Source organism: Coffea eugenioides, chromosome 9 (genome assembly GCF_003713205.1).
Source record: "Coffea eugenioides isolate CCC68of chromosome 9, Ceug_1.0, whole genome shotgun sequence".
Lineage (NCBI taxonomy): Eukaryota > Viridiplantae > Streptophyta > Magnoliopsida > Gentianales > Rubiaceae > Coffea > Coffea eugenioides.
In genome coordinates, this window is record NC_040043.1 from 1624225 (window position 1) to 1696313 (window position 72089).

At 36.4% G+C, this 72089-nt stretch overlaps 4 protein-coding genes across 4 annotated transcripts; all 4 read left to right on the forward strand.

Annotated features, from left to right (window-relative positions):
• Positions 1-1230: 1230 nt before the first annotated feature.
• Positions 1231-1853, forward strand: LOC113781919 (protein TAP1-like). The gene is made up of 2 exons (XM_027327786.1): positions 1231-1550; positions 1765-1853. The coding sequence occupies exons 1-2, from the start codon at positions 1259-1261 to the stop codon at positions 1824-1826; spliced, it is 354 nt and encodes a 117-aa protein (XP_027183587.1). The 5' UTR covers positions 1231-1258; the 3' UTR covers positions 1827-1853.
• A 9020-nt stretch (positions 1854-10873) lies between these two features.
• Positions 10874-18644, forward strand: LOC113783128 (copper-transporting ATPase RAN1). Its single transcript, XM_027329179.1, has 9 exons — positions 10874-11268; positions 12280-12894; positions 13539-13968; positions 14130-14455; positions 15598-15656; positions 15770-16112; positions 16567-16770; positions 16905-17162; positions 17648-18644. Exons 1-9 carry the CDS (start codon positions 10969-10971, stop codon positions 18122-18124), a joined length of 3012 nt encoding a protein of 1003 aa, XP_027184980.1. The 5' UTR covers positions 10874-10968; the 3' UTR covers positions 18125-18644.
• Positions 18645-43768: 25124 nt separating this feature from the next.
• Positions 43769-48910, forward strand: LOC113781942 (eukaryotic translation initiation factor 3 subunit C). Its single transcript, XM_027327821.1, has 4 exons — positions 43769-43879; positions 44100-44166; positions 44785-46587; positions 47636-48910. Exons 2-4 carry the CDS (start codon positions 44143-44145, stop codon positions 48587-48589), a joined length of 2781 nt encoding a protein of 926 aa, XP_027183622.1. The 5' UTR covers positions 43769-43879; positions 44100-44142; the 3' UTR covers positions 48590-48910.
• A 4036-nt stretch (positions 48911-52946) lies between these two features.
• Positions 52947-53619, forward strand: LOC113781930. The gene has a single exon (XM_027327805.1). It carries the CDS (start codon positions 52985-52987, stop codon positions 53576-53578), a length of 594 nt encoding a protein of 197 aa, XP_027183606.1. The 5' UTR covers positions 52947-52984; the 3' UTR covers positions 53579-53619.
• The last annotated feature ends 18470 nt before the right edge of the window (positions 53620-72089 follow it).

A 72089-nucleotide genomic window follows, 5' to 3' on the forward strand; every position in this document is an offset into this window, starting at 1 on the left:
AATATTAGTAAATGCAGCTCTTCTTTTGATTTTCTTGCCATAACCACAAGTGCCAAATTTATCATTAATGTGAGAAATGCTCTAGTGCTTGATTTTCTTATAAGCCAGTTAAGCACAGATGTTTTATGACCACAGGTTTGTAGATATCCTTTGTACTCTTAAAGAAAATGCAATTGTTTCAAATTTTTAATCTTTCCGTTTTCACTTTTGATGCTTCAGATTTTAGCACTCATAATAAGTTGGACCTTAAATATTTTAGTTTAAAGATTGAGTAAATTTTATATACACTATCACGATGTGATGGATGACACATAAGCAAATTATGGATTTCAAATTTAAATTTTGCACATAGGACATATATCTAATGGTGATAAACTGATAATGTATACAATAACAATGTATATAAAATTAATTGTTAAATATTTTATCTAGTGATAATTTGACCAGGCATATTTGGAAATAGCGGAGTGGCCGATTTTTATTGGTCGTTTAGGTCATTTTATCCTAGTCGCGCCATGCGAAATTGTACACTAAATTGTAGATATAACAAGTACTAATGAGTAATTTTTTTCTTTTTTTATAACGACAATAATCTACGCTACTCCTATACTGCAGGGAAAGAGGAGTCTAACGGAACTTGTATGGAAGTTGAAAATGAACTTCCAACCATAAAAGTGTTCTACTGCACTCTTTGATCTTTCACTCCGTAGATATAACAAGTATTTTACAGCACTTTCTGGATTTTTTTAAATACTCGAGTCTTGGGACCTAACTGAGTAATTACTTGAGTCTGCCTTGAGTAGTCAAATAGGACTATCACAGTCATGCAGTTCTTCTTTGACTCTGTAATCGGTGGACAATTGAGCTTACCCTGTGAAAGTGCATTGAATTCAAGGAAAAAGACAATTACCGATTGCTTCACATTTAGTACCGTCTAAAAGATGCAGAAAACGGTAAATTTTCTCAACAATAGTCAATACTTATTAGCCACCTTCTTTTCCTTTTCTCCTCACTTTTTTGCAAGTATTATCAGCCTTCCTAGCTACCTTCATATTTATACTTGGCGAAGACAGTTGCCTCTTCATTTATCTTTGGAGTAAGCAGCCGATTGCCTCTTCACTTAAAATTGATCCGATAGCTGAATGTTACAGCTATTAAATGACCTCCATTTTTCTCTTGATATAAACCACAGCTCCCTCGCTCAAGATTTACACACAGTTTTAGCCTATAGCAAAAGTAGAAAAGTGTTTAAGAGTTTATGAAAATGGGAGCAAAGGGTATTATCACCGTTGCTACTCTAGTCCTAATGGCTATGCTGATAACAGTGAACTCAGACGAACAAATGGCACCCATTCCTGATCCTTTTCATCAGAAGAGCCACATTTATCTATGCTACAAGAAATGCTCCGACGATTGCTTTCTAAAGAAGGACATTAATCACAAATGTTTCCTGAACTGCCATCACCAATGTCTTGGTTTCCTGACTGCTCATCCCATGCAGTATTGTAGCATGGGGTGTTCAATGGCCCGTTGCAGCCAATTCAGAAACGGTTTGTTATATATCCTTCATGTATTTGTTATCTTTGTTTTAGTTGCAGTCAATTTCTATGTGAAAACTATATATTACGAGAAGTTGACATGCACCATTTTAAAGATGACAGATCTAAACATGGTCATGGTAGCTATTTGCTTTTTCCATATACTGTTCTTTTGCTTTTTCTTGCCTATTGATTGGTCAACTGATTGAGCATATTTTCTTGACAGATGCAGCCAAGAAGGAAGAATGTGAAAAGAGCTGCTCAAAGTACTGCAACGGCAAGGTCTAATGCTTTGTAAATCCAGAGTTGATGTAACAATAATCTTATATGTATTTGTCATCAACAGCACTGAAAAAATAATTGGTAGACAACAGTCGAAATAAAATCATTTGGCTGGATGTATTTGGCTTTTGCTCTCTATAAACAAATTTCTTGTGGGGTATTCAGAAGTTTAATGAAAAAAATCACTTGGTTAATTGGATGGTGTTTGGCCTTTCAATCCTTCTTCAACTTTCATCTGTGGTATTCAAGCCATATGAGGGAAAAAAAACAGATTCCAAGACAGAAAATTGTAAAGAGCAAGAAATTCTATCCTTGTTCATGTGCTGCCCCCAAAGTATATCAGACCTGAACTTGTATATGCTCCAAAACAGATACATACATATACACACAACCAAGCAACATAACCTGCTTTTGGATGCAAATAAATTTCTTAAAATCCTTTTTGTTTGCACATATAAAATCAAAATAGAAAGCCATAACTAGGCGAAAATACTTTTCTTTTTTCCTTGATTGAAAAAGGGTATGCTAGGCAAGAGGGATTTATGCTGCCTCCGGGAACAATAATACTTCAAAATAGTAACTTCTTTTGCTTATAATTAAGGTAGAATTATTAGGCTTATTTTTGGTAATTAAAAGAGTAAAAGAGATACTTAGGTAAGAGATTAATACAAGACCGGACTACTAGAGGCTACATAATATGAATTTTGCCTAATAATTTATATACTATTATTTGGACGTCCAAATTTTTCAATGAACAATGGGAATAATATACTCCAAGAGAAATAAAAAAAAATGCATGTTTGCTCGAGTACAAAATTTTGAAATCTTTTGGTAAAAGAAATCAAAAAAATTGGAAACAGAAAAAAAAAACGTAGTTGATGCATTCTCAGCATGCAAGATCCCTGCTCAAGAACTTCATCATGCAATTAGGCCACTGGAATTATCCGACTTGGTAATACTAACTCGTGTCAAAAAAAATTATTTTTTTTTTTGGCTAAAGATAGGAGTTAACATTAAAAATAAATAAATATTAAAGGGGTGAAACACCACTATGTGGTATATATATATATATTTGTCTCAATATTTTTTCAAGAATAGGATTAGTGATAGGACACCTACACTATATATATTCCCTAATTTTCTTATAACTAAACCTTGACTCCTAATCATGTTTATGATTATATAATCAATCCAAGGTCCAGACTTGAGAATTTAGGTTTCATATGTTTTTTTCCTTTGATAATTAGACGTAAATATGACCAAGAAGATAAATCATAAATCCATCCTCCAGAATAAGAAGTAAAATCATTGACACCCATTAATTGTTTGGGTGGAGAAAAAACCAGCTGCATCTACAAGTTGGAGGAGAACATGTAGAAGCCCAAGTTTGTACCTTTCACAGGCTTAGGTAGACGGTTGGATAAGGTACCTATTGTACATTTTTTTTCCGAACACGATAAATTCTATTTTACACCTACTTCTACTTTACACTAAAAGGAAGGGATGAATCCAAAGAGGTCAATGGAGAATTCGGAGAGAACTAAATAATCATTGGACCAGACAGGTGCCTTTGCATCCGTTGATTAAATTTTCAGAAAATCCTGAACAAAAATGCAGGCCAAGGTACCTGTAGTACATGAGCTGGTGGAAAAGTTGCAGAATATTGATATCAATAAGGATGATCCCTCTAAAAAAGGATCAGGAACCGAAGAAATAAACAGCTTTTCTTGAAACCTAATGGCAAAGAAGCTGTTTCTATAAAAGAAGGAAGCAAATTTCAGCCCTTCACAGGAACGAAACACATATTAGGAAATACGTGGCTGAATTCTAATTTCCGTTTTTGGCTAGGTTTTTGGCATGTTATGATGCTGTATTGTAAAAATTAAAACAATAAAAAAAGGGAAAGAAATATGAATTGTAGATTACCATTAAGTGTGTATATACTTCTGTAACACATGATAATTGCAATGTTTTCTGTGGCCACGCATGAATTTGTGAAATTAATTCCAAGATTGTTGATGAATATGAGAAACGTTTAATAATGGGTTTACGGTTTAATTTGGTGATTAATACTTCCGTTGTAAATTTACACCATATTCACAATCAGGACCATAATGTCAAAATTTTCATGGCATCCAGCAAATGTTTATTGTTCTGAACTTTGGAAGCCAATCCAACCCATCAATGACAAAGTCAATTAGCCAAGGGAGGGCTCTTAAAGAGCAATTGACAACAGCCCATCCTGAGATACACTAGTCCGCCTTCATTTCTCTCTATGAGATTCTTATTTTTGCAACATTCACATCCGGCTTTTGGCCCAAATATCTAAATTTTACGTGCTTTAAGGCGACAAACGTTCATTCTTCTCATATTTTCTTAATAAACAAATAAGGATTAATCGTCTATATACTAACAGTATATACACTTTTACCATTAGATACATAACACATAATCCAAATTTTACATATGTGTCGTGCATCTAATCGTGATAGTATATATGCTATCAGTGTATATAAAATTTACTCAACAAATAATAGCAAATCTTAAGAGCTTGCTAAGCCAAGACTAGGAAGGTAATACATGTGCCGACATCCTTACAAAAACCAATCTTAATCTTCAATTGGGAATTTCACTCTTCCCTAACCCCTCCAATGTAATCACTAATTAAGCCCCTTTCAAGAGCAGATATTAGAGGTAGCAATGTAAAAAGGATTTAGGATTTGCCTTCCTTTTGACCCCAAAATGATAATGATAATAATCATAAAACTTGCAGAAAATTCAGCTAAAAGAAGTTGATAACCCTAAATCTATAACATTGAATGGATGCCTAGTTACGTATCAGGAGCCACACCTACTAGCGGTTCACTTACAACTAATAAATTAAGGATTTCGATTATAAACCTCAACTTTTTCGATTCTATGCTGCTCAGATTAGTGCGTTTATCTACTTTTTTTTATAAATGTACTAACCAACATGCAAATAACTATTTTAAAATGAACAAAAACAGCAAGTTGATTCCCATTTTTTGGGTGCAAGATCGGCAACCAAGACTCAATTTTTGACGCCCCAAGAATTAGAAATTCTGGGTTCTAATTTTCTATTCTCTTCTCGCTTCTTAAATCCTACATCTTTCTTGCTAAAAAAAAAAAAATTGAAGGAAGAAAAAAAAAAAAGACCGACCAAGAAGCTACTTACCTGCTCCTTGAAACAGCAGCAGAATGGCAGTAACATCTCAACTAAAGCATTTCCAACCAACAAATGTTGCATTAGTTGATATCATATTCTGATGAGTTTAGTTTAATAACTAAACTTTGTAATTGACGTTGTACCAAGGATCTGGTCGTTGGTCACTTCCCTGCCTATCTCTACAACAAGAAGTATGATTTGTGATCCAAGTATCCAGCTCGATTTGGTCAGACGGACATTACAAGTTCAACAACTTCTGACTTAACCTTTCTGACTTTGAATGCATGACGCAGAAGTAAATTCTTGTTTATTTTGGATTGCCTAGTCTTCATGCACCTCAAAGTACAATTCATTTTCACTATGCATGTCTTGAACCAAAATAGTAGTACTGCAAATAATCTGCTAGTACAGTTGGATATTGGTTCAATTTTTGCATGTCCTGATGACCATAGCTGCTTGATTTTGATTTTTGGTTAGTATCTATTATGGCTGAGATAGAATAATAAACCGTTGAAGGAGAATTTTAAGCTCTTGGGAAGTTATTTTTATGCACTCTCTATGTAATTAAGAAAAAGGGAAAATATTACCAAAATCCGTGCTCGAGATTGTGTTTTTTTTTTCGCATTTTCTACGAATTTTTGCAATTTGATATGAAAAGTTTATTAGTTTGATTTAGAATTGAGAATCTTGCTAGCCTAAAATCATGATAAACAAAAATAATTTTATTTAACCTTTTATTGAAAATTTTTTTTAAAAAAAAGAGAAGCAACTCTTTTATTAATGGTATAAAGAAAAGTGTCTCTACAATATGAGTTTTATATATATAAAAAAAGTGTTATTCTCTTAATAATTTCTCCACAAACCAAATATATATATATATAAGAAAGTACATTTGTGGAAACACCACATACGTGCAACAACTTCTATTTCACTTTCAATCATAGCCATCTTTTTGCGTGTGTATCATTAGTAAGAATTCCAATAAGAAAACACAAATGCCGTTGCCCCATTCCAAACTCATAGTTGGATTGGAGGAAAAGATGGAACCAATGAAGCTACATGCACCATGATTCATGAAACTCTTGTGTTTCTTCTCCATGCACGAATCTTCTTGTCCATTTTAGTGGGCGCAGTACATAAAAATTATCTGACTGTAGCACTTTTTATAATATAATATATGTGAAATAAAAAGATGATTAGAAATTATGTTTATGATATAAACATAAACAGTACAAAATTTTAACATATTTTTAGGACCCAGTTGGGTCATATTCTACTTTTGTCCCTTCAATCAGTGGAAACAAAGTCATCTTTCCAATTAGGAATCCCTGCAAAATGGCTTTGCATTATGAAATTGGCCACGCAATTACGTTGTCATATCGTTGCCGCAATAATGTCCATTTTCTTGGCCCTTTGGCTTTTCAAGCCAACAAAAAGCATCGCTGCCGGCTTTTTAATGGATAAGTGGAGATTTCGTGAACGTAAGAAGGTTAAAATTACCGATTGCTTCATCCACAAGGACCTCAACATCCTCAAATTATTTTCCCTAATTCATTTTGCTATTTTTGTTTGTGTCTTTTATTTTTGCAGTTCTGCCTCTTTTTTACTATCACTAGTGTCTAGCGGGAAAGACGCACACAATGTGTGTGCACGTTAAGAAATCTTAAAGGAAAAAGATACTAATTTGTTGGTGATTATTTAAAAATTTATCAAGTTTTATAAATAGGTGTGTATTTTTTATTTTTTGTTTTTGAAAAGAGAGGAAATTATTGGTGCTTTTTGGAAGTTTTTATTCTAATTGTAGTTGTAAAAGTGGCTACTTGAAGATGCGGTATGGAAGATAAGATGCAATGTAGTTGTAGAGTGTTCCGTCATGCAAGGATAAAATTAGACTACAAAATGATGACAGAATCTTTTAACACCAAACCCTAGTACTCGTGCACTATATATAGGAAGATTTTGAAAGGTAATTAATTGTATAAAAATGACTATGTAGGGCTAAAACATGAATCAATTTACTTGATAATCGAATCGAACTCGGTTTGGTAAGAACTTGGTTCGAACTTGATTCGCCTACTAGTCAAGCAAATTTGAACAACATTTTATGTTTGATAATATTCAATCTTGATATAAAAAAATAATAATCGTTCGAGTTTAATTCGACAAATAAACAAGTCAAACTTAAATAAAATTTCAAACTCGTTAAAATGATCAAACAAACTTAAACATAAGAGTGTTCGGTTTGATTAGACTCATTTACACCATTATGACTGTGTGACTAAAGTGTAAATTGATAAGTTAATTAATTTTATTTTTTGATTGGAATGTTTAATTGTGGCTTATCATTGTGAATACTTTGAAAGGCTACTTAGCGACTCCATTAGTTAAGCGACTTCCATTAGTTACCATTTGTTTTAGATTTCCCAGGAAAGGGAGTGATGCGACTTAATCTATAAGTTGCTTTCCGTTCTTTTTGGTAGATTGCAATATGAAATTATGTGAAGCCTCGAGGCAAAACTTCCAATAATTGACATATAATACTTCTCTACAGCGTCAGATAATTAATATTTATTAAATTTATTTCTAAAAGGCCATTACGTTAAGAAAATTTCTCCAAATTTTAAAGCATTATGTCTCTTTAGAGTGATAAATCAGACAACTTCAGTAAGATAATTCACAATTTTAAAATAAATAATTTTGTCCTATTACGTGCACAACAATATGAAAACATCTCAAATGATTTCTTTTACGTTACAAGGACTTGTTTAGATTGCTATTTTTTACAAATTATTTTTTTACTTCACATATTTCAAATCGTTACAAAATATATTTCTATAAAAATTTCTGAAAAATAGTAATTCAAACATGCTCCAAATTTGGGAGTTTTATAATAGCGAACTGATAATATATTTTACTGAATAAGAAAAAGCCAAATATACAGTGGTTTGAGAGGAAGGGGAAAGATGAGTTAGGTGACACGGAACGAAGAAGTGTAAGTGAGAAATGTCGGATTCGAGACTCTCCCCTTATACATATATGTGTGTGTTACATAGTGGTTTGAAACAAGTCCACCTAACCTTAAGAAATTGAGACAGCCCAACTAATGGAGATAAATTGTCTAAATTTTAGGTCCACCCACCCCGAAAGAAAAATGAGAAAGTTGCACCATATCCTACATAATCTACGGTGCATTTTTTTTGTTTTCTTGGGGGTATTCATGGTACAAGTCAGTAAGCATCAGGTCCAACCCTCTTCAAACCTAAATACTGGAGAAGAAAGTTCCTTCGTTGGATAGGGGTTAATTCCACTTTGTCCCCCCAAACTTTGGACGATTATCAACTTAAGTCCCTAAACTTCAAAATGGGACACTTAAGTCCCTAAACTTATAAATACCTCCCACTTAAGTCCCTAAACTTATAAAATGGGACACTTTAATCCCTAAACCCTTATAAAATGGGACACTTCGACAACCAACGGCATTCAGGATTTGTTAACAATTTTCCTTAAGTGGAAGGTATTTATAAGTTTAGGGACTTAAGTGTCCCATTTTGAAGTTTAGGGACTTAAGTGAGTAATCGTTCAAAGTTTGGGGGGACAAAGTGGAATTAACCCGTTGGATAGCGAACGACAAATGTTAGCGTGCTGTGTGGGTCAAATGAACGTTTGTCGGACGTCTGCCGTGTCTGCTACAGCCTACACGTCAAAGTCTAGAAGGAAATAAGCTGTTACACAAAATGCCATTGTTCCCAAAATACCCTCCCCCGGATGTCTTTTGGGATGACCAGGAATAAGTGAAAAGGTGAAAGGTGGATACTTTAAGGTCAAATGATTATTTTTAATGTTTTCTTTAATTTTTAAAGACACGTATATGTAGAGTAATTTACCATTTAAAAATTCAATAAAAAGGAAAGATGTTTTGTCTTGAAAAGCTCACAACCTATTGTTTTTCTACCGCGTTAAATCGATGTAAGGATTATATTGGTAAAGTATCAATAAGAATCTCTATAAAAGATATATGTTTTCGAGGATATATTATGCTCCGTGATAGTAAATAGTAATTGAAGTCAAATTCATTCAAAATTTTATTTATCAAAAAAAAAAAACACACAATGTACAACTAGAATTAATTCCACGTTTTATTCATTTTTCAACTAAACTTTAAAGAAGTACACTAAAAACACATGGCAACAACATTGGAAACAAAAATTATGTTAGAAAACTACGGTAACTTTTGTTTAGGGAAGTGGAAATAGGTGCTGGAAAAATATTTTACAGTCCTCAAGATCTTGACAAAGATATTAGCTAGTTGGTTTTCTTGTTGGATTTTCGAACACTTCCCTTGCCCTTTTTCTCTTTTAAGTTGTAAGGTACAAAGCACATCTCGAAACCCCCAAAAAAAAATGGTTTGTCTAATGTTTGCCCATAAGACACTCATTAAAATATATTTCAAATGTTATATTTTTAAAGACATAAGATTAATTAGTAAAAATAAATAAATACAAGAAATGATAAATAAAATTAAATAAAAATATACAAATATAAAAAAGAATAATAATTATTAGTATGTGTGAATATACGGTAGAATAGGTGAGTACTGCCAAAAAAAAGGACATCTTATACTAAAATTTGTTTATTGGACAAAATCATGGAAGATGATGTATGGAAAGGGTGGCCTGTTATCTTAGATAATATACGAGACAAAATACTGAGAGAGAGCACATGAGCCACGTGAAATGCAAAGATCGCCAAAGTTTTAGTGCGGAATCTTCAAGGAACGAAGGGCGCTATATGATTGCAGGAGTATTATATCATTCCTGTATGGCATTTTCCACAACCGGCCACTGTTAGTTTCAACAATTGTACGCCAAATGGTTCTTATTAACTCTTCCTAAATAGCCAACTAGTCTTAGCCAAATTGGACACAAAAAGGATTTAAAATCTTTCTTTGAATTGTAAGTTGAGAGTTCCGATCTCGTGTCATATAGTTAAAAAAAAATTTAAAGAGTGTGTCAGAGCACCTCTTTAATTTAGATGGATTTGTCTTCTCTCTAACCTCTAATGTTGCTGATTGACCTAAAGTATTGTCTGGATTGCAGATTTTTAAGGAAAATTTTTATGTTTTTTTATAAATATATTTTTAAATCATATTTTTATTTCAAATATATATATATTTTTTAAAAAAATCCTGCAAATAATAACAATTCAAACAGGACTTGAGATCTTTTGGCTCGCAATCTTGTATCTCCAGTTTATGATTGGAAAAATAACTTGAATTCCCAAACTTTTTGAACCAATTGATAACAACTTTACAAGGACAATTAAAGGCACAAATCTTACTCAAAACCTGAAAATCAGCAGACATAATGACATTAATAAAGTAATCAACTAACTAATCACCCAACCATAAATGCACCAAAGCTCAAAACACATCCACCAATCCACCCAACAAACCTAAATTTGGTAACCCAATCCATTCTTCAAAACTCAAGTAATAAAACCCTCAACTCCAAACTCTCAAAAACATCAAAATCACTCACTAAATGCAACAATAATCTTCATATCATTTGTTGTTTTTCTCTTAAAATTGCTCCATCTCAAATCTTAAATCTCCCCCCCCCCCCCTCCCCCACACCCCCCACCAAAACAAAAAAAATAGGTCTTGTGTAGTACAGCCCTACCAAAACCATGCAGTACAAATCCCTAAACCGTGAATTCGTTCATCTCCAAGCCCTTTTTCGTCCATCCATAAAATTTCTCTCTCCTTTTACTTGAACTTACAAATTCGTTGTCTCTCCCAATTCGCCTCTCCCGTTCTCCCTCCACCCACAGTTTTTACATTCTCTCTCTCTACTGAAAAATTGTATCTGTATATATATATATATATACAGATATACAACTATTTAACATATATATATAATATAATATTCTCTTTTTTCCTTGCTTTTATTTTCTGGAATATATATGGCGCCGGGTACGAGGGACCTACAGCTAACGGCGGCGAGAGCAGCGTCGACGGAGGATGACGCCGGGGCCGGGGAGGAGGTGAGGCTGCTGGAAGAATATTTGGAGGAGGAAGTTATTAATTCCTCGAAAATACCGGCGAATTTGAGGAGAATTCAGGTGAGAGTTACGGGGATGACTTGTGCTGCTTGCTCCAATTCCGTTGAAGCTGCTCTTTCTGGACTGGACGGCGTTGCTAAAGCCTCTGTTGCCTTACTTCAGAATAAAGCTGACGTCGTCTTTGATCCTAGCTTGGTCAAGGTGAAGTCTTCATTCTTTCGTGACTTTTCTTTTGAGTGCTTTGAAAATTTTTTTCTGTTAATTTCAGTGAAATCGTGGTTGATTTGTTGAATTTTAGCTGGAATTAATAGGATACTTCATACTAGCTTGTTTGGATCTTTGAAGTAAAATTTTGAGACTTGGAACATGATAGAAGTTGCTCCTCCATTTTTTACTTCCTATAGAAATTTTAAACTTTCTGCTGATCTTCCCTTGCATCTTTTTTTTTCCCATTTTTGGAGTGTTAACTATGGTAGTTATTTTGAAGAAGTGTGCAAACAGAAATTTATTTTTCCTTTTAGTTTTTATTGATTGTAAATGACTGATTCGAAGTGTAGTAGGAAAAGTTAAGTCTGCAAATGAAAATGGAAAGGATAGAACGGATGAAGCTTTCACTATGTCTTAAAGGTTTTGGCTTTGCATTTCGGAAGAGGTTATCATGTAGTTCAAAAAGTGTCAATATGTTCATCATTAAACATAATGCCAAGTGATTAATCTACTTAAATGTGGAATTTTATCATGGAATCACCATTGGCAATATTAAACCCTTAGAATTGCAGTGAGATTTTTTTTTCTTGTACGATTCTCTAGCTTGGCTGCACTACCTGGAAGAATTGTTTGATTGGTGCTTATATAGCTTGGCTGCAATACGTGGAGCGATTGCATGATTGCTGGTTGAAACAACACCTTATTGCTGGTAATGATATTAATAGTTTGAACTGTCATTCTGCTTTTAGGATGTAAAAAGCATCAAAAGTGTAGTTAATTTAGCTATAGATGTTGTTTATCAATTTTGTATTGGTATGGAACTCTGTCTTTGTATCTAGGTGGAAGTATATTTACCATTGGCCAGATTTGTTGGTCTCAGTTCTTTGGATCCTTTACCATCCCCATATATTTTGCTTAGCTCGTTACTTGCCCTAATATTGGTTAATGTAAAACTGCTCAAGTAGCATTAAAATCATTGGAACCTGGGTTCTCATTTTCTTCCAGGATGAAGACATTAAAAATGCTGTAGAAGATGCTGGTTTTGAGGCTGAAATTATTCCTGAACCAAGTACTTCCCATGCAAAGCCAAATGGGACATTAACAGGGCAATTTACAATTGGAGGTATGACATGTGCAGCCTGTGTAAATTCTGTTGAGGGTATATTAAGAACACTTCCAGGGGTTAAAAGGGCAGTAGTTGCTTTGGCAACTTCTCTTGGAGAGGTGGAATATGATCCGACCATAGTCAGTAAGGATGATATAGTCAATGCTATTGAAGATGCTGGCTTTGAGGCTTCATTTGTACAGAGCTATGAGCAAGATAAAATCATACTTGGCGTTCTAGGTGTATCAAGTGAGCTGGATGTACAACAATTAGAAGAAATACTTTGTAATTTGAAGGGAGTGAGACAGTTCCATTTTGACCGGATATTGAAAGAAGTAGAGATCGTATTTGATCCTGAGGTCCTCGGTTCAAGATCATTGGTTGATGCAATTGAAGGAGAAAGCAGTGCGAAACTAAAGTTAGTTGTCAAGAACCCTTACACAAGAATGGCATCAAAAGATCTACAAGAATCATCAGATATGCTTAAGCTTTTTGCTGCTAGCTTCTTTCTCAGTGTGAGTTGGCTCCTTAACCTGTTTTTCACCTTTTAACATTGCTGGGAGTATGAAAATTAATGCTTGGGCTTTACAACAGTATATATTATAGTATGCTGAATCAGTTACTTATTGGTTCTTTAATCTTTAATTTTGTAATGTATTTTGAGTTTGAGGGATACTGGAATGGTGGTAATGTAAACTTGTGGGTTATGCTAAGGATCTGTTAAGCTAGAATAGTTTTGAAGAGAGTGTACTTCAATTATGTTTCATACAAGCATACACCTTTGACAGAAAATTATTTTTGTTGCTGAGATTCAGTTGCTATTTTGTTTGTAGGTAGAGTGGCTAATAGATTTTGTTATGTTACAGAACACTTAAATCACGCTACACCAATGATCTATTGTGCTCAAGAACTGGCTTTTTGAGTATAGACTATTGAAGTTAGAGACATTTTCCTCTTTTAGCAACTTCAGATTATTTTCTATGTAAGCTATCTATGTACTTTTAACATATCTTGAAACATGATGGAGGGTTTTCATCATTACAGAGAAAAGTGCAACTTTGTGGCTACTTCCATTGTGTGCTAAATAGTTTTTGTATGTTTTGCATGCACACCTTCGCTTCCAGCAGTCATTTGGTTAACTCTTTGTCAATTGTACCAGGTTCCTGTTATTTTCATGCGATTAGTTTGTCCTCATATTCCAATCTTGTATTCTCTACTACTTCGACGATGTGGCCCCTTCCAAATGGGTGATTGGCTGAAGTGGGCTTTGGTAACTATTGTTCAGTTTGTTATTGGTAAGCGCTTCTATGTTGCTGCTGGCAGAGCACTCCGAAATGGATCAACAAACATGGATGTCTTGGTTGCATTAGGAACTTCAGCTTCATACTTTTACTCTGTATATGCACTATTATACGGTGCAGTGACTGGGTTTTGGTCTCCCACTTACTTTGAAACAAGTGCCATGCTGATAACCTTCGTCCTTCTGGGCAAGTACTTAGAGACTGTCGCAAAGGGAAAGACCTCAGATGCTATCAAAAAGCTGGTGGAACTCGCACCAGCAACGGCTACATTGCTTCTTAAAGATAAAGGTACATTGTTGTAAATGCAATACGCAAACTTTGTAGGGGCGAATTTTTTGCTATATGCTTGAAATTGCATTTTTTTTTTAATAGACAAAAGATTGATGTAATAATTTCCACTAAGTGGGGAAGATGAACAGCTGATAAGTATATAATACTTTCTTTCTCAGAGGGAAAGATTGTAGGAGAAAGACAGATTGATGCTTTGCTTATACAGCCTGGTGATGTATTAAAAGTACTTCCTGGTGCAAAGGTTCCCGTTGATGGTGTGGTTGCATGGGGTTCAAGCCATGTCAACGAGAGTATGGTTACGGGTGAATCTGCTTCTGTTTTCAAAGAAGTGAATTCATCAGTCATTGGAGGTACAATAAACTTGCATGGTTTGCTTCACATACGGGCCATGAAAGTAGGATCTAACACTGTCTTGAGCCAGATTATATCTCTGGTTGAGACTGCACAGATGTCAAAAGCTCCCATTCAAAAATTTGCTGACTACGTAAGTATCATCCTTTCCATTCAATCTCGTTTTGCTTTATGTTTCCTGGCTTCTGGTTTCTGTGGGTTTAATTCTTTGAATGTGTTTGCCTTTGCACATCTGCCCTTATTTTTTGTATATTAATATTGATTTGAAATGCCCAACCAATATGTTCAGCTACTTAGGTTATCAAACTTTATTTGTTTCTTGTTCTGTTGTCACTTTTCGTGCAGTGAACCTGATTTATCCAGCTTTTTTAGCAGTTTTTCTTTCTACTTAATTTGGGTTGTAGAACCAGTCATGTTAAAAGAAAAGGAGAGAAAGAGATTCACTTACATCTCAGGAAGGATTATCTCTGGAGTGTAATTACTTATAAAAAAGAAAACAAGAAAAAAGGACAGTGCTGAAGTAATAGTGGGACACTAGAAAGCAGTAAAGGTGCAATTAGCTAACAATAAGCTGAATGTCAGAATGATTTCAGGGTTGAAGAAAATAAAGTTCTTTGACTTTGTACTAAATGCAAATCCCTTCTAATTTGGCAGTGCAATAGTCAGAAGAGATTATGTTGTCCATAGCAAGTGGTTTGTTCTACGGTTGGTAGAGTTTCTTTTAGACTTTTTGCAATGCTTGATAAACAGATATATCGGGCTAAGTAGTCAATCTTTAATCCATTTGATAGCCCAGTAGCCAGGGGAGGACTCTTAGGGTTCTCCCTGCTGCCAAGTTCAGGGTTCGAATCCTGGGTTTGGCAGTTGTGTCTGGGGAGGTGTGGGAGGTCAAAAAAAATCCATTTGATAAGCCACAGCAACAGATTTTCTTACGGTTTTCTAGATTTTCTTGCATGAATTAAAATACTTCTCTACAGTTATGGACTTGTTCAAGGTACTTTCTGCCACATTGAGGTTATCATTTATGGAAACTTACTCTGAAACCATTCACAAAGTAGAGGAAATTGGAACACATGGATTGCTTTCTGATAGATGCTAACGGTGGATACATGATTCACCTTGTATTTACAAGTAACACGACGGAAATTAGAGTGGCCCAGTTAATTGAATGTCCCAAAATCATGAAGCTTTCTGTACCATTTTCTATGCCTTTCTTTATTATGTTTTATACCTAATCCTGATCTTTCTTACTTTGGGTAATTTTGTGCCTTACAGATTGCTAGTGTTTTCGTCCCTACAGTTGTTTCTATGGCATTTGTGACATTATTATGTTGGTGAGTAATAATGTTACTATTTGGGGTGTTACTATGTCAGTTGTTGAAAATGCAGCTAATACCCTAGGAGATGTTGTATGTTTGAAGCACTAATTTCTTTTGTTTGATTGTAGGTACTTTGCTGGGGTTCTTGGCGCCTACCCTGAAGCATGGTTACCAGAAAATGGAAGTCACTTTGTTTTTGCGCTCATGTTTGCCATATCAGTTGTTGTAATAGCATGTCCATGCGCACTTGGCTTGGCGACTCCAACTGCTGTTATGGTTTCAACGGGTGTTGGAGCTTCTAACGGAGTGCTAATAAAAGGAGGTGATGCACTGGAGAGGGCACAGAAGATTAAGTATGTGATTTTTGATAAGACAGGCACCTTAACCCAAGGAAAAGCCACAGTTACTGATGCAAAAGTTTTCACGGGAATGGATCGTGGCCAATTTCTCACTTTGGTAGCTTCTGCAGAGGTAGCTATGTCTCTAGTGGCTATTTATCTGCTTATTTTTTGTGTTATGTCTTAATACTCTGAATGCTGGATAGCTTAAAAAAGTGAATTAGGTAAGTATTAGGGTAAGCAAAAAAAATTGCTCAGCTTGGATAACTTAATTTTATCACCAGAAGAATTTCCAGCTGTCTACTACCTCCTCTACCTTGCCTTCAGAGCATTGGATATTTTCCTGTGTGTTATTTCTGTGTGTGGGGTCTTGTGTCTGTATGTGTATGTGTGAAAGAGACAGAGATGGATGGATAGATAGATAGATATCAGAAAGGGGCTGTAGAATGGCTGTTTGTCATATTTTTGCTTCTGGACACAAATACATATTTTTTCTGTATGGTCATTGAGAATAGAGTGCAAAATTGCTAGCTGTTGCTGAACAGTGTCTCTGAAAGGGACTTCTTTGTGTTTTACTTTTGGCCTAGGCTAACAGCGAACACCCATTGGGCAAAGCAATTTTGGAGTATGCACGCCATTTCCATTTCTTTGATCAATCTTCTGGTGCTACAAAGGATGGCAAAAACTACAGCATCGAGACAAAGTACCCTGGCTGGCTTCTTGATGTTTCAGATTTTTCTGCAGTGCCTGGAAAAGGTGTAAAGTGCTTTACAGATGGAAAACAGGTTCTGGTGAGTTTCTTATTTCATTGATGAGGATTTTGTGTATCTAAAGAAAGAGATGTTAGGAAGTTGGTCAAGAGGAAATGAAATTTAATTTTTGTGACTTTTATCTGCTCACTGAAGATTTTGCTTAATCTGAATAGGTTGGTAACCGGAAGCTGTTGACTGAGAGTGGGGTTGTTATACCTAATCATGCAGAAAATTTTGTTGTGGAGTTGGAAGAAAGTGCAAAAACTGGCATCCTTGTTGCATATAATAATGTTCTTATTGGTGTCATTGGTATAGCGGATCCGTTAAAGAGGGAAGCTACTGTAGTCATTGAGGGCCTAAAGAAAATGGGCGTCTGTCCTGTTATGGTTACTGGTGATAATTGGAGAACTGCTCGAGCTGTTGCCAAGGAGGTTTGTCTTTTATTTAATCTCTCTAATGTACTTACACAGGTTGATGGGGGGACATTTGTAGCGATTACAAGGCAATAATAGTCCCCATTAGCAGTTATGCGGTTCTTGATTTTCTGCTTTTTCTTTTTTCTTAAAGGCCTGTAATCCTCGTCTTCTGAAGTTTAAAAACTCTGCTTTTTTCCTCCAAATGGGGACTATTATTGTCTTATCAGTTCATGGCATAAAAAATCTTGACTAAAGTTGCATTACTATGCTGGCATCAACTTGAGAGTGTATTACATGTAGACCATTTATTGAAGCTTTTTTTTTCCTTGGGGAAATTGGCATTTTTTTGCAGCAAATATTGGAGAAAATATATATAAAAACATCCCATGAATGAATTATTGGTCGATGGGATCCAATCTTGTCAACCCTCTTGCTCACTACTCAAATCACTCTTTTATGTATCAACAGTAAGGTGGAATGCTTCTTGTGTTGCATTGCAGGTTGGTATCCAGGATGTAAGGGCAGAGGTGATGCCCGCAGGTAAAGCTGATGTTATCCATTCATTCCAGAAAGGTGGAAGTGTAGTAGCAATGGTTGGTGATGGAATAAATGATTCGCCTGCATTAGCAGCCGCTGATGTTGGCATGGCCATTGGAGCAGGAACTGATATTGCAATAGAGGCTGCTGACTTCGTGTTGATGAGGAATAATTTAGAAGATGTCATCACAGCTATTGATCTCTCTAGAAAGACATTCTCACGCATTCGTTTGAATTATGTCTTCGCCATGGCTTACAATGTGGTTGCTATACCTGTTGCTGCTGGGGTTTTCTTTCCTTGGTTAAGAATCACGTTGCCACCCTGGTTAGCCGGTGCATGCATGGCTCTTTCATCAGTAAGTGTTGTATGTTCTTCTTTACTACTCAGGAGGTACAGAACGCCAAGACTTACTACCATACTGGAGATAACCATTGAGTAGAGATCAGACCATTGTTATCAAAGTGGAGATTGTTTCTACATTGGTTAAAAATGAAATTGCCGGCCCTGATTAGCTGGTGCATGAAAGGATCTTTGGTCGGTTAAAAAGTGTTGTATGTCCTTTGCTGCTGAGTTACAGAAGCCTGAGACTCGCAACCATACCGGAAATAGCCATTCCATGGATTGTTCCAATGGAGGCAAAATGAAGATAGAATTAGGTGCTAACTGCATAAGTTTCTAAAGTGAGTTCCCGATTGACTCGCGGAGGGTACGCTGCTCAGTTTTGTACATTCCTTCACCTTTTTTTTTTTTTTTTGTTTCTCCTCCTTTCACACAGTGTATTTTTGCTACACTGTAAATGTCGAGTGCTGTATCATGGCCTAAGGCTCTTTTCTTTTTTGTAAAACTGTGCATTAGTGCAAGAAATTTGAATCGAGTGTCTGTGTCTGTATCTGTATTCTGTTTATATGAGCATGTTAACGTATCTGTATCGGAGGAAGTGGCCCTGGATTTTGGCATCATGTACTTTACTTAGTTATTTGTGGTATGAATTTTACGTCCAAAATTGCTTGATCAACTTTAAATCAACTGAGAAAGACATATACAGATTAATCACATATTGGCTTTGTTTGAATTAGCTGTTTTTGCGGGTATTTTTTAAAAATATTGCTATAATTGTGTATATGAAAAATTTTTATTGTATATATTTTTTGGATTGTTTTTAGAGGTATTTTTAAAATATATTTTGAGACTTTTTATAATTTATAAATTTTTTTTGGATTTTTTTTAAAATTTTACATCACCCATCACCCATCGGCCATCACAACCCCCTCCCTCCTCCTTCCCCCTCTCTCCTTTCTCTTTCCTCCCCCTCCTACTCCTCCTCCCTCTTTCCTCTCCCTTCACCCCACTCCCTTTCTTTCCCTGAACCCCAAATCCTTTGCCCACTCGTGGGTGGTGGCTGCGACTCTAGTCGCAACCTTCTTGGTCGCTACCAAAAAGGTCACGACCAAAAGCCATGAGTCGCAGCTTTTGGCAGCAATCTTTTGGTCACGATCAAATTTGGTCATGACCAGGAAAGGTTGCGGTCAGTGAAGGGGAGGGGGAATTGGGGAGTGGGAAAAGGGAATGGAGGAAGAGGAAGGTGAGAGAGGAGGAAGAAAGGAGGAGGAGGAGAGAGGGAGGAAAGATGGGGGGAGAGAGAGAAGTGAGGAGGGAGGGTCGTAGGTGTGGCGGTGGTGGTGGTGGTTTTTTTTTTTTATTTTTTATATTGAGAGTTGTTTTTAATATATGAGTTAATGTTTCCAACATCTACTTTATACCGACGACTCATCATATTGCACCAACTCGTTAATAAAAATTGACAACCTGTTATAACTTGTAACCATTATCTGTTACCAAAGATTTTATTTCATGTTAATTACTATCACAAGGCAAAAGATTTGCCCCTTCCAAAGAGACCAAAAGTTTAAAGGACTTGAACACAAAAGAAATGGAGACTGTATGAGGTGATCAAATTGTTAGATCATCATGTGTATTTATCATCGTCTCTGCTTGTCTGCACAGTGAGGACTTCAATCTTCACAAGCCGATCGAAGGGCAATTTATTGACTGCTCTTTATTGGTATCCTTAAATTAGTAATAGCAGTAGAAAAGGCCAAAATGTTTAGGAAGAAGAGGACACTGAAGAATCAAGAAACGTGCTTTTGCAGGGTTGAAAAGGATCTTGTACATGATGGCGATTTTGTTGAACAACGACCGTAGCTTTGTCAGTATAGGGTCGTCGGTTGATTCTGCGTCAAAATTGGCAACTCTAAACACAAAAAAATGGGGAAAAACATGGAAATTGCAATGGGTTCTTAGCTTTCCCCGTAATCACTGATCAGCCCCTTCTACATCTCATCGTTTATGAAAAATTTCATCTTGGAGTGTTTATGGACAATTTGTTTTATTTGGCAAGTTCTTTCACGATAACTCACGGTGTCAAAACGTGAACACCAAACTATAAAGGTTGGAATTGCAATTTTCTGTAGTAAAATTTTTACGTTTATCGTCAGTATATTCTTTTAATTATTTTTTATTTCATATATATTAAATTATTATAATATAATTTTTTTTATAAAAATTTCTAAAAATAGCAACCAAAACGGTATATTTTTCTATATCAAATTAATGTACGGTACGTTTTTACCATCGTGAGATACGACTACTGGCAAAAATTTTTGGCCACCCCAAATATTTGATATTGAAGACCAGATACGATGGCCTGACATCTGCAAAGAAAATGCCGCATTGTGAAACGTGAACTAAAGCGATAATTGCTGTAGTTGGGAGGAGGATGACTAACATAAATCCGTGGCCATCACTTCATAGCTACAAATGAATTCGGTTTTCCCACCTACCATCTTTTACTCAGAATTTGACCGATAAAGGAAAGAAAATTTTGGGCCTTGGCATTATTCTGCTGTTGAAGAAGGCTATTACAAAAGTCTATGCGCTTTTACAGTTAGACTGCTAAACTTTTATTAAGGGTCACAGCACTAATGTTCACTAAAATTTCGTTCAGCTTCTGAATAGCCAACCACCAGCTCTTGGGCTGGTGGCCACCACCAAGCCCTTAAAGCTTTGGTGGGGTGGGAGGCAAGGGTTCAAACCTTGCCTTCCACTAAAAATTGCCACTCTTGTGGCTTTGCTTCAAATCCAGACGGGTGTGTACTGTGTAGTGCACTCGTCTGGTCCGGTGGTGATTCTGTTCCCATCGATTCCCATAGACTCAGTTGAGCCTCCCCGTAAATAGAGTAGGAGTAGAGATGACAATCGAAAAAAAAAAAAAAAACTTCTGAATAGCCATTTATGCCCTTAACAAATAGTAATTGGAAAAGGGTCACATACTTTCCACAAGTACGATAGATGGACCAATTCAAGGAGGAAGCTATCCAGGAAACCATCATTTATCTCAGGTTCCAGAGCCACCTTTCCATAAGATAGAAAGTAACTATGACCAACTTAGAAGTCCTACTTTTGCAATCTTACTTATTAGCATAAACCATAAACTACTCCTATGGGTAAAGCTTACTAGTACATATCTGTCTGCATTAAGCAGGTTTAGTTTTGAACGTAGGACCCGTTTTGGCAAATAAGTTTTTTGGGTGTTTGTCTAAAATTTTACTGTAATTTATTGTAGAAGTTGTAGAAAAAATTTTTGAAATATGTAAATTTTTTGATATTTTGAAGTGTATAGTTTAAAAATTTTGAAAACTTTTTTGAAATTACAAGTTGTTAAAAAAATTTGTAACAGACAAATTTGATCAAAAGCTTGTTTGTCAAACAGGCTCGTAGACTTTACTCACAATCAACAGTTAAAATTAATTACTCCATAATACAACAGATTTTTGTCCTTTGTGCACGAGCCCTCTTTTCTTCTAGCTTTAAGCAAATCATTTGTTAATGTGGCACCGGAACCAATAGGGTTACTGTGGAGACTAAAATACTGAACTAGATTCCTTCATTTACAAGGTTCAAAGTATTTTGTACGAGCCAAGAGTTTCCACACTCAGGTACCATAGACTAGTAGTCTGCTGGACTCAGTTAAATTGCTTGACGTGATTTGTGGTGGAAACATGTATATGTATTGACTGTAGCCTAGAGAAGCCAGGGAAGACTGCCATCGATTTTGATGGCTAGCAAGAATGAGAATCAGATTGAAGCTTGATTTTGATGGCTAACAAACAAGATATATATTCTTTCCTGCCCTGTTAAAATTAAAAAGCGACCCATAGAAACCCTTTGGGACGGTGACGATATTTTTACGGTTTCTTATGTCAAAAGAAAACAAAACGCTTGACATAATCAGATAGGAAGATATTGCAGAAAACTCTCCGGTCAATAAAATAGATTGAGTAGCAAGACAGGCTTGGCGAAATTGGTCATTTTCCTTGTTAATGAGACAAGGTTCCAACATACATGTGTGTGAAAAAGGATGTTGCATTTGCTGGGATTTGATGACTTGACATTTTACAAAGTGATGTCTAGCTGCTGCACGGCAGTTGACTTGGGGTCCTCTGCGCCTATCACCCACACAAACAAAGCGTGTGCATTAGCAGACTAATTCAACCTTTTTTTACAGTAAGTTAAACGATTAAGTATTTCATGTAAAGAGTTTTTTTTTATGCTAATAGATTTAGATCATGCCACGCCGCCATGTGTATATTTGAAAGTTAAACCTCAACGGGTTTAGTATAGTTAAATGACATAGTTATAAGTTGATGATGAGTGGTAAAACTCGGGAGGCTCGCAGTCAAAGTATTGGGGCTATGTGGAAATAAATAGTAGAGCGAAAGAATGCCAAACTTGACCTGGTCATGCACTATAAACAATGGTGATCTATTAGTGTTTGTAAAGATTGGTGGTCTCGAAAAAGGAAAAACTCTTAATGAAATGGAATAAGATAGATCAAGCGTGCATGGGAGAACCAAAAAGGACATAATTTGGCACCATATAGCCCGCCGAATCAATTTTCATTTTGTAAGAAAGCAGAATTGGCAAAAGAAAGAATTTATACAAAAGAAAGATCATTGGCAAGTTTGTCAGTCACAGTTACCTCTAGCATTTACCAAAACCACACTACTGAGTCTTCTTACTTGTTAATGGGGATTGGGATTAAGTAAAGCAGTATATACTAATTACATATGCGCAAAAAGCCATCAGAGAGAGGAAGTGAAGCTGGTTGAGGGTCTGTGCAGCCAAATAATTCATCAGTTTGGTGTGGCTTCATGGTTGAGCAAGTGGAGAATGTCTATGCAGAATAAATGCACAGAAAAGGGCAAAAAGCCACCAGAGAGATAAGATGTTGATTATTATTGTCCTCTCCTTGTGGATTCTTACTTGGAAACTTCTCCATGTGGTTGCTATGTGCACTAAAATAAAGGCATCATACTCTTTAGTGTTGAAACTCCCGTTTTGATGCACAAATTAAATACATTGAAAATCTGGTTCTCCTGGTAAAATTTTCTACTAGGGTATACCCTCTATTTCCTAGAGTATTTGTGTGTGATAAATTATTTTTTATCTTAACTGAGGGTAGAATAGCTGGTGCCGGTGAACACAAGTTATAATGGAATAACTGGTTCCTAATGATACAAGAACAAGTCTCCATAGAAAATTCTGCCATGTGAACTTGTTTTTCTTTTCCTATTGACCTATCCTTCACCCAAGAAACCACATTAGTGGCAAATTACACCCCTATTTACGTCCTACTAGATATTGTTAAAAGAACACAAAATAGATATACTTGTGTAGATGGAATAAAAGTTAGCAGCATAAACATGACTCCAAAACAAGAAAAAACTAAAATAATTCTTAGTGTCATGTAAATAGACAACATTATTGTTTAGTAAAAGATCTCTTGACGGTGTTACTTGTGTACTTCATTGATGAATAGGCTAAGGGCGTGAAAGACGCAAAGATCACAAAACGTCACTATTGATCCGCTTTTATCTTAAGATGCAAATGTGGTTCCGCTAAGCACGCTTTGTCCTCGTCAATAGTCGTCATGGAAGATGCCATTTCCTGGAAGCAGCAGCACGACCTTAGCCATTGGCGGGTCTATCAGTCTCAATCAAGCAGATGGTCAATAGTGGACGTGTCCATTCTTTTCGTTTGAAAGTTATCATCAACCAAATCAAACTTCTGACTCTTGACCCAAAGTTCCTTTGTATTTAAAGGATTGAAGCTCATGAGGTAGGTTTCCAGCTCAATCAATCTATTGATCAAGCTCATTTACACTGACAGAAACATATAGAATAGAGCCCACAAGAAAATTTGTATAAGAACAAGAAACATGAGCCAAGCACTAGTTCCAAACTCTATTGAGTGGCTAGAAAGCTACTACCAACAAGAAGCAGTTGATGACTGCGAAGTTCCCTTTGGAGGGATTTCTGATTCCATTTCGGATCACAGCACGAGTTTTGGTGAGGATTTCTTCCCTGGCTCTGATACCATGTTGACTACATCTTCAGTTACTGAAGATAGCATTTTTGGCCGTGATAACTCACGGACAACAAATGCTACTATCCCTGTATTCACACCTGAAAACTCAAGTCTAGTGTGTAACGATTTGAGCCCAAAAGCTACTATAGCGAAGCAGGTGAAGAGGCGGTCAAGAGCTTCCAGGCGGACCCCAACAACTCTCCTGAACGCTAGCATCAAGAATTTCCGGACTCTTGTGCAGCAGTACACCGGTTGCCACAGCGGAGCTTCTGCAGTAAAGAGTGGAAAAGGGCCAATTACCTTGAGCTTTGGAGGCTCCTCATCATGCCAGCAGAACGATTTTCCTGCAACATCACTTGTGACTTCTTTCGGCCATGGTGGATACTATCATACTGATGAGCAGGCTCAGTTTCAAGAGAATCAACTGCACTACCATCAGCAGCATCTAGGTAATCTTGGGTGGCGATGATAGGCATGTAGCTAGGCCCATGGAGTTCATGACCTTGCCTGTTTATTACAGTATTATCTCTTCCAATTTGTAATATTAGCTGCTATTCCTAGCTAGTTCATGACTGATGTATTTTGTTATTCTTGCTTCACCTTTCTAGCTTCTTGTAGTAGTAGTAGTGTAGTACAAATTTCTCCTGTTGATGATAATATAGTTGAATGTGGGCTCAACATACACAGCCTGAAGGATTAGGTTGGTGTTTGGTGAATATTCAGAATAAGAGATTCGTATTGTTGTATTTGTAAGGATATAACTAAGGCTTTTGGCTTTAATTGAATTGTCACATTTTTTGGGCATATCTGTGAAATTTTGTTCATCATAAACAACATAAAAGTCCCAAGTACAGGATAAGCCTCAGTGTTACAACGATTCAATAGTCATGTACTTAATTTTGCTTTTAGCAGAACTTCTGCATGTGTAATTCGGTTTTCAGTCTGGAATCTGAAAGAAACCAAATCGACCAGATTGTTCTTGTTGTGGTCTTATGGGTAAACAACGGAAATTAAGCCAAGAGAATCCAAATCCTGAGCAAAATAGTGTAAATAATTATCAACCAAGGGGACAATGAAACAAGGCTGAGGATACTTTGTAATTGCTAAGCATAGATCACGATTTCAAATCATCATAAAGTTAGATGAAAAACTATTATTGATCTCCTTTACGAAAAAAAAAAAAAAGACAACCTGATTGGAGAAGCTGAAGGTAAACGAAGAACTGGATTAAAAGAACTAAAATAGAATGTATTTAAGAAATTTCCATCATGAAGTAATATTCCGTATTCATACTGGTCGCTTTGGTAAGTAGATGGGGGACGATTATTTCTTTGCCGCTACATCATATATAGTCTTTGATTCATCAAAACTGCTGGAACATACATCTAGTCAACGTCAAAATTTGCAACTCAAGACAATAATATGTTCTTTTGATCAGATTAGATTGAACAAGAAAAGTTTTTTTGTGTATCTATTGAAGCAAGATAATAGTTTCCATCAGATACAAGCTATGAGGCCTCAGGCCAAATTTGTCCAAGGCAAAGAACTTGAAATGTACGTTGCAGCCTTACCTCAATATTATATTCACTTATTGTTCCTATGACTGCAAATGTTAATTGTGAATTAAGTGATGTTGTCAATCTTTTAGGACAGTGTGACTTAGTCTTGTTTTATGAGGCACAGCTTGAAATCAATATAATGGAATTACTTTTATTTCAATGTGAATTTTGGGTTTTTCATCTGGCCATGTTCTTGCCTTTTTTGTCAAAATAAAAGAAAGAAAAAAGAATAAGAAGAACTAATTATTGCAGTTTAGAAGGTGAGTTTTTTGGGTGTTTGTCTAAAACTTTACTGTAACTTACTGTAGAAGTTTTTAGTCAAATTTTGGAAGTGTGTTTTTTTTTTTTTTTGAATATTTTGAAGTGTATGGTTTAAAAACTTTGAAAAGTTTGTTTTTAAGACAAATTTAGCAAAAAACTTGGCTTCCAAACAAGGCCTAAGTTTCAGCCTCATTATTGCAGTTTCAAATTAATGCATTTTCATTGTCCTTGTAATAAGAACTAAGGTTCTATTTAGATTGCATTTTTTAGGAGTTTTCATAGAAGGAAATAAGGAGTAATGTGATGTATATGAGATAAAAAAGATAATTAGAATACGTGTATCGAGCATATTTACAAAAAATTTCCTAAAAACTCTGAATCCCTGCTAAAACCACTCAATTATGTATGGAATATAGCGGTGAAATTGGGGTGAAAGGAATCCAATGCAATTTTAAAAAAAAAACAGCAAATACTATTCCTATAACACCACTTCAAAATTTATACTTCTAATGGATGTCTTTGCAGATTGAATATTTGAAAGATACTTCTTTTCAAGAAGATTAACCAATAAGGAAAATTCCAAATTTTGTCCCTAGAGTTTAGGTCGTGGACCAAAATGCTCCCTTTCTTTTTTTTCCTAAAACAAATTTAGTCTGTCATATTGCAGAATTAAGCCAAATTGGTCCTTTATGATTTGAAGAAAAACTAATCTAGTCCTTAATAGTCACAATTTTGCTCAAATAGATACTATTCAGTTAACTAAGAAAGCTAAAAGAGTACCTAATAAATTTAGGTCACAATGGATGAAACAACTCTTATTTGTTAGTTAAAAAGTACTACCAAACGGATTATTTATTAGTTTCAACTAATAGCAACAAAAAAAAAAAAGTAATCCATGTTTTTGATATTTCTTTATTATCTTCTTTTTGCTTTTTTTTTTTAGTATTAGCTATTCTAAGCCGTATTAGTTCTATAACCTCATAGATTTTCCTTTCTTGCCTAAACTAGTTAACTTGAAATATGCAATTCGAATAGTATTATCGTCCTTTTTTAATTGGTGAAGAAGTCCATGGTTGAGTACTTAATCAAAATCACAGGAATTTTCTTTCTTTCTTTTTTTTCTGGAAGCAATAGGAAGCTGTATTACTAAATTTGTAACTTTACAATTGTTGAACAAAGGTTCATATTGAGCTATACAAAAGTGTCAAAAACACTGAGGATTCCACCATTTCTCATCTTGGATGATGTTTAGAGCATGATTGCTAATCATACTACTACTATTTCTATTTTCATTAGTTGACAGACCAAATGAGCATTTCAAAAACAACTTAGACTATGGATGTCATCCATCTGTGGAACATGTTGGATCCTTAATCCAACATTGGACTTATATGTGAATAATTATGTATTGCAAACTGTCAATTAAGGTTAAACCCAATTAAAGTGATCAAATATAGTTTGGGTTTAATGTATCTAATAGGATGTGGGCCCTTTAATGTGTAGAAACTTATGGGCTCCTATTTCAATGATGGGCTGAAATAGGGCTCCAAAAGGTAACAGGAATGTTACCTATAAATAGAGTTATGGTCCCCAGGTCACAGGTATCGTTTTAGTTGTCGTATTTTCTAATACCACAAAACACCTTTTCCCTGATATCCCATCGTCAGGAAAGATACCAGAGAGAAACTAAAGGCCTCTCTCTAAGGATCGGTGAATACCTGTTGACCTGGAAGGCCACCCCAAATATCTAGAGATTCAAGTATCAAGTTTATTAATATGGATTCAGGTACGCTTCCGCTATTTTACAGTTAATTATTTCTTAATAGTCGCCATATCGATTTTGGGTTTAATAGGTGATGGCTTTCACCAAAGGTTAATATAAATTACCACCCTAACAAGTGGTATCAGAGCCCATATGATTGATTATTGGGAAATAATTTAGATTTAGTAATTTGTGTATACAGATATATTTTATGTCGTGCGAATTTGGATTTTTGGTTATACGGTTATCTCTTAAATGTAGTGGCCGATTGTTCATATTTAGAAGTTGCGTGAATTCGGTAGAAACGAATTGTATGGAAACTCGTTCATGTTGTGTGAATTGGCTTGTCTTGAATATTGTTAGTTTTGTCTCTAGTGCTTTGGTCATAGTTATTCCATGCTTCTGGTTTTTTTTTATTCACAGAAACCTTGGTCAAACACTATTCTGCTCATGATTGTTGGAATATGGATTCAGGAGCTAATTCACGGACAGTATTACATATTATTTTGGTTACATGAATTCTGTGATCCCACTTTGGTTTTTGTTTTGGTTTCTCACATGGCAGACATGGGGTTCTCTATTTTTAAGGATCCAAATTGATAACAGAGAATGCATGAATCAATTCTGTGGAACTCTTCATCCGATTGCATGCTTGTGATGATGTAAGCTATTTTGTTTTCTGGCCACGGGAAGTCCCTTGTCCTTTCCTCCACCATTATGGACAAGTTAATTTTGTCTTAACAATTTCACAATTCATGGTCTTGTTTGCTTCCGCGGCTTGAATAAGGTGCTTCGTACTTTGACTTTCGATGGTAGCAAGGTCATTGCTTTCATGGTCCCAGTGTCATTCACATGTATTGAATCAAGTATGAAATTCATGTACTGGCCTTCCATTATTTCTTTATGAGATTTTAAGTTGGTCGATTGTCTAATTGCCTAATTAATTGTTTATATCGCTGGAATTCAATTATGGGTATGCCTTTGGTTATAAAATTAGGACAATTAACTTGAATTTTTGACTTATTTTTCTTATTTAAGAGCCAATACATATATTTTTTATGTTAAGGATATTAGGGTTTCTTTAATTTAAATGAGCCCTAATAAAGTTAAATAGGACATTTAAGCCCTATAAAATTCATGTGTGGCCCATTAAATATGTAGTTTTTTTTTTATAAAGTACTTATGGATTTCAAGAAAATTTTTGGGCTTAAATGTTAATTTTGGGTCAAATTATGGATATGGACCTTTGGTCCAATAAGTCATGATTTAATTTGATTGATTTGACCATGTTTGATCACGTTTTGACCAAAGTTGACCAAAGTTGACTTTGATTAAAATTTTTGTTTAATTTAGATAATTTTAAATTCGAATATTGGTATGATTATATATATTTTGGAATAAATTAATTGAAATAATATGCCACCAAAGTGACCTCTATTATGGAAATTAATTTATTTTAAAATATAATTAGTTGGGCACTAGTAATTTTATGAATATTGATCGGCCCAAAGGAAGGTCAATATTTAATGAAATTACATGTGCACTTGTGGTAATAAATACGTGATAATTATTTGGATTTTACATGTGATTTATAAATTGGCCCAAAGGAAAATTTATTTTCGACATGTTATTATTATCAGTATTTATTACTGCACCAAGATATCACTCAGAAGTTAATATTTTTGTCCAAAGACGAAATATTAATGGAATATCGGTATCTTGAGATGGGACTACCATTATTTAAATTTATTATTGTTTTGATTTATGTGAGCTTGTTTTAATTATGTTATGTTTTCTGTTCAGTTGCGAATGATCTTACAAATATTACTTCCAACATCAATAATATTCCTATGCTGAATGGCACAAACTTCAAGTCCTGGAAAGAAAATCTCTTGATAGTACTTGGAGTAATGGATCTCGACCTTGCGTTAAGGAATGATTCTCCCCCACCTCTTACAGATCAGAGTACCTCTGATGAAAAGAGAAATAATGAGAGGTGGGAGAGATCAAATCGCTTGTGTCTGATGATCATTAAAAAGGCCGTTCCAGAAGCATTCAGGGGAACAATGTCAGAAACGACTGTAACCGCTAAAGAGTTCCTTCAGGACATTGAAAAAAGGTTTGTCAAGAACGAAAAGGCTGAAGTTAGTACGCTCTTGACACGCCTAGTTTCAATGAAATATAGTGGTAAAGGCAACATCAGAGAGTATATCATGGAGATGTCTCATCTTGCTTCGAAATTAAATGCACTTAAGTTGAAACTCTCTGAAGAGTTACTAGTGCATTTGATTTTAATATCTCTTCCTACACAGTTTAGCCAGTTTAAGGTGAGTTACAACTGTCAAAAGGAGACTTGGTCTCTAAATGAACTCATCTCACACTGTGTAGAGGAAGAGGAAAGGTTGAAGCAAGAGCAGACAGAAAGTGCCCATCTGGTGTCAACCACTAATAATAAAAGTAAGGGACTTAAAAGAAAGAAGGAAAAAGGAGCTGCAGGTACAGCGCCACAAAAGAAACAACAAAAGAAATCAAATGATCAGGGAAAGAATAGTTGTTTCTTCTGTGGGGCTGAAGGGCATCAAAAGAAGCATTGCACCAACTATCACGCTTGGCGTGCTAAGAAAGGTATGCTTCTTAATTTGGTTTGTTCTGAGGTTAATTTAACTTCGGTACCTAGACACACATGGTGGTTAGATTCCGGTGCAACAACTCACATCAGTGTGTCTATGCAGGGTTGCCTGAATTGCCGAAAGCCTAATGATAGTGAAAGATATATCTACGTGGGCGATGGCAAAACAGTTCAAGTTGAGGCAATTGGAGTTTTTAGATTATTGTTAAAGACCGGATTTTATTTGGATCTCAATGAGACATTTGTTGTACCGTCTTTTAGACGGAATTTAATTTCTATTTCTGCTTTGGACAAATTTGGTTATTTTTGTTCATTTGGAAATGGAAAATTTGAATTGTTTCATGATTCAAAATTGGTTGGTTCTGGTTCTTTAATGCATTACGATAATCTATATTTAATTGATACGATTGCCTCATTTAATGAATCTCTGCATTTGAGTACTAGAGGAGTTAAAAGAAAATTAGCCAATGAGAATTCAGCTGCATTATGGCACAAGAGATTGGGACATATCTCCAAACGGAGAATGGAAAGGCTTGTGTCAAATGAAATTCTCGACCCCTTGAATTTTACAGATTTTAATGATTGTATTAACTGTATAAAGGGGAAACAAACCAATCAAAGGAGATTTGAAGCCAATAGGTCTTCAGACGTCTTAGAACTTATACATACGGATATTTGTGGGCCATTTTCTACATCTGCTTGGAATGGTCAACAATATTTTATAACGTTCATAGACGATTTTTCAAGATATGGCTACATATATCTCATTTCTGAGAAGTCACAGTCACTGGACGTGTTCAAAAATTTTAAGGCTGAAGTTGAGAATCAACTCAACAAAAGAATCAAAAGCGTCAGATCTGACCGTGGTGGTGAGTACTATGGTAGATATGACGGTTCAGGTGAACAACGTCCAGGACCATTTGCTAAATACCTAGAGGAATGCGGTATCGTCCCACAGTACACTATGTCCGGGTTCACCCACTATGAATGGTGTAGCTGAAAGACGAAATAGAACGCTTAAAGATATGGTAAGGAGTATGATATGTCATTCTACCTTACCAGAGTCACTCTGGGGTGAAGCACTTAAGACTGCAGCATATATCCTTAATAGAGTTCCAACTAAAGCAACTATCAAAACCCCTTATGAGCTTTGGACAGGGAAAAAGCCCAGTTTAAAGCATATGCATGTTTGGGGGTGTCCAGCTGAGGCAAGGCCTTACAGGCCTAATGAAAAGAAACTGGACTCAAGAACGATTAGTTGTTATTTTATTGGATACTCTGAAAGATCCAGAGGTTACAAGTTTTATGATCCCACAGCCAAATCAATTTTTGAGACAGGAAATGCTCGGTTCTTTGAGGATGTCGAGTTTGGGGGAGAAAATACAGTAAGGGACATTGTCTTTAAAGAGAAATATATTAATATTCCCACAGGTGTCATTGATCTTGTTTTGGATCCTATTCCTGAACAAGATCATGACATAACAAATCAAGACAATGTCGAAGAACAAACTGTTATAGAAGAACAAACTCTTCCTCTCCAAGAACCAGTGCCATTAAGAAGATCCACTAGAGAAAGGAGAAGTGCAGTGCCAGATGATTACATTATTTTTCTCCAAGAACATGAGGATGACATTGGATTGATGGAAGATGATCCAATCAACTTCCGTCAAGCCATGGAAAGTTCAAATTCTCAAAAGTGGATCGATGCCATGAATGAGGAGATTAAATCCATGAAGGACAATGATGTTTGGGATCTTGTCCCATTGCCAGAAGGTGCGAAACCCATTGGTTGTAAATGGATATTTAAAATCAAAAGGGATTCGAAAGGCAATGTGGAAAGATACAAAGCTCGTCTTGTCGCTAAGGGATTTACACAAAAAGAAGGTATCGACTATAAAGAAACCTTCTCTCCAGTCTCTTCAAAGGACTCTTTTAGAATTATCATGGCACTAACGGCGCATTTCGATCTTGAGTTACATCAGATGGATGTAAAGACAGCGTTTCTCAATGGTAACATTGATGAGACGATTTATATGGTGCAACCAGAAAACTTTGTGTCAGGAGATCCAAAGAATATGGTTTGCAAACTTAAAAAATCCATCTATGGGCTCAAACAAGCGTCTCGACAATGGTATTTCAAATTTCATCAAGTGATCATCTCATTTGGTTTTGAGATGAATTTAGTAGATGATTGCATATACCATAAGTTCTGTGGGAGCAAATATATTTTTCTGGTATTGTATGTTGATGACATTTTGCTTGCCAGCAACGATATGGGTCTATTGCATGAAATCAAGAAATTTCTGACTAAGAATTTTGAGATGAAAGATCTTGGTGATGCATCTTTTGTGTTAGGTATACAAATACACCGAAATCGATCTCAGGATATTTTAGGACTATCACAAAAGGGTTATATCGAAAAGGTTCTCAAAAGATATGGCATGCAAAATTGTAAATCAGGTGACACTCCCGTGGCTAAAGGAGACAAATTTAATCTTGAACAGTGTTCCAAGAATATTTTTGAGGAAAAAGAGATGCAAAAGATTCCTTATGCATCAGCAGTAGGGAGTCTAATGTATGCTCAAGTATGTACGCGTCCGGATATTGCGTACATTACTGGAATGTTGGGTAGGTATTTGAGTAATCCTGGATTAGATCATTGGAAAGCAATCAAACGGATCTTACGATATCTACAGAAAACAAAGGACTACATGCTCACGTATCGGAAGTCAGATGAGCTAGAGATCATTGGGTATACAGATTCCGATTATACTGGATGCAAAGATACTATGAAATCAACGTTAGGCTATGTCTACTTGTTGGTTGGAGGTGCCATATCTTGGAAGAGTGCTAAACAGTCACTTATAGCATCTTCCACTATGGCTGCAGAATTTATAGCTTGTTATGAGACATCCAACCAAGGAATTTGGCTGCGAAATTTCGTCACAAGATTACGTGTAGTGGATAGCATTGACAGACCACTCAAATTATTCTGTGACAATAAGTCAGCAGTCTTATATTCCAATAACAACAGGAGCTCGACCAAATCTAAACATATAGATATCAAGTTCTTGGCTGTTAAAGAAAGAGTGCAGAATGGACAGTTATCGATAGAGCACATCGGGACAAACTACATGGTTGCGGATCCGCTTACTAAGGGATTGCCACCCAAATTGTTTCATGAGCATACTGCTCATATGGGTGTCGTGTTATTAAATGATGTACAGTTTTAGTGGGAGTTTTGTTATTTTGAATGCTCTTATGATATTTTTCAGTTATTAGGGATTTAAGAATATTTTATGCATAAATAAAGTTTAGATTTATTTACACTCTAACTTTGGTATGGTTTGATCTCATAAAATTTAAGGTGGACCAGTTGGAAATAGGCATGTTTTGATCACATTACATGAAATTTACATACTACACATCCACATCATGATTCATGTCATTCAATTGCATTGATATATGTGACCATTGATGGGTCGAGTTACGAAATTGTAACAAAGGCCGCTTTGATCCTATATTTGTGTAATTGATGGACCGAATTGGTTACAGATACATTGTGATAGTGACAGTAAAGTTGAGCTCATACGGTTAATTGCAAAACATAATTATAAGGTTACACATATAGTCCAAGTGGGAGATTGTTGGATCCTTAATCCAACATTGGACTTATATGTGAATAATTATGTATTGCAAACTGTCAATTAAGGTTAAACCCAATTAAAGTGATCAAATATAGTTTGGGTTTAATGTATCTAATAGGATGTGGGCCCTTTAATGTGTAGAAACTTATGGGCTCCTATTTCAATGATGGGATGAAATAGGTCTCCAAAAGGTAACAGGAATGTTACCTATAAATAGGGTTATGGTCCCCTGGTCACAGGTATCATTTTAGTTGTCGTATTTCCTAATACCACAAAACACCTTTTCCCTGATATCCCATCGTCAGGAAAGATACCAGAGAGAAACTAAAGGCCTCTCTCTAAGGATCGGTGAATACCTGTTGACCTGGAAGGCCATCCCCAAATGTCTAAAGATTCAAGTATCAAATTTATCAATATGGATTCAGGTACGCTTCCGCTATTTTACAGTTAATTATTTTTTAATAGTCGCCATATCGATTTTAGGTTTAATAGGTGATGGCTTTCACCAAAGGTTAATATAAATTACCACCCTAACAGAACAAGCTTATGTCCTTTGCTTTCTTGGTCCTCAATAGTGCTATGTGCTCTACTCCACCAGTCCTCATCCTGGCCCCCAGCAGTGCATTCCACCACCTCATGAAGCTGCCCTTTGATCAGTTATACCATCCCATTGTAGTGGAGCAATGCTTCACAATTGTTGCTCATATCTACCAAAAAAAAAACAAAGAGAGAGAGAGAGAGAGAGATGCTCCATAGTTTCAATATCCTCCCCATAGCTCTTACAGACAAGTTCAACCATTTTGGTTCTGGAGGAGATTCATTCATTCACTTGGAGGACTGGTGCATATTTACAAAAGCATAGAAATTACACTTTCACAATATCTAAACTACAAATGGTAAATTGGAATTGAATTGGACATCAGGGAAAAAGTTAAAATAACACAAAATCTAACTGAAAAATAGTGAGTGTGTTTGGATAAGAGATTATCTGGAATTTTTTTTAAAAAAAAATATTGTAGCATTTTTTATAAGATGATGTGCGTGAGTTAAAAATGTAATTAGAAAAATAAAAAATATGTTTATAATGCAATCAAATAATGTTTTTTCCAGACAAGAAACATATCCAATACATATAAGATAGATTTTGATACAAAAGAAAAAGGTAAGGTATACCTGTTACCAATCAAAATAATAAAGTACAACCTTAGAAGCGCAATGTACTTTCATCCAAGCTGGAATTGATTAAAACCATATGTTAACAGGATTAGCAAAAATTTTCAAGAAAGGTATTTGTTTAATTGCAAAATTTGCCCTCCAAAAATAAACTTTCAGTTTTCTCCATTTATTCTATAAATAGATTGAAATATTTTTAATGGAAAACTCCGTAAATTTATCAATAAAAATAAGTGAAAAAGGAGGAGGGTATAAAATCTTACCTCCAAAATAGATAGAGTAAGAATCAATAAATAAATAGATAGGGAGTACTATTTCCTTACAACAAACCATCTAAGAGAAGGAAGATTAGTTCTAACAGATTAAATTGACCCTAAATATTTTTAATTTTGTTATATGTAACACAATTAATCTGCATTCCATCATCCAACGTGAAAGTGTTGTAAGGAAAGGACGAAAAAGCTCTCAATAAAATTGTTTACTTATATATGTATAAGACATAAGATATTCTTTGCTACTCTTCTTCTATGCAAGTGCAAAATGCAACAAAACTATCACATATAAACTTGAAATCCACCTAATCTTCCATATTTTTTTCCTCCTCTTACCTAACTAGTTTTGTTACTATTTTTTTAATTTACTTTTTAATAAAGCTTTATTGGCACATCCCAGCTCTAACTTTTATTTATTGTTAGTTTCAAATAATAGAATTTAGTTCTTACATATATATATTTGACTAAAGAATTTACCCACGCAAACAAATTTGTCCATCTCATAATTTTTATCAATATATATTTATCTTTTAATTTTTCCCTCGTGTAACAACACTATGTTTGAGACCAAATCACATTTATTGATTCTATTGATGCGGTAGTACTTAATTCACCTTGCGTCACGAATTTGTTATCAACTTGGAGATACCGAAGCTCGTTAAAAAAATAAAAAGTAAAAAACAAGGAGAGAGAAATTTACAGTTTTGACACCAAATGTTTGGATAAAAGCAAATCTAGTTCTAAATATTTCAATTTTCAAGGACATTTAGTCCAATTGATTAGTTTTGACAAATTATTACTGGAATCTGATCATATAGTAGCAATTGTCGACAGCTAAATTTGAAAAAAAATTAGAAAAAAGGAAAAAATATTAGTGGTAAGCTGAGTAATTAGTCTTTACTCTTTAGCTACTTGACTACTCTACATGGGGGTAATTAGTGCCCCTTTAATTATAAATTATGGGTTGCAAACTTTTTTTTCTCTAATTTTTATTCAAAATTTAGCCTTCCACACGTGCTACTTAAGCTACTGAATTACAAGAACAATTTACCAAAACCAATCAATTTCAATTAGATTAAATATGCTTAAAAATTAAACATTTAGTACTAAATTTACTTTTGTCCAAACTTTTTTTTTCGTTAGCACTTTTGTCCAAACATTAAGAACTAAAATTGTCAATGCTCCAAATATTTGATACCAGAACTTTAATTTTCTCTTTTAAAAAAACACTTGGAGATATTCACATACTGAGGTGAATTTACCCACTTCAGGACTTAGTGGGGCAAAGCAAGTAAACTGTACATCTTAAGGGAGCATTTTGTAAATAAATGTTTTGTGTACAATACAACAGTGGGATATATACACAAATTCCTATTTGGGGATAATTTCAGAAACCTTTCTGAGATTTTTGACAATATCACTCGGCTTCCTTAAGATTTACATAATTACAGAGACCTCCCTTGTTGTGATAAAAAGACAATAATGCCCTTTAGCAATAAGGCCCTTCAATAAGGTCTGGCAATATGGTCTGGCAATAATGCCCTTCAATAAGGCCTGCCAATAGTTCTCTCAATATGCCAATGAATCTGCAAAATCAGAAACAAACAAACAAATTCAGTAGCCACTTAGCATAAACTCAAGCATTTATCTATACCTATTAAAAATAAAGGTACAAAAAAGGACTATGGCCAGACCACGACAAAATTAAAAGGCATAATGGAACTTAGCAATCTGCAACAAGGATCACGTCTTTAAAGGGTAATTACAAGTGATAGAGTACCTGATTAGGATAGAAAATAGTACAGGCCCGTCAACAATTTCACTTTTTAGCTTGGACCACCTATAGAATCAACTCCACTTTGTCCGTAGAAGGACATGTCCATTACTTGCGCAAGAAGGGTATGAGCTGAGCTAATTCTTTTGAATCAGATATGAATATATTTTGTATATGATCATAAACAATAAAAAAAAACTTATATATTCTCTCATTGATCACCTCTTTTCAATTATCTCTTAAAGAAAATTTTGATAGTTTTATATAGCCTAAATAATATTATCTTTGGACATGGCGTTGGACATAATTTCTAAGCTTAAGAAGGCAAATGTATTCAATTTAACAAAGAGAAAATAATCTTCAAACATCATGGTAATGACAACTAAGTCTGATTTTTTACTTTCTCTTCACAATAAATATACCAGAAAATTATAGTTCAGTGAGCATGGTTTCAGGCCATGATAAAATAAGAACAAAACAAAAATAACACTAAAGAATCTTACATTTGGTATACCCTTTCTAATGGACATGTCCATTACTTCAACAAGAGTGGTAATTACATTTGTTGACAGCCATGATAGGAGCAGTTAACATTGGATTAATATCCAAATACATACAGATTCAAAAAGAAACATAATCCATGAACCAACAACATTACAAGTTCACCATAACTCAACCTAATTACAACCAGCAAATAAAGTCTAATGTCTCATAAACTATAGTTCACACAACCAAATACAAAGAGTGGCAAATTAGATAAACATCTAAAAGACATCAGCAAGTATTGCTTCCAATTTCATTTGCGCCGTAGACAGTGACAATTGTATATGGAGCACCCTTCACAGCCCTGATTACATCGTTGGAATGCTTAACATAGCATAACAAGACTTTTCCCTCGAGTTCACTTGCAACACGATCAGTGAGATGCACATTCTATCAACCAATTGAAAATAACAACTCATTGGCATAACAAATAATTGGTCACACAAGATAATTTTTCACTTTAATTTATAGCTAAGCCAAGAAAAAAGAAGTACCTCTTGCTCCGCTTGAAATAAACGGTGAACACTAATACCAATCAACTTTTCAGCCTTGTCTCCCATGGCTACTGCATTCAAAGACCTAGTCTCATCCGTGATCATAAGAGTCACGCAAGCCCTTACATTACAAATTTATAAACAACTCAGCATAAAGAAAAAGCAAAGACAATAATTCCCTAGATCAGGCAACTATAGAAACAACACATAAAAAAATTTACAGTAACCAACATAAAAACATTATACCTTGGGTAAATATAAATCGCTCGCCCACACACATGATCCCCTAATTCAAAGAAAAATCGTTAGGAAGATAACAATGTGGGCAGACCAAGTACCATAGTCTACCCATCATATACTCAAGAGACACTCTACCCTTTATCCAAGTAGTTCCCATATCCTACAGTCAGCAACATACATAAAAATAAAAAAATGGGTATCAGCTGATTTAGCTAACAAAACAAAGAAGATTAGAGGGAGAAAAAGCCACACCTCCAAAGAAATCAATGGCACACTCACAAACTTAGTTGCTTTAGAAATCGATGAGATTGGACTTATATGATTAAAAGTAACCAGAGGCAACAATACATATGGGTTAACATAACTCCGTTCATGAAGCATCCGAATCAATTGCGAACTTTTACCCTAGAACCTAAACAAAGTATACTAATCTGTCAAAGACAAAACATAATAAAGCCTAGAAGCACAACAGGACACAACAAAAAAGGAAACAACTTCAAAACATAAAAACAACAAACCACACCCGAAGATTTCCTGCTTGCTGCACATCCGGTGAAACCAATATAACAGATGAGAATTGAGTAGACAATGACAAATCTGGAAAAGACATCGAGAAATTATAGTCAAAAAGATCAATTACTACTGTATTCAAAAAACAAAACCTGCATGGACCAAAAAGCAAAATCCAAGTAAAAATGAAAGAAACCTACAGCTATCTGCAATGACTCTAACCCTGATACAGATTACAAACAGATTCTGTGCAATATTAGCCAGAATAGCAGTCCCTCTAGGGCCTTGAACTCATTCCAAAGTGTCAATAATAGGCTTCATGCTTCAATCACAGTGTCAAATAAACAAAAATTATCAAGTCAAAGACAAGCAGTAGAAATAACAGACAGAACAAAACTAAAATCAACACCTACTCATAATTAAAAATTGCATAGTCCCGTGCAATAGATGGTCCCCCTTCAAAATAAACCTCCCTGGCAGGAAAGACACAGAGAACAATTCCCATGATATCTGCCAAGGTCCAAAAAAAGACCGGTGAAAATCACAACATACAGATATAGTCGTACCAATCACAAAAAAAACAGTTTAATCTACAATGCATTACTTATGAACTTTTCTGTCTCAGCAACAGTGTGACACGAAGAAATAGAGTCCAACGCAAAATAACATGGAAGTTTTGGAGCCTCTATTTCAAATACTTCATCAATCACAGTTTGGTCAGTCAAAACCCAATAATAGGGATAAAATCCAATAGCCATACAATCAGAGATCTTACAAACACGAGCTTTGGAAATACGGTACTTTCTAAACGGCACAAGTAACTGGCTAACACAATTGATGTTACCATCAATTGCAAGTGCAATAGCCTTCACACCTAGGGATGGCAATGGGGGCGAGTGCCCGCGGGCAACCGCCCCGCGGGGGGCTCTCGGGGCGGGGGGTGGGGCGGGGGCGGGGGGAAATTTTTTCCCCCCGTTTAGAAACGGGGCGGGGGGCGGGGGAGTATACCCCCGCCCCATCCCCCGCCCCGCCACCCGCATAAAAAAAATTATATATATAATTATATATAATATGTAATTTAATTAGTTATAAACTTATGATAATGATATTATTAGTTAGATGTATTATATAATGTATATTAGTGTATGTAATATAATTAATATTATCAATTATACGAATAATTAGACATGTCTACTAATAGAATTTATTAATTAGTTATACTAAATTTACTAATACACTTTATACTAAATTTCTAATTACACTTAATAGAATAACACTTTTTTCTCAAAAAAAAAGCACAAACACAATAATGAATTAGTGATTGTATTTGTACCAAAAGTGAAAACTTAACTATTTTAGTTGTATTTATTTCATCATGTTGGATTGTATTCAAATAATTTTTGTTTGATTGTTTTTATGAGTTTCAATTGTAAAATTAAAATAAATAATAATTTGATGATGTGTTGATATTTTAGTACTTGATTATTTATTAAAATTTAACTATAATAAAATTTTATTAACCCAACGAAAAAAATTTTATTAACCCCGCGGCTGCGGGGCGGGGCGGGGGGAGTGGGAGGCGGGGGACGGGGCGGGGGGGGGGGAGTTTGTAGGTAGCGGGGCGGGGGATGGGGGGGTCCCCCGCCCCAACCCCGCCCCGTTGCCATCCCTATTCACACCCTAAAAGAAACAGAAGCACAGTCAGTAAAAGCATCAAGGAAAGCAAAACAACAAACCGGCAGAAATCTATACCTGAAAAGCAGAAAAAACAAAATAGCGAAACTTTTTCAGTAAATCGCTCCCACAGGTTGTCTTTACATGCGATGCCTTGATAAGCTGAACTTAACACGTCCAACAAACCATGCAAGAATCAACCTCCGACACACGTAATACCCCCTTAACATGTTCTGACCAGATATCTAGCCAACAGGAATAAAGATAGAAAACAATTAGAAAGAGAGCATAGCAAAAAGATGACAGCAACATACTATAAAAGCCACCACAAATAAACACTGTATAAAAGCCAAAACATTAAGGGGCAGCTTAGTTAAAGGGTTTGGGAATCACAGAAGGGTATAAATCCCTTATTTATTGCTTGGATTAAACCTATTGGAATGCAAATTTTGGAATCATTCCTAAAAAATTGGACTTCTCTCATTCCTAACCAGGTTGGGAGGTTTTGTGAAATCCCACGTTTGATTCCAAATCTAATTTTTTTATTTCATCTTACTTATTGTTTCAACATCTCTCTTCTATTTTCGTCATATTCTCCTATTTGCTTCCTTCTCCATATCAGACCGGCCTTTCCCTTTCCTCTCCAATCTTCTAATTTCTCTCATACCGGTGTAGCAGGCCTCCTTTTTTTCCAATCTTCCACAGCTGACGACGGCTCTGTGCTGCAAATGTGAGAGTAATTTTTGTTGGCCAAAGAATCTCATCTTGATTGGTTGCCGACGGCTTTGTGCTCTGTGCTCTGTGCTGCAAATCTGAGTCTTTTTTGGGGGTTGTATGGCTGCAATGGAAAAGGAGTTAAAGTGGTGGAGTATGGTTGCAAATCTTTTTGGTGGAGTATGGCTGCAATCTGACGACGGCTCTCATCTTTTTTGGGGGTTGTGTGGCTGCAAATCTGAGTCTTTCTTTCTTTTTTTTTTTTTTAAAGTTGTTTAGAAACTAGATCTAATGATCTTCAAGTTACAAGTGGGGTTTACGAAAACAGATTTTGTGATCTTGAAGTCCAAGAAAAATACCGGTTGATCCATTAATGGTCACTATGAAGTTCTGCAATTCGGTTAAGAAGGATGTTCTGCAATTGGATTAAGAACAAAAAGGAGAGAACAAAAAGAAATTTAAAAATGATAAAATATTCAAATTTTAATGTAATATCTATTCCTGACAAAAATCTACCAAGCGCTTGTTATTGTATTGATACCTTGACCACAACCCAATCAAAACCCATACTAATTTTTTGTAAATGATTCCAATTACAATTCCGATTCCTAAACACGAACCAAGCGGCCCCTAAATTTCAAGAGAGCACCAAACAAGGCACTACCGAAAAGCTAAAACTCCAAAAAACAGAGAACAACCATAGGCATACAAGAAGCAAATGGAGCAAACAAAGCAAACCATAAAAAAATGTAAAAAACAAATGAAAAAAAGGGAAAACAATTTACCAATCACCAAAGTACAATAACAAAGCAAAACAGATAGCAATAGTCTACCAAGGGAAAAAAGAAAAGCAAATTATCAATCACAAACAAACCACTAAAAATATAGCAAAAAATGCAGCTAAACAATTAGCCAGCCTTAAAAACCCACATAAGAAAGGGCAAAGCAGAAACACCAAAAAAAAAAGCAAAAAGCTACAAAAGACAGAGAATAAAAATAAATTCAAAAAAAAACATACGGTGACAAAGAAATAAGAAAAAAACATACACAAAAAAAGACCATTTTTGAAGATAAAAAAAATCCCATAAAAGACAACATTCCACTACCAAAAAAAAAAAAGAAACTAACAAACAATTAGTTGGCCTTAAAAGTCCACATAATCAAGAAAAAGGTAAAATACATTCTGAAAAAACATCAAACAAGAAAGACAAAATCTATATTCTAGGAGCCCCAAAATACCACAACAAAAAACTAATTCCACAAACCACAGATACAACGTTGGCTGTAAAAAAAAGGGAAAAAAAGCCAAAGGAAAAACAAACCAGCAAGAAGTTCCAACAAGAAGTCATTCTTTTCTTGTTCCAACAAGAAGTAAAAAAACAGTAAGAAGCTCTCCCTTTTCTTTCTTCTTTTTGGAACCCCAGACGCTAAAAACAGCCGGGAAAATAGCACAAAAAAAACTATAAAAGAGAACAATGGAGGCAATACCTTTAAAATGACGAACAAAAACAACTGGCGGAAGATACTTCTATGCTACAAAACCGCAAGAATTCCACCCGTAGCAAAAGTAATAAAAAAAAAAAGAGGAAATGGCGGGAGTACTGCCAAACCACAATGATTCCAGTTTAAAATCGATGAAGAAACAATCGGAAAAAATAGCACCAGAAAACCCATAAAAGAGAACAGTGGAGGCAATACCTTTAAAAAGACGAACAAAAGAAAGCGCAACTGGCAGAAGATACTTCTATGCCACCAAACCGCAAGAATTCCAGCCACAACAAAAGAAAAAAAAGAGGCAACGACGGGAACTATCAATGTAGAGAAAGTGGCTCTAGTCGAAAAAAACTACATTAATCGTTCAGCTCTATCGAGTACAAAAAAAAAACCATGACTCAGCAGAACCAGTACAGCTGTAGTGAAGTAGAGAGGTGACAAAAAAAAATGAAGAAGAGAAGTGGAGCTGTAATTTTACAACTTTCTTCAATCCTAGCACGTGAGCAGCATGAGGGCCAACGAAAACCAATGTTTTGAAAACCGGATTGGACAGGCCGGTTCGATCGATTGAACCACAAACCGGCCATGCCTTCGATCCGGTTCAATCACAAAGTTAAAGAATTAATTGAACCGATCAAGACCCGATTGAACCGATAAAATCGGTAAAAATTTGAAGGTTCAACCGGTTTTTATTAAGTATTTATTTTTTAAAATAAATATTTTAGTTTTATTCAAAATTTTTAATACTAAAATAAATAAAAAATTATTAAACCTTTGAACCAGAGTTGAACCGATTGAATCGTGAACCGGAAGGTTTTCAGTTCACTCCCCGGTCCAGGTTTAAAGACATTGACGAAAACAAGAACCTCAAACCAAAACCACTCCTTGGCTCTTATTCTATATATGTTGATAAACTCCCACCACCCTACCGCCGCTATCTCGCATCTTTTCCTCCCTTCATCTCCAATTTATTTAGAATCAGTTTTCCGAGTCAGATTCTCTGATTTCTATTGCTCATTCAGGTCTGATTGTAATCTACGAACACATCTGTCTTTTGTACTGTATTTTTTCATTTTTTTTCCAGCTGGATTTGTTATTGTTATTGATTGAGTGTAAGGATTAGGGCTTTTCTGAAGTCTAGGGTTAATTATCGAATGCTGTGGTTAAAGGTTCGACCTTTGATTTGTTTCTTCTATCGGGAATTTTTATTGATTTTCTTGGTGAATTTTATTCTTTTTGCAGGTTTTTCGCAGCTCAGATTTGTTGAATTAGTGAGTTAGCAACCATGGCTTCGCGATTTTGGACTCAGGTTTGTGCTGCTTTTTTTTTTTTTTTTAAACTTACCAGTATAGCCTTCTACCCGGGCTTGTGCGTGTGATTTGGCTGTTGCCCAGACTGAAGCTTGAATCTAATTGTATTCACAGTTTATGCCGTTTTGACATAACAACTTTCAAGTTTCGATTTTTTTTTGTGCTGATGATATTCTAGTCAAATACTCCTTAATACTTGTGTAATAAATATTTGGATTTTGAGGATTTTTTGGTTTTCTGGTGGTGTGAAAGGGTGGACGGATAAGATGCTGGAATTATGCTTATGGCTATGATTTTTTTTCCCTTTTTGCTAAGTATTTGGATTTTTGGGATTTTTTTTCCGGTGTTCTCCCGGCGGTGGGGCTTGAAGATTGAGTGAATAAGACATTTATGCTTATATGAATTTTCTTTGGCTTTTTAGTTTCCTTTACTTCCCTTTTCTATTTTTTTCCTTTTGCGTTGTTTGCAATTGAATATCTTGTCCAAATGGATGCCGATATTATGGTCTTGAAGCACTAGTGAATGTCGTCTGTTCGAAGGTTTTATACTGCATGCATTGATTTTTTTTTATTATTTTTCTGGGATGTGGGATTGACATTTATGTTTGGGTTTTATAGGGTGGTGACAGTGAGACAGAGGAGGAGGAGAGTGATTATGAGCAGGAGGATAATGAGGTCCCAGTTGAGGACATCAATAAGGCTGCCAAGAGTAAGTATCTTCAGGGCAGTGATACTGAAAGTGATGATGAGGATGGGCAAAAGCGTGTTGTCAAATCTGTGAAGGACAAGCGGTTCGAAGAGATGACAGCTACTATTGACCAGATGAAAAATGCTATGAAAATTAATGACTGGGTCAGCCTGCAAGAGAGCTTTGACAAGATTAATAAGCAATTGGAGAAGGTGATGCGAGTCAATGAGTCTGACAGGGTGCCAAATGTTTATATTAAAGCTCTTGTTATGTTGGAAGACTTCTTAAATCAGGCGTTAGCTAATAAGGAGGCGAAGAAGAAGATGAGCAGTAGTAATGCTAAGGCACTAAATTCGATGAAGCAGAAGCTGAAGAAGAACAATAAACAGTATGAAGAGATGATTAACAAGTATAGGGAGAATCCTGAAGTTGAGGAGGAAGAAGATGGAGATGATGATGACGAGGATGGGGAAGATGAGGACTCAGAGTTTGAGGAAGACCCTTCAAAACTTGGTATGGAATCTGATGCAGAAGAAGATGAGGACAAGGAAGCTGGTGAGGATGATGCAAATGAAACTGGTCCAGGGTGGGAAAAGATGATGAGCAAAAAAGATAAGCTCATGGATAAACAGTTCAAGGACCCAAGTCAAATCACCTGGGATACAGTCAACAAGAAGTTCAAGGAGATTGTAGCTGCAAGAGGAAGGAAGGGAACTGGAAGGATTGAGTTGGTTGAGCAACTCACATTCTTGACCAGAGTTGCCAAGACCCCTGCTCAGAAGCTTGAGATTTTATTTAGTGTTGTCTCTGCGCAGTTTGATGTTAATCCTAGTCTAAATACTCACATGCCCATAAACGTGTGGAAGAAGTGTGTCCAAAATCTGCTTACCATACTTGATATTTTGACTCAATATGCAAACATTGTGGTTGACGACATGGTAGAGCCTGATGAAAATGAGACACAAAAGGGGACAGATTATAATGGTGCTATTCGGATTTGGGGAAACTTAGTAGCTTTCCTTGAAAGAATAGATGTGGAATTTTTTAAGAGCTTGCAGGTCATTGATCCACACACCCGTGAATACATTGAGAGGCTTCGGGATGAGCCCACATTGGCAGTTCTTTCTCAGAATGTGCAAGAATATCTGGAAAGGGCTGGTGACAACAAGGGTGCAGCGAAGGTAGCTCTTAAACGGGTTGAACTCATATACTATAAACCCCAGGAGGTATATGATGCAATGAGGAAGTTGGCTGAACAGAATGAAGGTGGAGAAGGTGAGACAGATGGGGAACCAAAAGCGGTTGAGGAGAGCAGGGCCCCACCATCATTTGTTGCAACTCCAGAAATTGTGCCGCGGAAACCCACCTTTCCTGAGAGTAGCAGGACATCGATGGACATCCTGGTTTCGCTCATCTACAGGTCTGGTGATGAGCGGACTAAGGCCCGTGCAATGCTTTGTGACATCTACCATCATGCTTTACTGGATGAATTCTCGACATCGCGTGACCTATTGCTGATGAGTCACTTGCAGGATAGCATTCAGCATATGGATATTTCCACTCAGATACTATTTAACAGAGCAATGGCACAACTTGGATTGTCTGCAGTTAGGGTTGGACTTATAGCTGAAGGACATAGCTGCCTGTGTGAACTGTACTCCGCTGGACGAGTGAAGGAATTGCTTGCGCAAGGTGTCTCACAAAGTCGATTCCATGAAAAGACACCAGAACAGGTACTTGTTCTTTCCCTGGCTGTGATCTAGTTAATTAGTCCACGCTACATAACTCCTCTGTTAAAATGCTGACCTTATCTTGCATGTTCTTTTAAATGTTGACCTTATCTCACATGTTCTTTTAAATGCTGACCTTATCTCACATGTTTTCTGCCTATCTAACTTAAAAAATAAAGTCTCCAGTTTTCCCTCTTGTATTTTCTACTTCCCTCTTTCCCTTCCCCTGCTGTAAGTGAAATACTTATTAGCAGTTTGAGCAGTTGCAGTGTTCTATGTTTATTAGTTTGATTAGGAATAGGTTTATGTCAATACTTCTCCAGTGTTTGTGGCCCATGAGTTGTCTCATGTCCTTTCTTTTTTTTTTTTTTTTTTTATGTTGGTCCTTTTCTCTATATTTTTCCACTAAATTTATCGTGAGTTGAGTTTTTCATTATTTTTTTTTGTATTTTATATTTATTCACTATAGGCCAATTTTTGGTTGTTTAAGATTTGTAAGCGTCGTGAATGGTTAGCCTCAGTTTCCTTCTAGGTTTGATGTAGGAATGTTTGTGTTTGGATAATAGATTATTTGGGATAATTTTTTAAAAAATACTGTGGCACTTTTTTGATGTGATGTATATGAGATAAAAAGATGGTTGGAAAATGTATTGATGATGCAAGCAAATAAATTTTTGGTAATAATCCACTAACTGAACAATTATATTCTATGGTTTCTGCTGTAGTGGGTGTATCAAATAGTTTTGCTTGTCAAAATCATGAGATGAAGGCTATGATGTTGACTTCATGCAGTAAAACTAATGAACTACAAATTTAGTGATTGTATTGACTAGGATTGTAAAATTTTCAATCCACTTGTACTCCTTGATTCAATATGAAATTGATATCCTCTGCCTCACTTTTTTTAGATTGACTGTATAAATAATCAGAGGGAAACTAGATTTTTAGCATCTGTATGTACTTCGTGATTCACAGCTGGCTAGCTTTTCCTTTGAACTCCTTTGTGGTGTCGCTTGGAGGATTGATTTTTATCAATGATTACTATTTTCAGGAACGGATGGAAAGGAGGCGCCAAATGCCATACCATATGCATATAAATCTTGAGCTTCTTGAGGCTGTCCATCTGATTTGTGCCATGCTGCTTGAGGTTCCTAACATGGCAGCCAACAGCCATGATGCTAAGCGCAAGGTTATCAGCAAGACTTTCAGACGGCTGCTTGAGGTGAGTGAGAGGCAGACATTTACTGGTCCCCCTGAAAATGTCAGGGACCATGTAATGGCAGCCACAAGGGCTCTTAGGCAGGGAGACTACCAGAAGGCCTTTGATGTTATTAATTCCCTTGATATCTGGAGGTTGCTCCGCAACAAGGACAGTGTCCTTGAGATGCTAAGGGCTAAAATCAAGGAAGAGGCACTTCGCACCTACCTTTTCACATATTCATCCTCTTATGATTCCCTCAGCCTGGATCAGCTTGCAAAGATGTTTGACCTTTCAGATAAGCAAACTCACAGCATTGTCAGCAAGATGATGATCACTGAGGAGCTTCATGCAAGTTGGGACCAGCCAACCCGGTGCATGGTGTTCCATGATGTTGAGCATACTAGGTTGCAGGCATTGGCATTTCATTTGACAGAGAAGCTGACTGTTCTTGCCGAAAGCAATGAGCGAGCACAAGAGTCGCGAATTGGGGGTGGAGGATTGGAAAACCTTCCCCTGAGGCGTAGGGATGGCCATGATTATGCTGCAGCAGCAGCAGCTTCTGGTGGCACTGCTAGATGGCAAGACTTGTCTTTCTCACAAGGCAGGCATGGAACTGGTGGGGGTCGGACAGGATATAATGCCGGAGGAAGAACATATTCAGGGCAAGCTGGTGGCTTTTCTAGGGACAGAACTGGTCAGTCTCGTGGAGTTGGGAGAACTTACCAAACTGGTTCAGCTGCCAGGGCGAGCCAGATGGATGGTTCCACACGTATGGTCAGTTTGAACAGGGGAGCCTACGCATAGAGTAGCAGAAATAGACGAACCAGCACTGCAATAGCGCATCTTTTCAACCTTTTGAAGCTCATCTATTTTATGTAATCATTCTGAAATTATTGATTGTTCTACAGAGGAGTTTGGTCTATGATTCCTAGTCAAGCCTTTGTTAACTTATGAACGGATACTTTGTTTGTTCCGTCTTATTAGGAAAATTTTGTATGTCAAAAACACTTCTTTTTAGCTTTTTGAAGTTTTGGTTGTGGCTTGTGTGTCTGGATTCTCTTCATCTACTGAAAACAGCGAACTTGGGCGAACTTTTGAATAGCTTCCAGCTTATGATTTATGCCAGCATGCATTAACTGTGAATTCATCTTGTTAGGTATTTCTAGGTTTACTTCCATACGCTGTAGTAACGTGTCACTAATTGCAAGAAATTTCCAGCAACATCTGGGCAGTGTAAAGAGAGATGTGCTGGGAAAAGTGGACTTCTGTGATGACAGGCAACTGCAAGTATGCAATCAGCAGTAACCATTTGTTTCACCTGTTTACAGTTCTTTGGCATCAGTTGTTCACCATTATCTCTTTCTTGCTTGTTTGAAATGAGCAATGTCTGAAGTCTATTTAAGAATTATCATCAAAAACTATTTTGAATCCAAAGATGACATTGGCTCGTTTTGGAACTAGAAAATAAACAATAAAAAAAGAAATTGATCTTAGGTCATTCACCAAAAAAAAATAAATAAATAAAAAATTGCCATGTGAAATGTAAACAACATTCATTGGGGTCTCGTCACTAGCTATAAGAGTAAATTTTATATACACTGACGATATATATACATTATTATCTTTGATTTTGTAATATATATATATATATATAAAAGCTCAATTTCAAATTTAAATTTTGTAAAAAAAAAAATTGCCATGTGAAATGTGAACAACATTCACTCGTCACTAACTATGACTATAGCACCAAGTTTTCCCAATTCCTTAAAATAAGAGTAAATTTTATATACTCTGACGATATATATACACTATTATCATTGAATCTGTAACATATGTATAAAAGTTGAATTTAAAATTAAATTTCTTAAAAATTTAATTTTAAATTTAAATTTTATATAATTATCAATCATAAAACCCGACAGGGTAGCGTCATTTTATATAGATAGTCATACCTTTGCAGCTTGTGTTCACATTTTGCGCCGCCAGATGTCAAGTTTGGGAGAATTTGCCGGTTGGACCTCCAACGGCCCGCCTCCGGAGTATTATTTACTGATTGTTGGATCTTAACCTCTGTTTAGTAACAAGACTGGATAATTTTGAAAACAACGTTTATAATTAAATATTTAGTTAAGAATGTATTTTATACAACCCTGAAATCATCTAAACTTATAATTTGTGGCAGACAACAAATTTGTGCCATCACTTCATATTCGCGGTTCAAATTGAACTTCTCAACTTCAGATGCTCCCTCTGTTTGACCAGAGATCCAGCAATGAAAAGCACCAGAAATAAACAGATTTAATAACAGCTTGGAATATCTTTTGAGGAGTACTAAAATTCAGGTGTTCTTGGAGTGCGTCTCTTTTGGTCTCGTTTGGATTGCATTTTCCGTCATTTTTCATGGAAAAATTATTGTAGCGATTTGATATATGTGAGGAAAAAAAGTAATAGGAAAATGTGTTCACGGAAAATGACGAAATTTTTCTACGGAAAACAGCAATCCTAGCAAGGCCGGGCCGATTAGGGATTGCGGTACTTTTGCTAACAAAAAAAAAATATTCCCATATGATAAAAGCCATTTTGGGATGTTTTATAATCATTGTTTCATAAATTTTCAAACGGTTTTAGAGTGTTTGCTCTTGGGATAACTTTTCGTTATTTTAAAGAATGATTTGTCTAACGGGTGTCCACGGGGCACTCATTATTCATTAAAATATATTTCAAGTGTTATATTTTTAAAAATATGAGATTAATTAGAAAAAGTAAATAAATACGAAGGAGGATAAACAAGATTAAATAAGGAAAGCATATAAACGCAAGAGAGAATAATATTAATAATTATTAGTATATGTATATACATGATAGGTTAGGTGAATAACATGCGTGTTAGGGAACCGGTTAAAAAAATCCTTTAAAGAATTATAAATGAAGTTTGATCATTTTATCATACACTAAAAGTAAATAAAGATAGCAACAGTAGTATTTCAACAGTCAAAATCATACATCATTCAACGTAAAAAGTACTCGTGCCAGTAATCCTGGCAAACACACTAAAACTACTTATTAACTACTCATGCTGATAAACAATGTGCTTTATAAGAAGCCACGACAGTTGCATATGGAATATTCTCTTTCTGAAGTAAATATATATAAATTCAAGGGTAAAATATTGCTAAATTAGGGTCATTATTATTACTCATAAATTGGAAATTGACTGGTCAATACCGACCATCAGTGACAAGCCATTAATGACGGTTGTCAACAATGTTGACATTTTCCTTGTGTACTATATAGTTCAGTTGTGTAATAGTGAGAAATACATATATTGAAGGACCTTTAATCATTCTAGAAGTACAAATGGTGAAGAGGTAAACACGCAAAAAACGTATCTCAAAAAAAATAAACGAATTCTGGTGTCAATTGCGTGCCCATTAAGGTGAAAAAATTGAAAACAAGTGAATTTGGCCATTTGCAAGGCAATGTTTGCGACAGATCATTGGCCAGAAAATGCGTGTCTTCATTGCTTTAATTCTTGTTCATCGCCTTCAAATCTTAATCTCTAGAAACAAGTTAACATTGGGATCATCCTTTGACAAATTTTAGCTCCGTTGGACGGCCTATAGCCTTGGCTGATCTATCCTTTTTATAACAAATTTTGGGATGCTTGGCAGCGTTTTGAAACCAGATCGAACCGTCTGGTCGGACCGGTCAAATCGCGAATGGAGTATGACGCCGATCAGATTCACTGATCAACTTAGAAAGTGATTTGAACCAGTCGAATCCAATAAGGAATCAAACTTTTGAACGGTTTCAAACTATTTTTTTTTTAATTTCAAAGTTATATAAGTTACCAGTTAACAATTAAAAGAATAAAAAACCTTTGAACCGAATTGAACCGAAAGCTTATTCGGTTCACTTAACGGTCTGGTTTTGAAACATTGATTTTTAGTAGATCGGGATAAAGATCACGAGTGAACATTAAAATTAATGATACCTTTTGTTGCTATTAAGTAGATTGCTACGAGAATCATTCAAAAAAAAAAGAGTAAAATAATTAAATTTTGCCCCTTGTTATTCCTTTAATTTTAAAATTGATTAGTTCATTAATCAGAATGAAACTCATTTCGGTTTCAATCCAAACGGTTGAGGGGTATAGTGCCAAAAACCATATACCCATGTTGAGGTTTATACTTGCTATCCTATTTTCAATTTCAGAATAAGAACCAAACACCCCAACTACCATAATCTTTTTCTGATGGAGGCAAAATGAAATTCACTTTCCTCTTCCCTCAAAAATCATATTAATTACCTTGGCAGGCTTTAGGGTCCGCAGTCAACCACTGTTTAGTACATGTATCACACACAGAAAGTCAAAAATTGAAGTGCTAAGAGACATTAATCCGCCAAACATGAAAAGACCATTTCTTTATCTTTGGCAGGAAGATGCCGTGCTATAAAATAGTGTGGTAAAATGTACACATCTCTTTCACTGACAATAATGCGTCATGGATGATGTTCAATTCTTGATCTTGCCACTGACAAAATGATCCATGAAGATGCTTAAACTATTACTATCAAAGTTTTCTAGCATTAATTACTTTAGCTTTTCAAAATTTCTGACAGGGAATTAATTAACTTCAATAGACAAAATCATTAAAAAAAAAAAAGGCAAGAGTATTCAGTAAAATTTTTTCTCTCATCTTTTTATAAGGGCTACTCTTCTTCTTCAAATTCTAAAGAGTATTCAGTAAATAACCTCTTCATCTTCAACCTATCGTGTTCATTTTACACTTGATGGGCAGAATTGTGCTTAGTACACTTTCGAGTTTACAATTTAATAAAGCTAGCTTAGGATGATGCAATCAAAGGGGGAAAAAAATATGATAAGATAATATGTTACTTCCCAGAAGCACCTGGTTTCTTGGCTTGATACATTTCTCCCTCTCTCTGTGGAACATGAATTCGAGGTCAACATTCAACATGTCTTAGTCTGTGACTATAACACCAGCCTACATAGTCAATTAGTCATATAAAAACCTTCCAGCCATAGATTGTTTTTGCTTTCTTGGCAAGATAATCACCCACTTAGCTAGTAGTTTTGTGTATACTGCCCAAGTTAGAACTTAGAAGCAGCCTAAACTCTTAATGAGTTTCACCACCCCTAGTTCTGATGGACTCCTGCAAAATAGGTTTCCACTAATGGAATCAAAGGGATTCCTTGATGCTACCGAAGAAGATGAAATAACAAAGTTAACAGGCAAAACCATGTTGAGCTCTGAAAATTCTTGCGCAAACTATGGTGATTTGGATCCCAAAGACAACAAAACAAAGCCAAACAAAAGAAGATCGAGGGCATCGAAAAAGACTCCTATGATTCTCCTCAATGCCAACACTACGAATTTTCGAGCCTTGGTGCAACAGTTTACGGGCTGCCAGAGTGCTCCTTCTTCTTCATTCAAAGGTCCAATCAACTTGAACTTTGGAGGAGGGAGTGCAGAAAATGATATGGACGTAGCTGATCATCAATCTAGTATCTTTGGATACAACAATTTTGTTCAAAACATTCAGGCTGATGATCAAGTGCGTGATCAGCAGCAGCAATTAGAAGATCACGAACGTCTGTTATCTAGTGGGAGCTTTGATGGAGATGCTTCCCTTTCAACATATGGTAAACCTGAAACTTATGCAACCGCCTTGGAAAACATAGGTGCAGAGAATGGTAACCTTTTTCACGATTTCCCAGGAGATTTTTCTTCCAATGTACTTCCAGATGATGATGATTTTACCTTCTGATGGTTCTGAGAATCAATTACCAGTAGAAATGTTTGTTTGTCATCTTCATCACTCAGATAATGAATGCTAACAGCCCCCCGCCCCCCCCCCTCCCTCCCCCTCCCTCTCCCAACAACAAAAACAATTGTATTTTCGTTTCGTTAGACGTTTCATCCATGAACATATTAGTTTATAAATTCCTATAATATGACTATCCATTAACGGAAGAAATAATATGATTTTCTACAGCTTGCTTTTTCCTATTTATTATTATTATTTTTGAATATTATGTTTGCATAGCATCGTACTATATATGTTTAGCGTTTTTTTTTTCAAAAAACTTTATATGTTACTCTTGGATTTAGGAAAGTGTAATATGATTTGCCAAGTTGATGTGCAGATATACAAATACAGGAAGGTTTACACAAGTAAACACTACTATATTTTCTTTGCAAACCATGAAATAATTGTATTAGCAATTCCAGGCTTACTGGTTGCAGAACTTGCTTCCATTAGATGGTATGGTAAACAGTCAGATCAGCCATATCATGTTTCTGGTTCGAGACACAGTGGTATACATAACACGAGAAGGAAGAGAAGCTCCTACAAATCTCACCACAAAACTAACTCTCCATCTGTCCGCTAGACTTCTGCATGTTCATCCACTGTGTGTTACTTCAAAGATGAATTCAAAAGGAAATTAACACTCTATGTCTAATTTTTTGCACATAGATAGAATACAGAATGAAACATAAAGGGGAGGATTTGGGATAGGTACAGTTAGCATTAAATGTTGTTGTTGGTGTAGTTGTACACATTTATTTAAATTAATGTACCCAAATAAAATTTATGAATACATTGAAGTTACGTGATTGCATACCGTATCACGTAAAAAGTATAACAGTCTCACTAACAACATGTAATGTGTACACTTACAAAAGTAAATGTACACGTCTATTTAAATTAGTGTACAGGGACAAAATTTATCAATACAGCAAAATTATTTTAGTGTATACCACATCGTGTAAAATGTATAACAACTGCATTAACAGCATACAATGCCGACTGCACCTACTCCAAACCCTAAAGGGTAAACCAAAAATCGAAATCAAAACGAAATACGAATAGTTTGCGGTTGTTTTATGCACCAATTAAGGATAAGTAACGTTAAAAGCACTCCTACATTTTTTTTTTCTAGTTACCCTATTCAGTCCCTCGCCTTCAGTTAGCATTGATTTCCTGCCAAACTTACACATTTGGATTTATATGATCATTGGCCCAATTTGGCCCAAATAGGACGGAAGACAAGTTTTAACTTGCAAACCTCGGGGAATTTGACAAAAGGGGAAGAATCAAGCATAGATTAAAAAAACACATAATTAGGAATGAGGACCCCTAGGTTCATGAACCCCTCATTCTTATAATTTTAAACATAAAAATTTTTGAATTTTGTCTTTCTTTTCCCTTCTTTCAATTTTCTTTGAAACTCTTAAAATTGTGACAATTGTAAAGTAATATTATGGAAATAAAGGAGACAATTATAAAGTAATTTCATGAAAATAGGTGAGAATGGAGGGAAAAGAAAGATAAATTTTAAAAATTTTTCTATTCAAAATCACAAGAATCATAGCAAACATCAAGTTAAAAAAGATAACTAGTTTGTTTTACTAAATTTTGTAATCATTAATATAGTTTTGTTGTTTATTTGTATTATCTAATTTATTAAATGTGAACTTTTTGAGTGGTTAAATGTGTGTATTAATTGTTTCTAATTTTTAATTATTTTTATTTTTTTACTAATACATGCATAAGAGGTATTTATGGAATAAAAGTTTCATCTTTCTCCTTAAGTACTTTTTTAATGTTATTTTTTTTATGTCCATGGATTTCAATATTAAATGAAGTAATGGTCAGTTTCGGTTGTCTGCTTGGAAATTGATTCTTCGGATCTATACATCTGATAATAAAAATGGGTGGAAATCTTGTTGAAAGAATTTGGTTTACTTTTTGGTTGAATCTTTAAAGGCTTTCTCGAAAGTGTTGAGTTAGAAGTAGATGCTCATATCAGGTAGCTGCATTTTATTTCTCTCCATCCCTGTCCCAAGTTCACGCATTCGAGTTGGGTTGATGACTGTGAAAATTTGATTTGAATGTTTCACTACCTGGTTTGTTTTTTGATCTGATGCTTTGAAGGAAAATTGAAAAGTGGTATTGGGGTTACATGTTAATGATCCAAAGTTACATTAATCAAGCATGTTTGGTTTCTTGGGTTATGTGGTATGAATATATCTAAGCTGAAGTTAAAGAAGTACAAAGCTGCCGCATTTTTCTCGATGTTTCCTCTCTGCTCACTAAGTTTTTGCACATAAATTGCTGTTTAATCTTATATTGAAGAGAAAATGAAGTGTTTGGTGTTGAGTTTGCATTCTTTGAATCCAAGGAAACATAAACTAGCTTGAATGTTGGCCTAGTAAGATAGATTTCCCTAAAAATCCTGAATAGTGGGAGAGTTTCGTTTGTTTTCTTGAACAAATCTAGAATCGCTAGTTTGCTTCTCATTCCAGATTTCTCTTTTTCCTTTGTATGCATAAAACGGCATTTTGGGAATGAGTTTACGACATTTAGTGGGTGCTAGGAGGTTGGATCTTTTTCTTTGTACAAATCCTTTGTTTGCCACGTAAGGTTGCTGAAGTTCCTAAAGTTTTGGCTGGCTGCCGAAAATTTCTTCTTGTAGCAGAAATGTTTTCGTAAGCCTTGCATGAAGTGGCTTGAACTGTCCAAATTTGCATGTCTGTTGCCCGACTTTTGGTGTTCAAATCTACAAGTTTCATGATGCAAAGTGTGAGGATTGTGTGGTAGTTTTGTTTGGATTTGATTGTGTTTGAAAGCTGGTTTTGTGAAGTGCCGAATTGCAGAAACATTGTCTAAATAAGGAATAAAGCTTCGTGTGCATGCATGGAAAACAAAAGAAAATTACACTTTGGTCCCTGCAATGTTTAAGCCATGCTACAAAGGCCTAATTATGTGCTGATTTCTTGCAATTAGGTCCTAAAGTAATTGCAATTTCAATCATTATTGTCGCGCCCCACTTTTTGAGATGGTGAAAGTAGTGTGTATGTGAACGGGTGTGAAGATGAAAATAAAAGGCCGTGGGATTGTGAAATGCGACGGTTTGGCCAAAGTATAGTTCAAAAAGGGTTTTTTGGATGGAAAATGGAATCGCCACTTGGTATAGAGTTAGGGTGTAACAAGTCACCCAAAAAGTGATTTCTTGGAAAGAAAAGTAAACAAACCCTTTTTAAACAATTTTAGGTCTACGTAACCAAAGAAAGGGATCGGGGGTCACATTTGATAAGGGAGAAGGCAAAGGCAAAGCCTAAGGCACTCCCTTACCCTAGCCAAAGCTAGTTGCGTGACTTAGCCCTTCTTTTCTTAATTCTTCTACCCAAAATATGAGTTGCATGTTGGATATGACTAATGGATGAAAAAAATGTAATCCTAAATCTAAAATGTCTCTTATGAGGCTTTTTGGTCCCAATCACATGAATTGTGATGGCCAGTAAGGAAAGCCCTCATAGAGGTCACGAGTAATGCAAATGAAGACCCAAATATGAGTGCAAGTGTGAAAATGTAAGAGGAATACAAAATAAAATAAAATAAAAATACAAATGTAAGTGCAAGTGTGCAAATGTAAGAAAAGTGCATGTGTGCAAATGTAAGAAAAGTGCATGTGTGCAAGTGGATCAAAATATGGTATAATGGTAGTAAATGTATCTAAGTGCAATTGGGTGCAATTTGTGAGGTAGAAAATAAATAAGTGATAGGGAAAGAAGAGAAATGTATGTACATGGCATGTGGAGTGAGAAAAATATAAGTAGTGAGAAAATGTAGATAAAAAAAAATATGGTAAAATGGAGGTGCATGAACCTAGAGGAATGCATCAAGTCGGGTACGGGAATGACTTCTATCTTCATGATTTTAATTTTCCCTTTGATTAGAAGGAAGAACTAGCATGCTAAGGCTATTTTGTAGCCACACTCGCTCGTTTCCCTTACCTAAAGGGGACTCTCAAGCAAATGTACCCTATAACTAGCATGAGGATGCAAAAACCTAAAATGAAGGGGAAAGGATTGGAGGATCATGCCAAATGCTAGAAAACTAAGAAAAATGTATGAAATGTAGTGAAACATGCAAGTATGTACTAACGAGAGGGGACGGCCTATTGGGGTCTAGCATTGGACTAGCCCTTTTCTAAAATTCTCTCACAAGCATTGGACTTGCGAGAGCTCGAGGGGAAAGACCATGGCCAGCGTTGGACTAGCCACGGTGACGCATTCATCCATTGCATTCATCTATGACTATAGAAAGCAAGTAGACATGCCAATCACCTATAAACACGTAGCACATAACACTTTGCATGCTCGACTAAATGCAAGAGCCTAACAAAGCAAATTAACACGTAGCAACAAAAGCAAGCAATCAAGCTAATGAACCTATTACATTTGCTAACTAAAACAAATGGGGAAGAGGAAAAATGAATAAAAATGCTCTCCAAGCCCTATCTATTACAAGCCAAGAGGTGTACACATACCCTATAAATAAATAAAAGAATGACTTTAATAAAAGCAAAAGTAATTGAAATAAATGAAAGGAATTAAGGAAAAGCAAGGAAAAGAAAGTAGACATGCAATTCTCACTTAGCACGTTGGATCACATAGGGGAGAGACAAAAAAGATAAAAGAAGTTATACCTCCCTTGGAATGGTGTCCAAATGGAAGAAAAATGGCTTCAAAACAATAAAAAGGTCAAGGTACCACTTTAATTGAGAAAAATTAAAAGAAATGCGCAAATACAAAGCTCACTTGATCGTAAAAGCCCCTAAAGTCATGACTTAAGTGCAATTAAAATAAAGCATAGTAGTCAATTGAAGCAAACAAGCAATGAAGTTGCGAAAATCAAAGCTGCGAAGGATCAAATTGATGAAAATATTCAATTGATTGGGTCATAGCAGCATGAGTTAGAAGCCAAGGGGTCAAAATGCAATTTTGGAATACATTTGCATGCATGCAGTCAGCAATTTTCGGCAAAAACTGAAACCATTCCTTCGGCCATTTCTACTATGGCCAGCATGCACAAACTTCAGCAACCCCAAGCAAACTTTCGGCAAACATACAATTCATGCAAAACTTTGAATCGGCTCCACTCAACCATGTTAATCACCTCTCAAAAACATTTCAAATAAGTAGTTCAAACAATCAAAAAATTTCAGCAAACCGAAGGTGAAGCCTGCTGCATTATCGTTTACAAACTTGCTGCAACTTTCTACTATAACATGCAGACTCTCGGCAAACAAAAAAAAAAAAAAATCACATAACAGCTTTGAAACAAATCCCATCAAAACCATTGCTCAACACCTCTTAACAAAACATGAACACTTGAAACTAACCAAATGGAAACCCAAATAAAACATTTCAGCTCTTCAAAGCATCGACTCGAACAGACAAAAGAATACCAAATGTGTGGTCCATTCTCCCTCCCCGTCTCAAACAATCAGCTTTTCTTTATTCCCTGGTTTTTAGTGTAAGTGTGCAAGTTCCACACGACTAAAATCTGATTTAGACATCAAGCCTTGATCACATAATTTCAATCATCCGGGCGTGCAAAATTTTGGCAAGAACTTTCAACAATTTTCTGGGTTCTTTATCAAACGTATAACAGTGCAAACCAAATCCCAGTCAAAACTCGCAACTTGCGTCATCTAACACTAAAACCGGACATCTAAACAAACAACAAAAGCAGGAAGAGCAGCGACCAACGAAACATTAGAACAGATTTGCCCGAAACCCTTTCCATTTCCATATTTGCAATGCTTCAACACAAACCCCAAAGCCATAAAAATCCAATCTTTGGGCCCATCAGGAAGTCACAGAAGCAGAAACCGCAGATGGCATCCATTTTATTTCTTGTATGAAAGAGAGGAAGCACGAAAGCTAACAAGTTTTATAAAATACACAAATTCTAAACATAGCCCAGCATACAATCATTAAGATCTGGGGTTTCTAACTCACAAACAAAGGACAAGATTCGGTAGTTTAAAGGAAAGAAAGCGCAACTTACAGTGATGGTGCTTCCTCTCGGTGAAAATGATGACGATCAGGAGGATTAGCAACTTTGATGGCTCTTTTGCTGACTCTTCTTTTGCAACCGGTTCCTCATCTGGGTCCTCCTCAGGATCCTCCTCAGAATCACCAGAGACTGCATTCCCTTGACTCTCCTCGACCAAGTTCTGCACTACTTCATCTACCAAAGCCCCACACTCAATTAAAATACTGTCAGTCCGATCTCTCACGTCCCTTACTACTTGAACAAGGCGACCATTAGCCTCCTAAGCCTGCTCTCGGAAGGCATTGGTTCGCTCCTGCTCCTCGAGAACCGAAGCCTCAAGCTCTTGAATCGTAGCCCCCTGTACTCGTAAAATCGCCTGCAGACGCTCTATCTTTGTCTGGCATCTACAATTGGTACTACCCAATCATCTCCTCTCATCGGCAATAGCGAGAACTACCCTATCAGGGTAGGAGTAGGTCCTCCAGCAGTCACAATGTTGAATCTTACGCGCTGGAAACCACCGACATATGGGCCCTCCGTGTGACAGCCCCACCTCCCCCTAAGGCGAACCAGAGGGTTCGGCGGGCCGCCTGCCCGGCTCTCGCCGGGACTTAGTCGTTCACTAAAGTCCTCAAATGAATTACAAGAATAAACCTCAAATATACATCACATGGTCCACAAATATACATCCAAGTCTCCAATAATTACATGTCACAAATGCAGCGGAAACAATTCCCAACTATACATAAATTGATCCCAAATCCAAATTGTACAACATAAAGGCCATCCATTCACGTGAATAAGCACAACAAGTCTTCCTTCGCTTTGAGCCCTGTGGAGGGGAATAAAATATTTTTGGGGTGAGCTAGAAGCTCAGCGAGTAACCAGAAAATCAGTAATCAAATCGGTTTAACAATATTTCTTTTCAATGATGTCATAAATCAAATGATAAGTCCAGAAACAATTACAACATTTACAAAACATTAAATATGGAGTATCAATAATTCAAGAAACATGTACAATGGAAAGCGATAGTAACATTCATGAAAAGATACGTTCGTTCTCCTGTCATTTCCTTTTTTTTTTCATTTGAATTTGCATCATTTTCCACCAACCTCCACCAACCTACAAAGGTAATACTCAAGTATACCAAACGTTCACCCAGGTCCCTAATCGCCCGACCGAGTCCGGTTCTGGCTCGAGACGACCGGTAACAAGGGGCAATGGCCAGTTCAGCCCAAAAGGCTTACATTCATGCGCAAGTAGCATTTAATCATTTATCATGAAAATTTCACATTGATTTAGGTCGAGTGCGATAAAATACACACTCGGCTAGAAAGCTTGTTTTGGAAATCATTCAAAGCACGTCACACGTTAGCAATCAATAATACAAGTCATGAAGTCAAGGAAATATATCAAACAAGGAACACTTTCATATAAGCACGCATGATATGCAAGAAAACAGTTCAAAAGTAGCTTTGGAAACAGTTCAAAAGTAAATAATGTAAGAAACATTTCACAAGTACTTTGGAAATAGTTTAGGGTCACTCACCTCCATGGCTCAGAAACCATCCATCATATATCATTGCCTTGCTCAAATCCGAGTCTTAGATCACAAACTCAATGCAAACAAATCCCTTCAAAGTTCGGACAGCACTTCCCCTAAATTTCTTTACTTTTCCAGCCATCAAGACTTCATTATTTCCTCAGCCAGTCCCAAAGGTACACACACAACAACAAGTTCATCTAATAGTCATTCAGCAAGTTCCAAGTAGTACTAGTACAAGTCAAGCTAGGGAAAAGTCCGGAAATGAAAGTTAAGCTCAAAACCAGAAAAAATAGTTTTGACGTCATTTTGCGGTAATGGCACCAAAGGTACTACGAGTATCGGATGGAGGTCCAAGACCCACCGTTTCGAAGCTAAGAACCAGGGCTACAACAATGTAGAAGGTCACTCAGTCCAAATCCCCAGCACAACTAAGTCAAATATGCCAAATAACAAACCAGAACCGTAATTGCAGGTTTACAAATTACACTATGCTGTAATCAGTACAACTCAGTCTAAACAGGTCCAAATGCAGAAATTCCAAAGGCATATGGTAGCTAGGACATCAAGCTACATTTCATCAGAAGACCTCAACACCCAAATCCAAAAAAATTCCAGTCAAAACAACCCATTTCAGACACAGTTCTAACATCCTGATGAACCCAGAACAGCAACAGGAATTTCGGCTTATCTCATTCTAAACTACTCCAATTGACCTGAAATTTTATAGGCACCCTTAAAACATAAATACCTAAAACTTTCATGTTTTGAGCCAAGGCCAATTCGGCATCTATCTATGACCTAAAAATTCGGACAGAATGTTCATCACAAAACCCTCACTTTTCAATTTTTGGTCCAAAACAGAAATTGGTTGCAATTAATCACTTTTTCCACCTCCTAGAGTCATTAAACATCATTTCCAATCATCATACATGACCCCATAATCATATCCATATGAAATCAGAAAAATCCCCAATAATCATAAAACTTCACCAATTCAACCAAAATCAAGATATAATCCATAAAGTTGCACCTTATATCACCACTAATCATGAATTGAACATCATTAGAGCAAGGAGAGGGGTCATTCACAACTCACCTTAGCAATACAAGAGATAGAGCAACTAGTCACCTTAGCTTTCCAAACAACTCCACAAAACACCTCAAGACCACTTAGCAAAGAGATTTTATGGAATGATTTGGAGTTTTATTGGTTGGATTTGAAGATTGAGCAAGAAATAGAAGGAAGAAATTGAGAGCTTTTCTTTCTTTTCCTTTGAGAGAGAGCCGGCTATGAAGCTTTAGAAATAAGGATGATTTTTGGCAATTTTTTGATATTTATTTGGTCAAGGTAAAGGTAAAGTCAAATGGTCAAAATCCAAGACTTAATCTTATGGTGACACTTGTCACCTTTTGGTTCAAAACTTATCTTTTTGTCTCTCCAATACAAATATCTTAACACCTTGTAAAATAATATCACTAAATACAAAATTCTAAGAAGTTGTCAAAAATATATTGCGTTTACCGCACTTGCGGGTCCCACGTTCAAAATACGCTCTTAATTTCTCAAAAACTAACCGATACTAGAAAAATCATTTGAAAACTATTTTTGCTCATAAACTTTATCTGGGGAATTTTTCTAATAAAGAAAATGAAGAAAAGGCGGGCAATTAAATAAAATAAACCCTAGAAAATTAGAAAATTTTCGGGTTCTCACACTTATACTTTTCGGGGCGTCACAATCTCCCCTCCTTAAAAGAATGTCGTCCTCGACATTCCATCTTGTACCAATCAAGTCGAGATATCCCGCAAGAATCACTAATATTGCAAACCAAACCCACAATCCGGCATCCTAAACTTCAAGCCTAGGATACACTACCGAGATCTGAAGCCTAAGCTCTGATACCAACTGTGACAGCCCCACCTCCCCCTAAGGCGAACCAGAGGGTTCGGCGGGCCGCCTGCCCGGCTCTCGCCGGGACTCAGTCGTTCACTAAAGTCCTCAAATGAATTACAAGAATAAACCTCAAATATACATCACATGGTCCACAAATATACATCCAAGTCTCTCAATAATTACATGTCACAAATGCAGCGGAAACAATTCCCAACTATAAACATAAATTGATCCCAAATCCAAATTGTACAACATAAAGGCCATCCATTCACGTGAATAAGCACAACAAGTCTTCCTTCGCTTTGAGCCCTGTGGAGGGGAATAAAATATTTTTGGGGTGAGCTAGAAGCTCAGCGAGTAACCAGAAAATCCAGTAAATCAAATCGGTTTAAACAATATTCTTTCAATGATGTCATAAATCAAATGCATAAGTCCAGAAACAATTACAACAATTTACCAAACACTAAATATGGTAGTATCAATAATTCAAGAAACATGCTACAATGGAAAGCGATAGTAACATCATTCATGAAAAGATACGTTCGTTCTCCTGTCATTTCCTTTTTTTCATTTGAAATTGCATTCATTTTCACAACAACCTCCACCAACGTACACAAGAATACTCGCAGCTATACCAAACGGTTCACCCCACGCGTCCCTAATCGCCCGACCGAGTCCGTTTCTTGGCTCGAGACGACACGTTCGGGGTAACAAGTGGCAATGGCCAGTTCAGCCCCAAAAAGCTTACATTCATGCGCAAGTAGCATTTAATCATTTTATCATGAAAATTTCACAATTGATTCACTCGAGTGCCATTAAATACACACTTGCGCCTAGAAAGACTCGTTTTGGAATCATTCAAAGCACGTAACACGTTATCAATCAATAATACAAGTCATGAAGTCAAGGAAATATAGTCAAACAAGCGAACACTTTCAATAAGCACGCATGATATGCAGAGAAAAACAGTTCAAAACGTAGCTTTGCGAAACACGCTTCAAAAGAAAATAATGTAAGAAAACATTTTCACAAAGTACTTTGGAAATAGTTAGCGGTCACTCACCTCCGATGGCTCAGAAAACCACTCCATCATATATCATTGCCTTTGCTCAAATCCGAGTCCTTTAGATCACAAACCAATGCAAAACAAATCCCTTTCAATTCGCGACAGCACTTCCCCAAATTTCTTTACTTTTCCAGCATCAAGACTTTCATTATTTCCTCAGCCAGTCACCAAAGGTAACACCACAACAACAAGTTTCATCTTAAATAGGTCATTCAGCAAGTTTCAAGTCAGTACTACGTACAAGTCAAGCTAGCGGAAAAGTCCGGAAAAATGGAAAGATTAAGCTCAAACCAGAAAAAATAGTTTTTGCACGTAATCTGCCCCGTAATGGCACCAAAGGTACTACGAGCTATCGGTATGGAGCGTCCAAGACCACCGTTTCGAAGCTAGAAACCTCAGGGCTACAACAATTGTAGGAAGCGTCACTTCCAGTCCAAATCCAGCACAACTAAGTCAAAATATGCCAAATAAACAAACCAGAAACCGTAAGTGCAGGTTTACATAATTACACTTATGCTGTAATCAGTACAAACTCAGTCTAAACAGGTCAAATGCAGAAATTCCAAAGGCATATGGTAGCTAGGACATCAAGCTACATTTCATCAGAAGACCTCAACACCCAAATCCAAAAAAATTCCAGTCAAAACAACCCATTTCAGACACAGTTCTAACATCCTGATGAACCCAGAACAGCAATAGTAATTTCGGCTTATCTCATTCTAAACTACTCCAATTGACCTGAACTTTTACAGGCACCCTTAAAACATAAATACCTACAACTTTCATGTTTTGAGCCAAGGCCAATTCGGCATCTATCTATGACCTAAAAATTCGGACAGAATGTTCATCACAAAACCCTCACTTTTCAATTTTTGGTCCAAAACAGAAATTGGTTGCAATTAATCACTTTTTCCACCTCCTAGAGTCATTAAACATCATTTCCAATCATCATACATGACCCCATAATCATATCCATATGAAAACAGAAAAATCCCCAATAATTATAAAACTTCACCAATTCAACCAAAATCAAGATATAATCCATAAAGTTGCACCTTATATCACCACTAATCATGAATTGAACATCATTAGAGCAAGGAGAGGGGTCATTCACAACTCACCTTAGCAATACAAGAGATAGAGCAACTAGTCACCTTAGCTTTCCAAACAACTCCACAAAACACCTCAAGACCACTTAGCAAAGAGATTTTATGGAATGATTTGGAGTTTTATTGGTTGGATTTGAAGATTGAGCAAGAAATAGAAGGAAGAAATTGAGAGCTTTTGTGACGACCCCACTTCTCCCAAGGGCGAACCCAAGGGTATCGGCGGGCCGCCTGCCCGGCTCTCGCCGGGACTCAGTCGTTCACTAAAGTCCTCAATTGAATTGCAAGATAAAACCTCAAATATTACAATATAAATCTCCAAAAATTACATGTCACAAATGCAGCGGAAACAATTCCTAACTATACATAAAATGATTCCAAATCAAAACTGTACAAAACATAGGCCATCCAATCACGTGCACAAGTACTATAAGTCCTTCCTTCGCCTTGAGCCCTGTGGAGGGGAATAAAATATTTTTGGGGTGAGCTAGAAGCTCAGCGAGTAACCAGCAAAATCATTAAGCAAATATATATCACAATGTTGCATTTCGATGATTTCGATGATGTCATGATTCAGAGATCAAATGTACGTTTATTGCTCTCGTGAGCTAGTGAAATCATTGTACTTGAACACCCAACGCTCAAATAGATCATAACACACGAACAGAGAGAGGGAGCCCCTTTTTGAGCTCCAGATAACATGAACATGAACCACAAACAGAGTGGAGACGTTGGTGTCCAGCACAAGACTTTCCCAGAACTCATTGAAGCCAAAATTATATCATGAATTCACATGCAAGCACGCATGAGATGCAATCGAGTAAACAATGCAAGAAACATTTCACAAGTACTTTGGAAATAGTTTAGGGTCACTCACCTCCACGGCTCTGAAACCATCCATCATATTGCATTACTTCACTCAAGTCCAAGCCCTAAAGCACAAACGCAAAGCAATCAAGCCCATTCCAAATTCGGACAGCATTTCCCCTGAATTTTCTTACTTTTCCAGCCACCACGGCTTCATTATATCCTCAGCCAGTCCCAAAGGTACACACACAACAACAAGTTCATCCAATAGCCATTCAGCAAGCTCCAAGTAGTATTCGTACAAGTCAAGCTAGGGAAAAGTCCGGAAATGAAAGTTAAGCTCAAAACCAGAAAAACAGGTTTTGACGTCATTTTGCGGTAATGGCACAAAAGGTACTATGAGTATCGGATGGAGGTCCAAGACCCACCGTTTCGAAGCTAAGAACCAGGGCTACAACAATGTAGAAGGTCACTCAGTCCAAATCCTAACACAACTAGGTCAAAAAGGCAGAAAACCAACCCAGAACCGTAATTGCAGGTTCCCAAATCACACAATGCTGTAATTCGTCCAACTCAGTATACACAGGTCCAAATGCATTGATTCCAAAGGCATATGATAGCTAATACATCAAGATACATTTCATCAGAAGACACCAACATCCAAATCCAAAGCAATTCCAGTCAAAACAGACGATTACAATCACAGTTCGGACATTCTGTTCACCAAAAACAGCAACAGTAAAAACGGCATAACTCACTCTATACTACTCCAAATGACCTGAAATTTTGTAGACACCTCTAAAATGTCATTCCCTACAACTTTCATGTTTTGAGCTAAGGCCAATTCGGCCTCTATCTATGACCTAAAATTTCGGACAGAATGTAGCTTCAAGAACCCTAATTTTCCAGAATTTCTTCCAAACCCAAAATTGGTTGCTATTATCACCAATTCACACCCACATGAGTCATTTCCACTCATTAACAGCCATCATAGATGACCACAACATCTCATTCATATTAAACCAGAAAATTCCTCATAAATATAAAAACTTCACCAAATCACTTCAAATCAAGAAATAATTCACATAATCCATCACTTTAGCTACTACTAAGCATCACTTAAGCATCATTAGGTGTAGTAGGATGTTCAACCATCACTTACCTAGGAAACAAGAGAAGAGGAGTTGTAGACCACCTTAGCTCTTCCAAAAACTTCACCAAACTCACCACTAACACTAAAAGGCAAGATTGTATGGAGTAAAAACTAATTTATGTGATTGATTTTGGAAGATTAAGCTAGTTGGAAGCTTGAAATGTTGAAGAAACTTTCTTCCTTCTTGAGCTAAGAGGGCCGGCCATCCAAGGGTAAGAAATGGTGAAATTTTAGTGATTTTTGAAGATATTTAACTCAAATGGGTCAAAAGTCAAAAAAGTGAATAGTAACTCTTAAGTCAAAACCAATGTAGTGGTGACACTTGTCACCGTTAGGTTTAAAACTTATCTTTTTGTCTCTCCAAGACAAATATCTTAACACATTGTAAACTAATATCACTTAATACAAAATTCCAACAAGTTGTCAAAAATATAATGCATTTACCGCACTTGCGGGTCCCACGTCCAAAACACGCTTTTAATTTCTCAAAGACTAACCGATACTAGAAAAATCATTTGAAAACTATATTTGCTCATAAACTTGATCTGGGGAATTTTTCTAATCAAGAAAATGTAGAAAAGGCGGGTTTTGTTTTAAACAAAATAAACCCTAGAAAATTAGAAAATTTCCGGGTTCTCAAACTCATTTTTTTTCGGGGCGTCACAATCTCCCCTCCTTAAAAGAATGTCGTCCTCGACATTCCCACTTGTACCAATCAAGTCAAGACATCCCGCAAAAATCTCTCAAGAGTCAAATCAAACCCACAGTCCGGCATCCTAAACTTCAAGCCTAGGATACACTACAGAGATCTGAAGCCTAAGCTCTGATACCAACTGTGACGACCCCACTTCTCCCAAAGGCGAACCCAAGGGTATCGGCGGGCCGCCTGCCCGGCTCTCGCCGGGACTCAGTCGTTCACTAAAGTCCTCAATTGAATTGCAAGATAAAACCTCAAATATTACAATATAAATCTCCAAAAATTACATGTCACAAATCCAGCGGAAACAATTCCTAACTATACATAAAATGATTCCAAATCAAAACTGTACAAAACATAGGCCATCCAATCACGTGCACAAGTACTATAAGTCCTTCCTTCGCCTTGAGCCCTGTGGAGGGGAATAAAATATTTTTGGGGTGAGCTAGAAGCTCAGCGAGTAACCAGCAAAATCATTAAGCAAATATATATCACAATGTTGCATTTCGATGATTTCGATGATGTCATGATTCAGAGATCAAATGTACGTTTATTGCTCTCGTGAGCTAGTGAAATCATTGTACTTGAACACCCAACGCTCAAATAGATCATAACACACGAACAGAGAGAGGGAGCCCCTTTTTGAGCTCCAGATAACATGAACATGAACCACAAACAGAGTGGAGACGTTGGTGTCCAGCACAAGACTTTCCCAGAACTCATTGAAGCCAAAATTATATCATGAATTCACATGCAAGCACGCATGAGATGCAATCGAGTAAATAATGCAAGAAACATGTCACAAGTACTTTGGAAATAGTTTAGGGTCACTCACCTCCACGGCTCTGAAACCATCCATCATATTGCATTACTTCACTCAAGTCCAAGCCCTAAAGCACAAACGCAAAGCAATCAAGCCCATTCCAAATTCGGACAGCATTTCCCCTGAATTTTCTTACTTTTCCAGCCACCACGGCTTCATTATATCCTCAGCCAGTCCCAAAGGTACACACACAACAACAAGTTCATCCAATAGCCATTCAGCAAGCTCCAAGTAGTACTCGTACAAGTCAAGCTAGGGAAAAGTCCGGAAATGAAAGTTAAGCTCAAAACCAGAAAAACAGGTTTTGACGTCATTTTGCGGTAATGGCACAAAAGGTACTATGAGTATCGGATGGAGGTCCAAGACCCACCGTTTCGAAGCTAAGAACCAGGGCTACAACAATGTAGAAGGTCACTCAGTCCAAATCCTAACACAACTAGGTCAAAAAGGCAGAAAACCAACCCAGAACCGTAATTGCAGGTTCCCAAATCACACAATGCTGTAATTCGTCCAACTCAGTATACACAGGTCCAAATGCATTGATTCCAAAGGCATATGATAGCTAAGACATAAAGATACATTTCATCAGAAGACACCAACATCCAAATCCAAATCAATTCCAGTCAAAACAGACGATTACAATCACAGTTCGGACATTCTGTTCACCAAAAACAGCAACAGTAAAAACGGCATAACTCACTCTATACTACTCCAAATGACCTGACATTTTGCAGGCACCTCTAAAATGTCATTCCCTACAACTTTCATGTTTTGATCTAAGGCCAATTCGGCCTCTATCTATGACCTAAAATTTCGGACAGAATGTAGCTTCAAGAACCCTAATTTTCCAGAATTTCTTCCAAACCCAAAATTGGTTGCTATTATCACCAATTCACACCCACATGAGTCATTTCCACTCATTAACAGCCATCATAGATGACCACAACATCTCATTCATATTAAACCAGAAAATTCGTCATAAATATAAAAACTTCACCAAATCACTTCAAATCAAGAAATAATTCACATAATCCATCACTTTAGCTACTACTAAGCATCACTTAAGCATCATTAGGTGTAGTAGGATGTTCAACCATCACTTACCTAGGAAACAAGAGAAGAGGAGTTGTAGACCACCTTAGCTCTTCCAAAAACTTCACCAAACTCACCACTAACACTAAAAGGCAAGATTGTATGGAGTAAAAACTAATTTATGTGATTGATTTTGGAAGATTAAGCTAGTTGGAAGCTTGAAATGTTGAAGAAACTTTCTTCCTTCTTGAGCTAAGAGGGCCGGCCATCCAAGGGTAAGAAATGGTGAAATTTTAGTGATTTTTGAAGATATTTAACTCAAATGGGTCAAAAGTCAAAAAAGTGAATAGTAACTCTTAAGTCAAAACCAATGTAGTGGTGACACTTGTCACCGTTAGGTTTAAAACTTATCTTTTTGTCTCTCCAAGACAAATATCTTAACACATTGTAAACTAATATCACTTAATACAAAATTCCAACAAGTTGTCAAAAATATAATGCATTTACCGCAATTGCGGGTCCCACGTCCAAAACACGCTTTTAATTTCTCAAAGACTAACCGATACTAGAAAAATCATTTGAAAACTATATTTGCTCATAAACTTGATCTGGGGAATTTTTCTAATCAAGAAAATGTAGAAAAGGCGGGTTTTGTTTTAAACAAAATAAACCCTAGAAAATTAGAAAATTTCCGGGTTCTCAAACTCATTTTTTTCGGGGCGTCACAATCTCCCCTCCTTAAAAGAATGTCGTCCTCGACATTCCCACTTGTACCAATCAAGTCAAGACATCCCACAAAAATCTCTCAAGAGTCAAATCAAACCCACAGTCCGGCATCCTAAACTTCAAGCCTAGGATACACTACAGAGATCTGAAGCCTAAGCTCTGATACCAACTGTGACGACCCCACTTCTCCCAAAGGCGAACCCAAGGGTATCGGCGGGCCGCCTGCCCGGCTCTCGCCGGGACTCAGTCGTTCACTAAAGTCCTCAATTGAATTGCAAGATAAAACCTCAAATATTACAATATAAATCTCCAAAAATTACATGTCACAAATCCAGCGGAAACAATTCCTAACTATACATAAAATGATTCCAAATCAAAACTGTACAAAACATAGGCCATCCAATCACGTGCACAAGTACTATAAGTCCTTCCTTCGCCTTGAGCCCTGTGGAGGGGAATAAAATATTTTTGGGGTGAGCTAGAAGCTCAGCGAGTAACCAGCAAAATCATTAAGCAAATATATATCACAATGTTGCATTTCGATGATTTCGATGATGTCATGATTCAGAGATCAAATGTACGTTTATTGCTCTCGTGAGCTAGTGAAATCATTGTACTTGAACACCCAACGCTCAAATAGATCATAACACACGAACAGAGAGAGGGAGCCCCTTTTTGAGCTCCAGATAACATGAACATGAACCACAAACAGAGTGGAGACGTTGGTGTCCAGCACAAGACTTTCCCAGAATTCATTGAAGCCAAAATTATATCATGAATTCACATGCAAGCACGCATGAGATGCAATCGAGTAAATAATGCAAGAAACATGTCACAAGTACTTTGGAAATAGTTTAGGGTCACTCACCTCCACGGCTCTGAAACCATCCATCATATTGCATTACTTCACTCAAGTCCAAGCCCTAAAGCACAAACGCAAAGCAATCAAGCCCATTCCAAATTCGGACAGCATTTCCCCTGAATTTTCTTATTTTTCCAGCCACCACGGCTTCATTATATCCTCAGCCAGTCCCAAAGGTACACACACAACAACAAGTTCATCCAATAGCCATTCAGCAAGCTCCAAGTAGTATTCGTACAAGTCAAGCTAGGGAAAAGTCCGGAAATGAAAGTTAAGCTCAAAACCAGAAAAACAGGTTTTGACGTCATTTTGCGGTAATGGCACAAAAGGTACTATGAGTATCGGATGGAGGTCCAAGACCCACCGTTTCGAAGCTAAGAACCAGGGCTACAACAATGTAGAAGGTCACTCAGTCCAAATCCTAACACAACTAGGTCAAAAAGGCAGAAAACCAACCCAGAACCGTAATTGCAGGTTCCCAAATCACACAATACTGTAATTCGTCCAACTCAGTATACACAGGTCCAAATGCATTGATTCCAAAGGCATATGATAGCTAAGACATAAAGATACATTTCAACAGAAGACACCAACATCCAAATCCAAATCAATTCCAGTCAAAACAGACGATTACAATCACAGTTCGGACATTCTGTTCACCAAAAACAGCAACAGTAAAAACGGCATAACTCACTCTATACTACTCCAAATG

Coding starts and splice junctions, on each gene's coding strand:
- LOC113781919 (XM_027327786.1), top strand. CDS start 1,259: ATGAAAATGGGAGCAAAGGGTATTATCACCGTTGCTACTCTAGTCCTA. Junction 1,551..1,764: donor TTGCAGCCAATTCAGAAACG/GTTTGTTATATA, acceptor TTTTCTTGACAG/ATGCAGCCAAGAAGGAAGAA.
- LOC113781930 (XM_027327805.1), top strand. CDS start 52,985: ATGGAATCAAAGGGATTCCTTGATGCTACCGAAGAAGATGAAATAACA.
- LOC113781942 (XM_027327821.1), top strand. CDS start 44,143: ATGGCTTCGCGATTTTGGACTCAG. Junction 44,167..44,784: donor CTTCGCGATTTTGGACTCAG/GTTTGTGCTGCT, acceptor TGGGTTTTATAG/GGTGGTGACAGTGAGACAGA. Junction 46,588..47,635: donor ATGAAAAGACACCAGAACAG/GTACTTGTTCTT, acceptor TACTATTTTCAG/GAACGGATGGAAAGGAGGCG.
- LOC113783128 (XM_027329179.1), top strand. CDS start 10,969: ATGGCGCCGGGTACGAGGGACCTACAGCTAACGGCGGCGAGAGCAGCG. Junction 15,657..15,769: donor TTTGTGACATTATTATGTTG/GTGAGTAATAAT, acceptor GTTTGATTGTAG/GTACTTTGCTGGGGTTCTTG. Junction 17,163..17,647: donor CTCGAGCTGTTGCCAAGGAG/GTTTGTCTTTTA, acceptor GTTGCATTGCAG/GTTGGTATCCAGGATGTAAG.